Below are 72,089 nucleotides of genomic sequence, written 5' to 3'. Positions count from 1 at the left end.
AACCTGCTGAAAGGCATGTTGAGTCCATTGAATATTTTTTTTTTTTGTAACAAGTGATTGAATAATGACAAAAAAAAAAAAAAAAAAAAAGAAATTACAAAAAGTTGTCACTAAATGATATATTGCTCACACATGCCATAGTTATATGTGGAATTGCACCCCAAAATACATTCTCCTGCTTCTCCTGAGTACGGGGATACCACATGTGTGAGACTTTTTGGGAGCCCAACCACGTACGGGGCCCCGGAAATCAAGCACCGCCTTCAGGATTTCTAAGGGCGCAAATTTTTGATTTCACTTCTCACTACCTAAGACAGTTTTGAAGGCCATAAAATGCCCAAATAGCACAAAATCCCCCCAAATGACCCCATTTTGGAAAGTAGACACCCCAAGGAATCTGCTGAGGGGCATATTGAGCCCACTGAATATTTTTTTTTTTTGTACCAAGTGATTGAATAATGACAAAAAAAAAAAAAGAAAAAAGAAATTACAAAAAGTTGTAACTAAATGATATATTGCTCATACATGCCATGGTTATATGTGGAATTGCACCCCAAAATACATTCTGCTGCTTCTCCTGAGTACGGGGATACCACATGTGTGGGACTTTTTGCGAGTCTAGCCGCGTACGGGACCCCGAAAACCAAGCATCGCCTTCAGGATTTCTAAGGGCGCAAATTTTTTATTTCACTCCTCACTACCTATCACAGTTTTGAAGGCCATAAAATGCCCAAATAGCAGAAACCCCCCCCAAATGACCCCATTTTGGAAAGTAGACACCCCAGGCTATTTGCTGAGAGGCATGTTGAGTCCATGGAATATTTAATATTTTGACACAAGTTGCGGGAATATGACAATTTTTTTTTTTTTTGCACAAAGTTGTCACTAAATGATATATTGCTCACACATGCCATGGGCATATGTGGAATTACACCCCAAAATACATTCTGCAGCTTCTCCTGAGTACGGGGATACCACATGTGTGGGACTTTTTGGGAGCCTAACCGCGTACGGGACCCCGAAAACCAAGCACCGCCTTCAGGATTTCTAAGGGCATACATTTTTGATTTCACTCCTCACTACCGATCACTACCTATCACAGTATTGAAGGCCATAAAAGGCCAAGATGGCACACAACCCCCCCAAATGACCCCATTTTGGAAAGTAGACACCCCAAGCTATTTTCTGAGAGGCATTTTGAGTTCATGGAATATTTTATATCTTGCCACCAGTTGCTGGAATATGACAAACTTTTTTTTTTTTTTTTTTTTTTTTGCACAAAGTTGTCACTAAATGATATATTGCTCACACATGCCATGGTTATATGTGGAATTGCACCCCAAAATACATTCTGCTGCTTCTCCTGAGTACGGGGATACCACATGTGTGGGACTTTTCGGGAGCCTAGCCGCGTACGGGGCCCCGAAAACCAAGCACCGCCTTCAGGATTTCTAAGGGCGCAAATTTTTGATTTCACTCCTCGCTGCCTATCACAGTTTCGGAGGCCATAGAATTCCCAGATGGCAGACAACCCCCCCAAATGACCCCATTTTGGAAAGTAGACACCCCAAGCTATTTGCTGAGAGGCATGGTGAGTATTTTACAGCGCTCATTTATTTTTGAAAATGAAGAAAGATATATATATATATTTTTTTTTTTCTTTTTTCAATTTTCAAATCTTTGTGACAAAAAGCAAGATCTGCAAAATACTCAACATACCTCTCAGCAAATAGCTTGGGGTGTCTACTTTCCAAAATGGGGTCATTTAGGGGGGTTTTGTGCCATCTGGGCATTCCATGGCCTCCGAAACTGTGATAGGTAGTGAGGAGTGAAATCAAAAATTTACACCCTTAGAAAGCCTGAAGGTGGTGATTGGTTTTTGGGGTCCCGTACGCGGCTAGGCTCCCAAAAAGTCTCACACATGTGGTATCCCCGTACTCAGGAGAAGCAGCAGAATGTATTTTGGGGTGTAATTCCACATATGCCCATGGCATGTTTGAGCAATATATCATTTAGTGACAACTTTGTGCAAAAAAAATTAAATAAAATAATAATAATTCTCTTTCCTACAACTTGTGTCAAAATATAAAATATTCCATGGACTCGAGATGCCTCTCAGCAAATAGCTTGGGGTGTCTACTTTCCAAAATGGGGTCATTTGGGGGGGTTTTGAACTGTCCTGGCATTTTATGAACAACATTTAGAAGCTTATGTCACACATTACCCACTCTTCTAACCACTTGAAGAAAAAGCCCTTTCTGACACTGTTTGTTTACATAAAAACATATTATTTTTTTGCAAGAAAGTTAAGTTGAACCCCCAAACATTATATATTATTTTAAAGCAAAGGCCCTACAGATTAAAATGGTGGGTGTTGCATTTTTTTTTACCACGCAGTATTTGCGCAGCGATTTTTCAAATGCATTTTTTTGGGCAAAAATACATATTTTTTTATTTTAATGCACTAAAACACACTATATTGCCCAAATGTTTGATGAAATAAAAAAGATGATCTTAGGCCGAGTACATAGATACCAAACACGACATGCTTTAAAATTGCGCACAAATGCGCAGTGGCGACAAACTACATACATTTTTAAAAGCCTATAAAAGCCTCTACGGGTTACCACATTAGATTTACAGAGGAGGTCTACTGCTAAAATTACTGCCCTCGATCTGACCTTCGCGGTGATACCTCACATGCATGGTACAATTGCTGTTTACATATGACGCCAAACCGACGCTTGCGTTCGCCTTTGCGCAAGAGCAGGGGGGGACAGGGGTGCTTTTTTTTTTTTTTTATTATTATTATTTAATTTGCTTTTTTAATTTTATTTTAAACTGTTCCTTACTTTTTTTTATTATTTTTATAATTTTTATTGCCATCTTAGGGCATGTAAATATCCCCTATGATAGCAATAGTTAGTGACAGGTACTCTTTTTTGAAAAAATTGGGGTCTATTAGACCCTAGATCTCTCCTCTGCCCTTAAAGCATCTGACCACACCAAGATCGGTGTGATAAAATGTTTTCCCACTTTCCCAATGGCGCAGTTTATATCCGGGGAGGGGACATACCCTCCCACTGCTTGTAAAAGCAGTTTAGAGGCTAATTAGCCGCTAGGACTGCTTTTACATGAAAGCCGACCGCTGGCTGAAAAGAATGATACCAAGATGATACCTAAACCCGCAGGCATCATTCTGGTATAACCATTCAAAGTCCAGCAACATACCATACGTTGATGGTTCTTGTTGGACATGTATTGTAATCTTTTTTTTTTTTCATGCAGCCTGTTGGCTGAACGAAAAAAAGATTGATCGGTGGGTATGCCCACCATTAGAATACCTCCCTTCATCCACCCACTTCTAATGATGGGCATACATGCACCATTTATATATGCCGAAGCATGGGGCATCCTCCCGCAAAAAAGTTATGCCGCTCACACACGTATGTACGCCGCATAAAAAGTTATGGCGCATACACACGGTCGGACTTTTCCACGGGCAAGCTTCCGACGGAATTTCGACCGTATGTACGCGGCATTAGGAGCAAAATCGCTCCTCCGCCCCTAATGCCCCCATGCTTCGGCATATATGCTCTTTTTTTAACTGTGGTGGTGAAATCACCTCCCACAGTGTTGGAGTCGCGGCTTTATGTATCGTGGGAGCAAACGCTGTTGCTGTCACGCTAAATAAATCCGTGCTGCAACTGAATGGCGTACCTGCTAAGCAAATGATGGTTAACATTATAACAAAGTAACATTACATTTTAACATTAAGATCTTACCATACCATACCTGCAAAGCAAATACCAAAAAAATAAATACAGTAAAAAATAAAACATTTTTTAACGCAACCTGTGCCTAAAAAATATACATGCCAAAGCATGGGGGCATCCTCCCGCATAAAAAGTTATGCCGCATACACACGGTCGAACTTTTCCACGGGCAAGCCTCCGTCGGAATTTCGACCGTATGTACGCGGCATTAGGAGCAAAATCGCTCCGCCGCCCCTGCTGCCCCCATGCTTTGGCATATATGCTTTTTTTTTTAACCGTGGTGGTGAAATCACCTCCTACAGCGTTGGAGTCACAGCTTTATAAATCGTGGGAGCAAACGCTGTTGCTGTCACGCTAAATAAATCCGCGATGCAACTGAATGGCGTACCTGCTAAACAAATGATGGTTAACAATAAAACAAACATTACAGTATAACATACCATACCTGCAAAGCAAATACAATAAAACATTGTAAAAATAGAGAGAATAGATATAGAACAATAGTGAGTGGACAGTAGAGAGTGAACATAAGAGAACAATAAAGAGAGGAGAAAAATACAACCACAACTATTTTTGGATTTTTTATTTTATATATTTTTTTGTGTTTTTGTGTAAGTTTTTTTAATTTTTTTTCCACTTTTTTTTACTTTTATAAAAACTGTAAGAAAACTGTAAACTGAACGTTGCAGATTATGGTCTCTCAAAATGTGATGGCCATCACATATTCCGAGACCCTGTGTTGGTGTGCCTAGGACTGTGTGGTGCTGTACCCTACGCTAAAACTCAACTAGTGTGTGGTAGCGTTTGAAACATGCACCAATGCAGAGACCAGGTTGGTCAGGACAGTCGGGACAATAAAAGCGGGTGTCACGCCTAAATCCGAGTTTGCTGCAGACACGACATCTTTTTTGGCGGGCTCTTTGGGTAGGGGTACCAGGGAGGACAAAAGGAAAATGCCTCTCATACAGCCGGCTCACTGCATTTGCGTTGGGAAGGTGGGGCACAGCACCATCTGGAAACAGAAGGGCTTCGACGATCTCTTCCTGGAATTTTAGGAAGGATCCAGTCCGTCCTGAAGCTCTGTATAGCACATGAGCGTTCAGCAAAGCCAATTGAAACAAATACACTGACACTTTTTTGTACCAGCGTTTGGACCTCCGGGCAATTAGGTACGGCGCCAACAACTGGTCATTGAGGTCCACCCCTCCCATGTTAAGGTTGTACTCGTGGATACAGAGGGGTTTCTCCACAACACCAGTCGCCGTAGGAATTTGGACTGCCGTGTCTGCGTGAAGCGTGGACAGAACGAAAACATTCCGTGAATCCCTCCACTTCACTGCTAACAAATTATTACACCGTAAGCAGGCTCTCTCCCCCCGACTAAGACGGGATTCTACAAGCCGTTGGGGGATGCCCCGGCGATTAGGTCGCACGGTGCCACATGCGCCAATTCCATAATCAAAAAGGTGACTAAAAAGTGGCACGCTTGTGTAATAATTGTCCACGTACAAGTGGTACCCCTTTCCGAATAAGGGTGACACCAATTCCCACACTATCTTACCAGCGCTCCCTATGTAATCAGGGCAATTCTCCGGCTCTACGTGACTGTCTTTTCCCTCGTAAACCATAAAGCTAGATGTATAGCCTGTTGCCCTGTCACAGAGCTTATACAACTTGACCCCGTATCTGGCACGCTTGCTGGGAAGGTATTGTTTGAATGACAAGCGGCCAGAAAACTTAACCAGGGACTCATCAACGCAGACAACTTGATTGGGATTATACAAGGCTGCAAACCGTTCGTTGAAGTGGTTTACGAGGGGCCGAATTTTGTAGAGCCGATCGAATTCAGGGTCTCCCCGAGGACGACAGAGTTCATTGTCACTAAAATGCATGAACCGCAAGATCTGCTCGTATCGTGTCCTGGTCATGGAGGCAGAGAAAATGGGCATATGGTGAACTGGGTGCGTGGACCAATACATCCGCAGCTCACTCTTTTTAGTAATGCCCATGATGAGGGAAAGGCCCAGAAAGATCTTAAATTCGGAAACCGTAATTGGCTTCCAATCTCTGGCAAGGGACAGCTGGGGATTAGCGGCGAAGAATTGACCAGCGTACAAATTGCTTTGGTCCACAATAGATCTATAGAGATCTTCCGTGAAATACAGCGAATAAAAATCCAGTGACGTAAAATCAACTGTATTCACCTGAATTCCGGGTTGGCCAGTGAATGGGGGAAGTACGGGTGCTGCAGAAGTGGTGGGTACCCAATCAGGATTGGCGAATGCAGCAGGAAGGGCACTATGGGGACGGGCCTGTCTTTGTCGTCTTCTTCTTCTTGGTGGCAGCGGGACACTACTCGTGCTTGCCACCTCTCCAGCTTGAACTGCACTTATGGGACTCGCCACGTCACCAAGTGTTACTGCAGTGCTGGATATATGACCAGGATGTACTAGGCCGCTGGTGCTTGCCAGTTCACCAGAAGGAATAGCGGCGCTAGTACTTCTCTCCTCCATACGAGAGCCCTGCGGTTCTTGCACCTCAGCGACAGCAGAAGATCGGGGTCTGGTACGCCTGACCCTAGCAGGGACCACTCCGTCGTCAGAGCTATCTGTCAGGGAGCCACTGTCGTCTACAGGATCGTATTCTGAGCAAGAATTTGACAGATGCGTGACCTCCTCATCACTATCCGTCAGGCTCATAAACAAGTAGGCCTCTTCATCACTGTACCATCGATTTGCCATTTTGGGCTCTAAATTTAGGGGTACAGTGGTGAGATTCACAGGCAAAAAAGCACCTGACCTGTTAGCGACTGAGTCAAGCGCTACCAAAAAAACTGTTAGCGATCGCAGAGATCAGGCCTGACTCTGCGAACGCTGCAGTTATGTGTTTTTGTGTTTTGTGTCAGTGATCGATCGATTGATCGATACTGCACTTCGGTGGGCTGGACTGGGCGAAGGGGCTAAACGCAGGTGCTAGCAGGTATCTGGGCTGATCCCGCTAACCATGCGTTTTTGGGAACCCTAAACTGCAGGGGACGCTAGTATAGATCTGATCAGATCAAGTATCGATCCGATCAGATACTATACCACTAAAGGGATGCGTATGGTGCGTGCGTGGGTGTTAGCGCTATTGGCCGCTGCCTGGGGCGACGCAGACCCTATCTGGCGCTAAAACCAAACTTTGATCACCCGCCGGGCGATCAGGGGGTTAAAATTTTATTGCAAAAAATATGGCGGGTGCCTTGATGCAATAAAAAATTAACTAGCTAAACTGCGTCACCGGTGACACTTATACTGTGATCACTGGTGACAGGGGGTAATGATGGGGTTAAACCTTTATTGGGGGGGGTTAGGGGGGGTCCCTAGACTATTTAGAGCCTAATACTGATTACCCTAACACTTATTTTTGTCACTAATGACACTAGTACAGCGATCAAAAAAAAATCTGATTGCTGTACTGGGTGACACAGTGACAGGCAGTGAATGGGTTAATTTGGGGGGTGATCGGGGGGTGATCAGGGGGTTAAAAGTGTGCCTACGTGACCTGGTGTCAGTGTAGTGTTGTGCAACTCACTGTTAGATGCTCTCTCCCTCTCGGTCTGGAACGGAAAGACCGACACGAGGGAGAGAGCAGTACTTCCCCTGCCAATGTTTACAAAACATTGCCAGGGGAAGACAACCATTGGTTGGAGCGATCACCAGGTCCAGGCCAGATTTTATTGGCCTGGACCTGGTGATTGATCAGTTCTGCATCGAATCTGATCATCGTGAACGGCGGTGGGGCGCGCGCGCGCGCCCCATCGCCGTTCACGCGCCGGACGTCATAATACGTGATCTCGCCCAGGAGTGCCATCTTGTGGACGTATTATGACGGTGCGGCGACGGCAAGTAGTTAAATATAATTGATCACACTACTAACCCCCAGCATTGATACAAATAATCACAGTAATGACCGCTAGAATTTGTGACAGTGACCACAATAATAACCCTCAGCAGGGATGGACTGGCCATTGGGACTACAGGGAGTTTCCCGGTGGGCCGATGGCTCAGTGGGCCAGCTTCAGTGACAGTGGACTGCCACCCCCTCCGCTCCTCTGTCTCTCCCGCAGCGCTCACCTGGGGGGAACAAAGAAGCAGGGACGACGACAGGGGAGCATGGGGGGAGGAGACAGACAGCTGACTCAAAAGCTATGGCCTGGGAGTTTCTCACTTCTGCCTAATCGTGTCCCATAAGGGGGGCACCGAACTGATTCTTTGCCCCGGGTGAAATAATGTCTAGCTTCCCCACTGGTACTGCCTAAAAGAGTACCAGTACCAGCCCTTCTACTCTAATAAAGTAGAACGGCTAGTGGCTAGTAAAGGGGGAGAGGGGGCTTGGGTGGGGGGGGGGGGTTCGGGAGTTGTCCGGCCGCCATGGGGGAGACCTGTCAAAATGGGCCAGTCTGGATGAAGTCCAGGGCCAAATTTCTGTCCCAGTCCAGCCCTGACCCTCAGTATGTGTCGTTTGCCATAGTAATAACCCTCTAGCATTTTTTTTTTTTTTCAAATATACATTTTTATTGTTTTTTTTCAAAAGAATAAGAAACAGAAGGAAAAAACAAAACAAAACATACAGAGAAAATATCTTGCATCATAAAGTACCGCAAATGACACTCACAAGTATGTAAATGACAACAGTAGTATCAGCATTTGAGATCGGTGGATAACAGACCGCACCTGTAGAAAACGCCTGTTATCAGGGCCACAACTGATGAGCCTGAGATGACACTGCGTTTGCGCGGTTTCAGACCTGGTCGCATCGTCAATGTTCCGAACACCAATATATCCAATGATAATCTCTAACGCTAGAGAACAGAAACATATATATATATATATATATATATATATATATATATATATATATATATATATATATATATACATATATACAGAGGAAGAGAAATGATAGGTGTAATGAAGAAAAGAAAGAAATAAGTAAGAATTAGGGGGGGGAGGAGGGGGGGTGGACCTAGAGGACTCTGGACCACACGTGGATGCTGTAATGACCGTACAAATTGTTATAATATGTGACTCAAGTGGCTAGAAAAGTCACTCCTTCATCGGAGTATATGAACATCGTCCAGAGCATCCACGCCTGGGAGTGTTGCTCTTGTTTATTTTGGGCTGTACGGACTAAGTCCTCCAGTCTCCTGATCTCCTCCACCCTGCGCAGTCACATCCCCGTAGTCGGGGGGGTAACTTTTCTTCCATAGGAGTGGAATACATGCCTTGGCTGTATTCAGGAGATGCCTCACAATGACTTGTTGTAACTCCGAGCTGGAATTGAAGTGGCATGGAGCAGGATGAAGTTAGGCTAGGTTCACACCACGATTTTTACATCCGATAATCGGACCGTTAAATCGGATGGAATCGTATATGACAAAATCGTATGTAATCGTATGTCAAAATTTTCACTAAAAAAATCGGATCCTGATTTTAAATAATGTCTGGGAAAAAGAAGATTTTTGAAGTTATGGATATTCAGGGGAACCCCGCCGTCAATTTAAAACAAAAATGACGTGCGGTTCCCCCTAAATATCCATAACCAGACCCATTATCTGAGCACGTTGACCTGGCCGGCCGCAGAAAAGAGGGGGGGACAGAGTGCGGCCCCCCCTCTCCTGAACCGCACCAGGCCACATGCCCTCAACATTGGGAGGGTGCTTTGGGGTGCCCCCCAAAGCACCTTGTCCCCATGTTGATGGGGACAAGGGTCTCATCCCCACAACCCTTGCCCGGTGGTTGTGGGGGTATGCGGGCGGGAGGTTTATCAGAATCTGGAAGACCCCTTTAACAAAGGGGACCCCCAGATCCTGACCCCCCCCCTGTGTGAAATGGTAATGGGGTACACTGTACCTCTACCATTTCACGAAGGAAGTGTAAAGTATTGTAAAAAAAAACACACTGACACCCTAGAATAAAGTCCTTTATTAAAAAAAAAAAAAAAAAAACACTCGTTCCCGGCTTCCAGGGTTGTCCTGATCCTGCGAGGGCTGATCTCCCGCGCTCTGCGCTCCGGATGGATCTTCTCAGCGCTGGATCGGAGAACACCCGGCCGTCGCAGGATCTTCTCATCACGGGAGATCAGCCCTCGCAGGATCAGGACAACGCTGGAAGCCGGGAACGAGTGTTTTTTTTTTTTTTAATAAAGGACTTTATTCTAAGGTGTCAGTGTGTTTTTTTACAATACTTTACACTTCCTTCGTGAAATGGTAGAGGTACAGTGTACCCCATTACCATTTCACACAGGGGGGGGGGTCAGGATCTGGGGGTCCCCTTTGTTAAAGGGGTCTTCCAGATTCTGATAAACCTCCCGCCCGCATACCCCCACAACCACCGGGCAAGGGTTGTGGGGATGAGACCCTTGTCCCCATCAACATGGGGACAAGGTGCTTTGGGGGGCACCCCAAAGCACCCTCCCAATGTTGAGGGCATGTGGCCTGGTGCGGTTCAGGAGAGGGGGGGGGGCCGCACTCTGTCCCCCCCTCTTTTCTGCGGCCGGCCAGGTCAACATGCTCGGATAATGGGTCTGGTTATGGATATTTAGGGGGAACCGCATGTCATTCTTGTTTTAAATTGACGGCGGGGTTCCCCTGAATATCCATACCAGACCTGAAGGGTCTGGTTATGGATATTTAGGGGGAACCGCACGTCATTTTTGTTTTAAATTGACGGCGGGGTTCCCCTGAATATCCATACCAGACCTAAAGGGTCTGGTTATTGAATTTGCGGGGACCTCCGTTCGGGTTCGCTCAACCCTAGTAATAAAAAATCGGGTACGATTTATCGCACAGTCATCCGATTTAGTACGATTTAGATTGACCACAATATAAAAAAAAACGGACACGATTTTAATACGATTTCAAATCAGGACCAAAAATCGTGGTCAAATACGATTTTTGATGCGATTTTAAATCGTATCAAATCTGATGCGGATCAAATCGGGGGACCTAAATTAATGAATGGAAGTGAATGGATACGTTTTGCCATACAGATTTGTACGATTTTAAAGCTAAAATCGTGAGTAAAAGTAGGATGACAAAATCGTGGTGTGAATGCACCCTTACCGCTCAGACTGTCGTCCAGTATTGCTGCAGCAGAGGGCAGGACCAGAAGAAATGGAGGAGTGTCGCTTTCTCTGTCTGACATCTCCAACAATTGTCTGTAGTGGCCAGGAAGAACCTATGTAGTCAACTGGGCGCAGGGCCGGTGCAAGGATTTTTGCCAACTCAGGCGAAGGTGCATTTTGCCACCCCCCCGGCGCGCACACACACCATACATTATATATCTCTTCATTCACATGGTGACGCTGGTGCTTTATAGTCTGCAGGCCAGCTTAGGGGGTCAATTTCACTCACCCCTCTCTCTCTCTTCCATCCCCTCTCTCTCATCCACCCCCCCTCTCTCTCTCTCCCATCCCCACCTCTCTCTCTCATCCACCCGATCTATCTCTCACCCCCTCTCTCCCTCAACCACCTTTCTCTCCCACCCCCATCTCTCTACCAACACATATCTCTCTCACCCCCTCTCTCTCTCTCCCCCCCAACACTTCTCTATCTCTCACCCCCTTCTCTTTCTCATCCACCTCTCTCATTCACCCCCTCTTTCTCTCTCCCACCCCGAACACCCATGGGAGCCAGCAAAGCCTCCCCCCGGACACCCATGGGAGCCAGAAAAGCCCCACCACCTGGACACCCATGGGAGCCAGTAAAGCCCCCCCGGACACCTATGGGAGTCAGCAAAGCCCCCCGGACACCCATGGGAGCCAGCAAAGCCCCCCCCCCGGACACCCATGGGAGCCAGCAAAGCCTCCCCCTGGACACCCATGGGAGCCAGCAAAGCCTCCCCCCGGACACCCATGGGAGTCAGCAAAGCCCCCCTCCCAGACATCCATGGGAGCAAGCAAAGCCCCCCCCCGGACATCCGTGGGTGCCAGCAGAGCACCCCCCGGCTGGCTGGCAGTGGATGTGGCAGTCTGTATATAATGATATGGTAATGCTGAGATATGGCATATCCTGAAGCCTTTTTTTGTTGTTCTAAATCAGGGGTCACCAAACTTTTCACCTTGTATATTTAATATAAATCAATGGGCTGAAAATAAATAATTAAAACGGTTTTACATTGTGGTGTGCTAAAAAAGAATCCCCAGCAAAATGTCATTCTAAATCCATTTATGCCCAGCAAAGACCCCTGTGTATATCCATGGGTGCCAGCAGAGCCCCCCCTCCCTTGGACATCCATGGGTGCCAGCAGAGCCCCTCCCCCCACATCCATGGGTGCCAGCAGAGCCCCCCCCCCCGACATCCATGGGTGCCAGCAGAGCCCCCCCCGACATCCATGGGTGCCAGCAGAGCCCCGTCCCCCTCAGACATTCATACCACTATCTCCCATCACCTTTCAAAAAAAAAAACAGGGAGTAATTCTTACCAGGTGGAGCTTCATTGAAGGGTGGGTGTCACTTGCGTAGGCGCCTCCTCATAGCCAACTCACACACGCACGCACGCAGGTCAGCACCGCTGCGGGGGGGTGGGGGCTTACTCCGAGACCGAGTCCTCCTTCAGATGCCGCCCGCAGGCGCAGCGGCACACTCTCTCCGGGCGGGCGACTCTCTATGGGGGGGGCGACTGTCCCAATGGCGGCAGTGACCCAGTAAATTTTCCGCCCTGTTCCCAGGGCCGGCGCTTGCGCCGTAAGGCAAGACTGGGCGTGTAGTACCATCTGGTCAGGATCTTATAATTAAGTTCCTGAATCTTTGTGTAGATAGATGTTTTAAGGGAGAATCCAATAATCGAATGCTTCTGGGCGTCCGTGAACGGGTGTTGTAAATCAACTTCCCATTTACGTACAAATTGCAAGTCTGGTTGTTCCGCAGGGGAGTTAAGCAGATCATATGTTTTGGACAGCACATTGGGCAGGATTCCTTCATCCCCGCAGTAAGTCTCGAAAGTCGTCGGACTACGGCCATATCGTGCCGGGTCGGGTATCGAGTGGAGAAAATGATGTAATCTTAACCCTCTAGCATTTATGCAGGTGGTAACGCAGGAAGGACTTGGCCAGGTAGCAGAGTGGCGTGAGAGTATCAGGACATCTCCTAGGCAATGCTCTTTCATCAAAACCCAGCTTCCACACTGTACCGATCGGCTCCTCAGGCTCTCTCCTTCTAGTTCTTGCAGCTCTCCACATGGACATCTGTCAGCATGCCTTTCTGAGCTTATCAGCTCCCTCAGTGAGGAAGCAGACAGCCTTAGAGAGGTATACTGACAGTGGAGGCATCTAGGGCCAGACAGGGACAGTCAAAGGGCTGTATATGGCCCTGGGACCAAAATGTTCCCAGGTTTACTATAGACCCTGCATTTTTCTAAAATATACAGGTCGAAAGGTAGGTCAAACGTTTCAGGTTGTGTTTTTTGAAAATTCACACACATTTGGTCCATTTACCTGAGGTTCAACATGTGAAGCAGGGCCTACCACTGAAAAGGTTCAATGATCATTCATTCATCTTAAAAGGAGATAAAAATCACATTCCAAGGGCCTGTCCAGGGGTGCCATTCCAATGAACAGGTACAATAGTGTCATTGTAAGGCAACCCTGTGCCATTGTTACAGTTTTTGCTTTTATATAATGGCACATTTATATGAGTTTGAATGGTCAATGGATGAGTTAATGAAGGTATAAATATTGACTTGAACACAAACAAAACTTACTTGGATACTACAGCTCCAGGCCTGAAGATGCCAGCTGGTAAACTGGCACAAGGACAAGCGTGCCCAACCATGAGCCGGATAATGCTGCGTACACAGCCTGCGGAACATTACAGTGGCACATCGTAAATGTGAGTTGGAGTTTAGGTGCAAAATAATAGAACCTACTATTATTATTATTGTTATGCATCCTCTGAATTATGTACAAAACATAAAATGTAGTGCTGAATTGCAAACATCCTCTGAATTATGTGTCTGTGGGACTCAGTGGTGTTTTAGCTGCACCTTGAGTCCTGGGCTGCTCTCGGTTTTTGGACCCCCCTGCCAGTTCAATGGGAGTCAGTGTTCATGGACATTTTTTTTTTTTTCTTTAGATGTGCTTTTTTGTTAAGCATTTCTGTAGGATTTGGCAAGCAGTGTTTGAATTTTGAATCAAAGTATAACTAAAGACAAAACTTTTTTTTCATTTTAGAGTGGAGAAGGAGTTTTGGGCACGGCACACAGCTTTGAAGGAACAACATGGGTATGCAGTTTTTTTCAAAGCGAATGCGCCAGTGACGTCACCAACTGCTGTTCAATGGAATGTCTCCTAAACAGTGCATATTTAGGAGAAATACATTTTACCTACAGGTATGCTTGATCATAAGTGTACCTGTAGGTAAAAATGTATAAATAGGGTTTACTACCACTTTAAAGTGTATGTTTGGGCAAAATAAATAAAACGTTCCATATATCTCTGCAATGCAGTATTATTAATAACATAGGGATGGGAGGTAGTACAAGACGTGATGACCTTATTATAGAGAAAGTTTTAGGAGGGTAGATTTGTTTTTCTTTTGATCCAACAGAGTTTTTTTTAGTAGTGAAATGGCAAAAGTAACAACATCAATACTGACAAAAAAAAACTGCACCTATGTGGCACTTATTGGGGTGGATTTACTAAAGGCAAATAGCTTGTACACTTTGCAAGTGCAATTGCACTAATTTTTCCCCCAGAGCTTAGTGAATGAGGTGAAGCTTCACTTTGCAAAGGATACCCAATCAAGTGCAAGGATAATTGTAAAAAACAGCATTTTGCTTGCACATGATTGGATGATGGAAATCAGCAGAGCTTTGCCGCATTTACTAAGCACTGGGGAAACTAAGCACAACTGCATTCAGTCAAAGGAATAGATTGGATAAGGTCTTCACAATATTGTATACACAGATGGGGCCGGATTCAGAAAAGAGATACGTCGGCGTATCTCCTGATACGCCGTCGTATCTCTGAGTGCGGTCGGTCGTATCTAGGTGCCTGATTCAGAGAATCAGTTACGCATAGATATCCCTAAGATCCGACTGGTATAAGTGTCTTACACCGTCGTATCTTAGGCTGCATTTTCTGGCTGGCCTCTAGGTGGCGCTTCCGTATTTTTACGCGAGAAATATGCAAATTAGTATTTACGCCGATTCAGAAACAACGACCGCCCGGCGCTTTTTTTTTACGTCATTTGCGTTCGGCTTTTTCCAGGGTAAAGTTACCCCTGCTATGTGAGGGGTATGTGCGGCGTATCCTATGTTAAGTATGGCCGTCGTTCCCGCGCCGAGTTTTGAAATTTGTACGTCGTTTGCGTAAGTTGTTCGCAAATAGGGCTGGACGTAATTTACGTTCACGTTGAAAGCATAACGATTTGCCGACGTCATTTGGAGCATGCGCACTGGGATACGTCCACGGACGGCGCATGCGCCGTTCATTAAAAACTTCAAAAACGTGGGGTCACTACTATTTTACATAGTACACGCCCCCAACCAGCCTATTTTGAATTAGGCGGGCTTACGCCGGCCCAGTTACACTGCGCCGCCGTAAGTTTCAGCGCAAGTTCTATGTGAATACACAACTTGCTGCTCAAACTTACGGCAGCGTAGTGTATCTGAGATACGCTACTCCCGCCTAAAGATAGGCGAAGCTCTCTGAATCTGGCCCAAGGAATGTATTATATAGACAATTGGTAACTTAGTAAATTGGCTAAAGACAAATTAAATGAGAAATCTAATCACAGGCTGTCCACAGGAAAAATTGCAAAATAATATAGCAAAGCCCATATAATTACAATATAATCAGCTGATAAACGATACAAACATAAATCAAAAGTGTATGTGTCATTTCAAAAAAAGGAATATTTGGAATTTTGTAGTGCTCTTAAGCCACGTTTTCACCTGAGCATTCCGGGAACAGAAATGTGCGTTTTTGTAAACACACAATTCTTTTTTATACTTGTTGCCACCCCAAACTTGGTAGCAGCCCAGTGTTTTGTTGCACGATTGCCACGCATCGCAATGCAGGAAAAACGTGGCATGCAAAACACACTTGGCCCAGTGCCAAAAAGAGGTACATGAGCTACTTTACCACATTTGTTACTTGTAGGGAGGCCCATTCAAGTGAACAGGCTGCCCTATGCTGTTGCACGACAAACACGCCAAAAAATACAGGAAAAGAATGTAATGTGTTGTGACGCTCAGGTGTGAATGCAGCCTTAGACATAACAGATCACAAATGAGTATATGGCATTTACAGCTGGAGTACACTGGACATGAACACATAATGGACAGCAAGTAGCCACATTCCCCAAATTTTCTGATTTTTTTTTTGGGGGGGGGGGGGGGGTAACCTCAGTGACCAGTTTGTGATATATTAATCTCCGCTTTCCATTTGTTATAAGGTAGGCATCCCAGCTTAGATCCACATCTTGGCTATCAGCTTCTTGGCAGTAAATACCACATGCAAAAGTGGTGTAGATAAACATCATTTTAAACACTCAGGAGGACCCAACAGGCATAGCTGAAGGCCTAGTTGTCCCAGGAAACCTATGATGGCATACATAAGGGTTATTATTTGCTTTCAGTAAACCTACATCTGTGGGCAAGCACCATACTAAGTGAAAAAAAGGAATTCTGGATTATGGGATGGATTCTATCTTACTAACCAAATTGGAGTAAATAGGTAAGATGAAGTAAATGAATAAATGAGTGAGCTTATCAGTAAGTTTCAGGGAGATTAAATTGGTGGCTGGTTAGAATGTCTTCCCAGGTCTCATCATCACTAGGACCCAAATATGCCTCCCACAAAATCTTTCTATTATAAGCCTGGGCCTGTGTACTGGGGTCCTGGAAGGCTGTATAGATTTCCAAAATCATTTGATTTGGAGAAGCTCTAACCACTGCGTCAGCCAAACAATTATCTACAAGCAAAAGTAATATAGGCCCAAATTGTCTGGTGACTACATGTCTAAGCTGAAAGTATCAGAAACGCATAGAATTGGGCAAATTAAATTCCTCTTTTAAATCCAAAAAGTTGCCCAAAAATTAAGATCTGAGCTAAAATGGATGTGGCAGAGTGTAACTATTAATGCAAGGAATATCTAGCTTGGATTTATTGTAACTGTGTCTCGTAACTTGAGAGTCAACATCAGGTAGGAATTGCTTGTTTTCACAGTTTTTCTTTAGATATTTATAGGTCCCTTAGCCAGGCCTGTCGCTACAGGACAGGCAAAACAAACAATTGCTTGGGGCCCTGACCTGGCCTGGGGCCCCCAACCTCCCCTTTCCAGGCTGTAGCGTGGCTGTAGCGTTCCTTCCTCCTGGAGTCCTGTTAGTCCGGCCGGGTACCGCACGTGGTACAGGAGATTTAATTTCCTGTTCCCTACCAGACTGACAGGAAGTGCACACTGAGTGCTAACTTCCTTTCAGTCTGGCCGGGAACACAGGAGACTGAATCTTCTGTACCGCGCGGTACCCGGCCCGGGTACTATCTTATAGGGGACTGGGGACCTATAATGTTAGAACACAGGACTGACAGGAGGAAGAGGAGCTCGGCCAGGTTACGGCGGCAGCCTACAGGGAAGAAGGGGAGGTGAGAATAGAAAAACATAGGGACTTGGGAGAGGAGGAGGAGTAAGAACATGGGTGTAAAAAATTTGTGTACCGCTAACGTAGGCTTTGCGTGCAGGGGGGTGCTTGGGGTCCCCCATTGTACTTGGGGCCCCTAAATTCCTTCAAACGGCCCTGCCCTCAACGGTGCTCCCCAGCTGTCCCCAGCCTCTTCCTGGTGCTGGTCTTCTGCGATCTTGAATGTGCATTGGCAAGATTGCAGTCATTCCAGCGCACACGGAGTGTGCCAGAAAGTAAGGCCCCATGTACACGGGACCCGGCTAAACGTACATTCAGAGGCAGTTGGACGCTTTTTTCAACTGCCCCTGAACTCATTCAATGTTATCCTATGTGACCATGTACACAATCTCGTTTATTGCCGTTTTTAGGCAGTTGAGTTTAACAGCGTTTCTTTGAAAGCAAAAAAATGGGTTCAGACGCAGGAGTTTTCCACGTTTTAGGCGCTAAATGCTCTAAACGCGGCTAAACGCGTTAACTCGCGTTTGGCAGCATTTCGTTTATAGAAGTTTTTCGTTTTTGCCCATTAAAAAAAAGCTGCATCTAAACGCGGCAAAACAGACGTTTTATAGGTAGGTTACTATCTGTCAAGTTTAATCATTTAGAAGCAGTTGTGAAAATGTCCCGCGTACATGGAGCCTAAACTGAGCTGTAGCTCATTCTACATTCTACTGGGCATTTCAAACAGGCAAGTAAGTTTATTTTATTGCATCTCGCATCTGCAACAAAAGGCCTGCCTGTTCACAATTTGTACATTTTTGCCTTCAGTTATACTTTATACCCATTTTTGGTTGGGGTTTACTAAAGTTCTCTTTCAATTTTAAAACAACCTGCATGCTATGTAAAGTAGCGTGTGTTTCCCGTGCTTAGAACTGTCCCTGCACAAAATGTAATTTCTGAAGGAAAAAAGTAATTTCGAAGTACTCGCGACTGTAATGAATTATCGGCTCCCGGCAATACAGAGAAAAACCCCGCCCCCCTCTGATGCAACGGGAAACCTGCGTTACATCAGAGGGGGTGGGGTCACCTGTAACGTCACTGGGAAAGCCTGGGTTTCCCCTTGCGTCAGAGGGGGACAGTGTCACGTGACGGGTGGCCCCGTCCTCAGCTACATAAGACCTGTCAGGCTGCCGCAACATATTCCCGGGCTGTTTTTTTAATGACTTTTCTCTGTATTTTCTCTGTATTGCCAGGAGCCGACAATTCATTATAGCCGCGAGTACTTTTAAATTACTTTTTTTCCTTCAGAAATTACATTTCTTTAATCTTTAATCTTTAATGTGACATGTCACTGTTGGCAGTGCGCCCCCCCCCCCCCCGCTTCTCAACTCTTTAATGTGACATGTCATTTTGCTTAGGGCCCCAGGGAGTTCAGGATCGGCACTGCATTGCGCCCGTCTGCTGCACCAGTTCACACGCTCAATTAAAGATTTATCCGGCGCACCAATTGAGGTATGAACCGGCACAGCGTATTGTTCATAGTAAATCAGCCCCTGTGTGTAGTTCTCACTCCCACAGGAGCCCGAAGTTTAATGTCCCTAGGGTCTTTTCTCTTAGTTGCACACAGTCACTCCTTTGACTCAATGAACATTCTAGGGGTATGCTTTTCTGATGCTTTATTGTAGATCTTGAACTTGGATACAAGTAGGGTGACTGTTGGATACCCCAGTAACTCTAGTAGCAACTTGAGGACACCTAACCTTCCTCCTATTATTGTGTGCAGAGTTTTTGCACAAGCAAATAGTGGACTGAACTATACCATGACACCAGGCACAATGTCACATTTGAGCAATGCTGACTTTAGCAAAGCACACACACAGCACACAGGGATAGCAGCAGCAGCACACAGTCTCACGGATCTCTCACTCCAGTCTGTACTCACTAATGTCCTTGCATAGTTGGACACCTCCTTCCAATAGCTTCCAGGCAACTCTTCAGTGATACAAGACCCAATCCCCAGACGAGTCCTTAAGTCGGCTCCAGCAACTTTTAGCAGAATAGACTCCCCAGCTAACCTACCTTGGATCTTGATACACAGTAGACACATGGCATCCCTTCAGGTTGGGATCTTCTCCTCCAGGACAAGAACCCCTTTGCTCCAAGTCCCAGAATATTTATGCTCCCTCCCAGCCACCATTTGGGCACTTCACCCCAGGGATTGGCCAGGGATTGGCCAGGGCTGCATGAATAGTCAGCTGCTCATCTGACTCTCCCAGCCCACTGTTCTCCTAAACCTTTCCAGACAGACATGTAAGCCGTCAACACTGCAGCCAGCGAAACACAGTACAGATCAAAACAATCACATGCAGCTCAACTGATTACAGTGAGCCAATAACTAAATGTATCTAGCATAGCACATATCTAGCAGGGTGCAACATGTGGAAGAGATGTGGTTGGAGAATTATAGAGAATAAAGGCAGCCAAAGTGAAATAATGAAAATGCTAAAAACATAGTCACATAGATACAAATTATTCTGCTAATATTTTTTTTCACTTAAAGAGTGATTTTGCAACCAATGTGGTTGATTTGCTAAAGGCAAAATGTCTGTTCATTTTGAAAGAAAAATTTTACTTTCCAAGGGAATTTTCCTTCAGCTTAGTAAATGTGTTGAAAAGTCACTTTTTTTCGAATACCTGTAAGCATGTCCCTGATTGGCCCCCAGCAATGACCATGCTGGTTCCAGGCACCTCCCTTCATCTTCATGAGACGTTAATAGGTTGGGGATGCTAACACACTAACATGGCTTTCCAGAACTACTGGATTGGATCACCTTAGTAGGGAGCCTTCACTCCCAGCATTCATTTTATACTGGGGTTGCACTGATACCAGTATTGGTGCCGATACCAAGTATTTGCAGAAGTATTGGTACTCGTTCAAATGCAACGATACCTGAAACTGATATTTTAAGCCTCAGCTCTTTGAGTTATCAGCTGAAATTTTATGTATTTTTTTGTGTTATTAAATGTTCTTCTGTTTAACCCCTTAATGTACTCTAATCAGCCTTAATTAACTTCCTATTCTCCTCTATTTAATTATTATTTTCCTTTTTTTTTTTTAAACCGTTGTTCACGTCTATTTTATAAATAATAAACCAATAAAACTTTTTTTTTTTTTTGCTTTGTTTGTTAATATTTTTACACATTTCACATTGAAAAAGCGCTAAATTAAAAAAAAAAAATGTATTTCATTTGTAAATAACTTTTCAATGCTTTGTACCATTGCTGACAGCTAAAGTGAAAACAAAAAACAGTTGTGGTAGTTATCTGTAATTGGTTTCGATGAGTACAAAAAAACAGTATCAGTACTTGTTGTAAAAAAAATGGTATCGGTGCATCCCTATTGTATACCCAAGTAAAGATAATTTTGAGTCTGAATGCTCCCAGTAGCTTGATCCAAAATGAATGGTCAATGGGCCAGATCCACAGCCAGCCGCCGTAACTTAAATATTGCCATTTAAGTTACACTGCCGCAAAATTTCTACCTAAGTGCCCGATCCACAAAGCACTTACCTAGAAATTTTCGGCTGTGTAACTTAAATCCGGCCGGCGCAAGGCGTTCCTATTCAAATGGGGCGAGTACTGCGCATGCTCACGACGTCATTTTCCCGACGTGCTTAGCGCGGTTTTACGTTGCGCCGGGTTTTGAGAATCGCGACGGGCGTAAAAAAAAATACGAGTTGCGTCGGGAAAAAAAAAAAATTTGAAAAAAAAAAGACGGCGACGCGGGATAGAAGGGTCTACTTTTACAAGGCCTAAACACTTTAGGCCTTGTAAAAACAGCCCTAATTTTACGATTGCAAACTAATACTTACGGAGAAAAAACGAAGCGTAAAAGCTTCGTGGATCTCCGTAAGTGCTAATTTGCATACCCGAAGCGGCATTTCGACTTAAAATGCCCCCAGCGGCGGATGCGGTACTGCATCCTAAAATCCGGCAGTGTAAGTCCCTTACACATGTCGGATCTTCTCCCTATCTTTTGGAAACTGATTCTGTGGATCAGTTCCAAAGATAGAAACAGGGATACGACGGCGTATCAGTAGATACGCCGTCATATCCCTTTTGTGGATCTGGCCCAATGTTTCTAAATACAGTAAAACCTTGGTTTGAGAGCGTTTTGCAAGACAAGCATTTTTTTATTATTTTGACTTGATATACAAGTAGCAGCATGTGACAATAAAAGAGAAGAAAGGAGCCTCTAAGTGTAACAATATGGTCACATTTAATGAAGGTACAACATTTAGCAACATATTGCTACACTCAGGCCTCGTACACACGACCGAGTTTCTCGGCAAAAAACAGCTGTTTTTTTTTTTTTGCCAAGGAAACCGGTCGTGTGTACATTTTTCGACGAGGAAACTGTTGAGGAACTCGTCGAGCCAAAAAGAGAGCAAGTTCTCTTTTTCCTCGACGGGAATGGAGAAAATTGGCCCGCCGAGTTCCTCGACAGCCTCACAAGGAACTCGACGAGCAAAACGATGTGTTTCGCCCGTTGAGTTCCTCGGCCGTGTGTACGAGGCCTAATGCCGCGTACACACCATCGTTTTCTGCGATGGAAAAATGCGACGCTTTATGTGCTTTAAAAAAACGTCATTTTTCAAACTTCAATTTGAACAACGACGTAGCATACACACCATCGCTTTTTCACAACGCTCTAGCACAGCGCAGTTCCGTCAATCACGCACGACGTCACTATAAAGGGTCGTTTCCATGCGGAAGACGGCCTCTTTTGCTGATATCGTGTTGCTGCGTGTTAGTAAAAGTTTGGTGAGATACGATTCGTGATTTTCAGTGACTGTGCTTTAAATTTCGTTTTCTGTCGTACAGTTTGTCTATTTGTTGTCGGATCTGTGATACAGTGCTTGTACTAAGGACGTATTTGTTTAGGCATTACGTTTGGTGTGCACGGTGCTGTTTAGCAGGTCGTTCTTCAAAGGCCATTCTTTACTTCAGGGCGTAATTTTTAGTCTGATCTGATTTGACGACCGTTTTCTAGCCATGTTGCGGGTACGAACTCGTCGCCGAGATCGTGCTGTGCTTGTTGTTAGGATGTGTGCTGCATCCCAGCGACGGTCCATGAACAGGGTGAGGAGGAGGTTGTGGACCAAGAACTGGTTGCTACGCAGGGACCAGTTCTCTCATATGCCTCTGCTGCGGGAGATCCGAGAAAATAACCCTGATGATTTCAGGAATTTTCTTAGGATGTCTGACCCCGTATTTCAGCAGCTTTTGGCTTTGGTGTCGCCATATATCACCAGGCAGGACACCGTTATGCGGGAAGCCATCACTGCTGAGCAGAGGCTAGTTGCTACGTTGCGCTACCTTGCAACAGGGAGAAGTCTGCAGGACTTGAAGTTCTCGACGGGCATCTCCCCCCAGGCTCTGGGCCTCATAATCCCTGAGACCTGTTCGGCCATCATTCAGGTTCTTCAGGAGGACTATGTTAAGGTAAGTGGTGTTCTTTCAATGGTCAAACTAATTCCCAAAAAAAAAAAAAAAAAAATACTTTTCTAATATGCTCAGAATGCTCACTTTGTCTCTATGTATGCTGTTCTACACAATTAGTAAAGCCCTACATGTTTATTTAATTTAGCCAACCTGTCCATCATTCTATGTTGTGGGCAAACCCACCTAGCATAGTCCCTATATTCCCGTTTATTTGTGGCCTCCATTGTAGTGCTGCATTTTGTGTGTCCCTATATCCCCGTTTATTTGTGGCCTCCATTGTCCAAACCCCCCCCCCCTAGATTTTTGAAATACATACTAATAATTATTTTTCTTATGTAGATATTTTTTGGGGGGTTGTTTCTCATCTCATCTTGAGCCCCACTCCCCCTAAATATATTTTTTCAACATCAGAGGGGGGTGATTAATATGCTTAATTGTTCACATGTTATTTTTTAATACTAACCTTTTTTGTTGAATTGTTGGTGGGATCCCTTGTAATTTTAGCTATATTCTGTTTAAAATCTTTGTTCTAATGTTTTTTATTTTTTCTTTCTATCCAGTTCCCCACCACGCCACAGGAATGGCAGACTGTGGCAGCGGACTTCTCCCAGCGTTGGAACTTTCCGAACTGTGGAGGAGCCATTGATGGCAAGCACATCCGCATTGTGCCCCCACCCCATAGTGGATCCCATTTCTTCAATTACAAGGGGTTCCACAGCGTTGTTTTGATGGCGGTGGTCTCTGCAAATTACGAGTTTTTGTACGTGGATGTTGGGAAAAATGGCCGGATGTCGGACGGCGGTGTCTTTGCGGAGACGGAGTTCGCACAACGGCTTCGGTTGGAGGACCTAGGATTGCCACCTGCGGAGGAGAACGAAGAGGGTCTGCCCTTCGTGTTTGTAGCAGATGAGGCTTTTGGTTTGGGTCCCCACCTCATGAGGCCATTTCCCGTACGCACCCTCACCCATGAGAGGAGGGTTTTTAATTATCGGCTGGCCAGAGCAAGACGTGTGGTAGAGAATGCCTTTGGAATCATGGCCAGCCGATTCAGATTGTTTTTAACAGCAATAAACATGGCGGAATACAAGTGGAATTATATCATACTATCTTGTTGCATTTTGCACAATTTTTTGAAAAGAAATTCTCAAACGTACCTGACGGTATTGCCTGATGAGGCTGATCTTGTGGCTCCGGAGCCGGGACATCAGGCTAGCCATAGAGGCTTGGCCCCCCAAACCGCACGTGCAGTGCGTCAATCCTATGTGGACTATTTTATGGGGAGGGGGGCCATTGCAATGCCTGATCTTGTTTAAAAAAATAAATTTACTTTTTGTTTGATGAAACAGTGTTTATTTGTTTGATTTTAGTTATTTGTAAGTTTTGGGGGGTAATGTTTCTTTTTCGTAGGTTCTCATCCAGCCATGTGTTTGGGATGTAATAAATTCCCATGAGTGTTAAATCTTAATAACTCTACAAATATGCCTGAGTAATTGAATGAGTCTGCATTGATACCAATAACTACACACAAATTGTTTGGAGTCCAAAATGTTATTTATTTGTTACTTTTTTAGTTTTGATTAGTACAACAAATCAATATTTTTATTTTTTTGGTCTTTTTTGATTATTACAAAATATAATTTTTTTTTTTTTTTTTGGTCTTTTTTGATTATTACAAAATATAATATTTTTTTTTTTTTTTTGGTCTTTTTTGATTATTACAAAATATAATATTATTTTTTTGTTTTTTTGGTCTTTTTTGATTATTAGAAAATATAATATATTTTTTTTCTTTTTTTGGTCTTTTTTGATTATTACAAAATATAATTTTTTTTTTTTTTTTTTTTTTTTTTAAATTCAAGGAAAAAAGAAAATACACCAAAAATTAAACCCTCCCCAAAACATTAATAAAATTTTTAAGCTGCCGTTCCAGCGTCTTTGCTTTGTGACGTATTTCACGGCAGGCCAGACGTATGTCCTCAACTTGGGCCCTGCAGGTGAGAACCTCGCCGATGAGGAGCTGGGCACTATACGTGTCCAGTCCCTGACCAGCCCGATTTCCTCCTGAAATGTGGAACCAAAACATGTGTTAAAAGATTGTATGCCTATATCTATATTCACAGAAAATGTGGTAGATGTTACTTTACCGGATGTTGAGGCAGGTTCCTCTTCCTCTACATCCCTCGGGGGTGTGGCTTGATTGGCTTGTGCCTCCTGCCTTTGTGCTTCATTGTGCCCTACAAGATTGAAGAAAGGGAAAACATGAGGTTCAACCATTACGAGCGGCCTGAAATGACACCCAAAAAATAAGAAATGCTAAACAAAAGGTCACTATTGTTGATTTTTAAACAATTATCAATAAAATAGACCAATATTTAATCCATTCACAAAGTAATGTCAAATCAGTTAACACAATTTTTAAGTTTAGATATGTAAGCTAAACAAGTCTCCCCTGGATCTGCTCACCCCTGTGTGTGACCCAACATAGGTTGTGATTGTGACAAACAATTGTGCTACTGAGTACACATGTTCAATAAAAAAAGGAGTAGCAAACGCTCCTTTTTGTGAATCTCAAGGTATTTACGTTTCTTCTAAAATAAGCTGAAACACATTTCCATCTATTCCAGAATTGAATACACCTTTTTTTTAAGCCCCAAAAATGTCACAACTTTCATATTTGTGTCGACTAATTGGTCATAGGAGTCGTCGTTCATTCGCCCACAATTCCTCAATTTACGATTTTTGTTCAGATACAGTGCTTCAACTCCCCTTTGCACATGCCAACTAGGCATGATGCCATTTCTCGTTAATATGGTATTGGATTATTGAAAGTCACCGAATGAACGACGACTACGACGACTGCATCATGCGTCCACATTCATAATATTCATTTTATGGTCAACCTGGCACAAAAAAAAAAATGGCACAAAGAACACACCAAAATAATTAAATACACATGGAAAAAACTTACTTCTTCTTCGAATCACCTTATTAATTCGGAAAAGTTGGTGGGGTTCCCTTTTTTTCAAATCCGACCACCTTTTGCGCAGGTGCTCTCTGCTCCTGGTTTTCCCAAACTTCCGCTGGAGCCTACGGATGACCTTCTCCATAATTTGTGCTTTTACTTTATTGGGATGCATGTAGGGGCCATGCTTGGCATCATAGTCCTCCCTCCTCAATATGGTGACCATCTCCACCATTTCATTAAAGCTCATGTTGGAGGCTCTGCAGCGGAATCTGCGGCGTGTTTGGGCCTGGCCTGCCTCCTGGCTAGAGCTAGAATACACCTCCATGTTGTCCATCTTTTCTCACTCACCAAACGACAGAGAAGGGGCGTGGAAAGGACGATTCCGAACGTCAGGGGCGGGGTGTCGTGCGGAGCGTCACGCGTGCGTAGTGTAAAAGGGATGGGACGTGTTTGGAAACGGCCTGCATAGTCTGTGGAAGAAGTCGTAATTCCCGATCTTTCCTAACGACGAGACGTAAGTTTTTAATTCCGACTTTATTATAGTGAATAGGGAATGAGTTTGTGGGCTAGTTAGGGGAAGTAAGCTAGTGCCTTTAATTACATTATGTTTTGGCTTCTGTTTCATGTGCAGAAAGAATGGATGCCTTCAAGGATGCGGACTTCCTCACAGACTTCATCCAAAAATGGAAGGAACATCCAGTTCTGTGGCAAACCAAAAGCACACTAAATAAAAACAAAGATGCCAGGGAGAAAGCTAGACAGAGCATGCTTGTTTTTGTGAAAACAAGGGTCCCCAACGCCACAACAGCCACTGTGAAAAATAAAATCAATTCCATCAGGGGCACCTACAGGGCCCAACGGGTCCAAGTCCTGGCCTCAATGAGGTCTGGGGCTGCAGCTGACTCCATATACAAACCAACCCTGTGGTACTATAGTCAGCTGCAGTTCCTGGACGACCACATTGAGACCAGGACATCCATGTCTACCCTTCCCCCAAGAGGTAGCTCCCAGCTTCCCAGCAGCCAATCCTCCAGTGTTCCCTGCAGACAAGAGCAGACAAGCTCGGAGGAAGAGGAAGAGTTCCTGGAGGACCCCAATTGTGAGCCGTGGAGAATGGTATGTGTTTTTTGTTTGAATTTAGTTAGTATATGACAAGTATAGTAATAATGGTAAATGTATGTTACTATTGTTCTAAATTCTATGTGAATCTCGTAAGTTTAGGGATAGGATCAATAGTCAGTAGTGGGAAAACATGATGGGGTCAAAATGGGCAAATTAATAATGTTGATGAAGGAGTGGGTGGCATTTTCAGATAGGCCAGTAGGGGGGGAGTAACGCAATACACCTGCAAGGGGTCCCAGATGGAAGACACCCTTTTTGAGTACTATCTAGTTGACACTAAATTGATTAAATTAATTTTTGGGGAAAAGGCCACTTATTTACTAAATTAGGCATGCAACAACCCACATAATTCCAGGGGGACCATGTCTGAAGGTGTTTAAGGGGCCACATAATTAAGGATGGCGACCCTGTGTGTAATATATATTGACATTCAATTTGCATCACTCATGATTGTAAAAATGTGTGTGATTAATGACAAACACAAATAACATATGTTCCTTTTTTTCATACACAGGCAGACCCAAGCCAGGAACAGCCAGGGCCCACAGGGAGCCAGGAAGAGACAGGGCCCACAGGGAGCCAGGAGGAGCCAGGGCCAACTGCAAGGCAGGAGGTGGCAGAGCCCACTGGGAGCCAGGAGGTGGCAGGCCCCAGTGGGACCCAGGAGGCACGCCGGCGGGATACCATCTCCCGGATCCCTCCATTCCGCAATCCCAATAAACGGCTCAGGAGTATGCGACAGATGGAGGAGGAGACCCAGGGCCTGCTTCGCCAAGCTACTGCAGCCATCCGAGAGCCACCCAGTGAAGTTGAGGGGTTCGCAGCGCTCATTGCAGCCAAGATGTACAATCTGGAGCAGAGCCAGCGTGTGCGCTGCGAACTCCTCATGTTCGAAGCCATAACCATGGCATCCCTGGGGCAGCTCAATGACGACACCCACATTGTGCGGATTGCTCCTCCTGTCCTTGCTGCTCCTCCTGCTCCTGCTCCTGCTCCTGCTCCTGCACCTGCTCCTGCTCCTCCACCTGCTCCTGCTTCTCCACCTCATGAGGCTGCTATGGCTCCTGCCACCTCATCTCCTCCAGGAACCCAGCCCCCAAGGACTCGGGCTACCGGGAAGGCTGCAGGGAAGACTGCAGGGAAGGCTGCTGGGAAGAAAAGGGCGAAGAAATAATACGGTGCCCCTGATGGAATTTTTATGTGGACTCACAGGCTGTATTTGTGGCTTCGGGGACCCTTGTTTTCAGAAAATAACAAGCATGCTCTAAAGTGCTGCCTACCCTGGCATCTTTGTTTTTATTATGTTGTGTTTTTGGGTTGCCACTTTTTTTTTTTTCAAAATTTTTATGAAGACTAAAATAAAAATTAATTTTTCAGCCAAATTTCAACATGTTTCTTTATTGTAGATTTGAGAGATCAGTATTGAGTGGGCAGACCCATTACAAAATAAATAATGCAAACATTAACAAGGTAAAAAAACATGCTTGTGGGTGAGTAAACTAAAAAATTAGGTTGTTGCAGACACTTCACACACTCCTAAATAAAAACAAAATAGAGATTACTAATCAAATTGGTGACAAAAAATTTAAAAAAAAATAAAAGGTGGACCAATATATATATTTAAAATGTTTAAGATGGAAGATACAACTAAATAACAGAACACAAACATAAACATTATCAAACAAGAAAGAAACTAATTAAAAGCTTGTCATAACTATGCAACAAGATCAGCCGCAACAAACGTCCATTTCTGGGTAGCAGTTAAAAGCAGGGGTTAAAGAAGCGCTTTCTTTTCTTGTCTATAAGCTGAAAAACACCTTAACGAATGTGCTGATTCCATTCTGAACAGTCGTTTTACATGAATGAGCGCTGCCGTCTCCTAACTTGCTTCTGAGCATGCGCGGGCTTAAATCGACGTTTTTACGTACACACGGTCAATGTTTAGAACACAGAAAACGACGTCGGCCAAAAACGACACATAAAATTGAAGCATGCTTCAATTTTTTTCTGTCGTTTTTTAGAAGACATAAAACGACGTTTTTGCCCACACACGGTCAATTAAATTGACGTTTTTGAAAATGACGTTTTTTTCCATCGCAGAAAACGATGGTGTGTACGCGGCATTAGAGGCGTCTCTCTTCTCTTTTATACTCTGGAGCTCCTGCTGGATTTTGCTTCTAATCCCCTTGGGGAGGCTTCCATTTGTGGATGGACATTTTATGGTTACACAACCCGGTCACATTGCTATAATCTTTTTATATGCACTATAAACTGAAGGACCTATGAATAAATGGTTGTGGAATGAATCATTTGAGTTTCCATTATTTCTTATGGAGAAATTTGTTTCGATATACAAGTGCTTTGGATTACAAGCATGTTTCTGGAACGAATTATGCTTGCAATCTAAGGTTTTACTGTACTATAATTGGATGACACTCTAGTCTAACATTTTGTGCTCTTGATTTATTTTATTGAAGATGTAGCCAATCTCCCCTTTCTCATCAGCCAACTACAGAACCTTGCATTAAATGTTTGCTTATTATTTTCCTTGATTCTACAACAGATGTGGAGATTTCTACATACCTTTATAGTAGCCTTCAATGGATAAGAAAGTCATACCTGATAGTATCCTTATGCTCCCATTCTTAGTAATATGCTTTACTTTTTTAAATAGATCATTAACCGCAATAATTGAAGATCTGCCATGTTCTTTGCACGTTGTACACTCAGTAATAATTAACTTTAATTTTGCCTGTCAACCTTTAGCTGTGAAAAAGCACATCTCTTTTTCAGAAGGATCTGAGATCAGAAGACACTCCATTATGGATGACAGGATAAGAAGAGACTCTGCTCCATCTTTTGATGGCAAAATAGAAGACAGGACTGAAAAATTACACCTCAAACGTGAACTTGGCCTGGTTAGTGCTGTGTCACTGATAGCTGGCACCATGATTGGCTCTGGTATCTTCATGTCCCCTCAGTGGGTCCTCTATTACATGGGCAGCCCCGGAGCCAGCCTGTTAATTTGGGCAGCCTGTGGTGTTTTAGCAATGTTGGGTGCTCTTTCCTATGCAGAACTTGGCACTGTTATAAAGGAATCTGGAGGGGAGTACATTTATATTTTACGGAATGTTGGCACCTTACCAGCTTTCCTCCTGGCATATACCTCAGTCATTGTGGTCAGACCGGCTGGCATTTCTGCTGTCTCCTTAAGTTTTGCAGAATATGTGGTGGCTTCCTTCTACCAGGACTGCCCACCACCTCAGGTAGTGGTGAAGTGTACAGCAGCTGCCTGTATCCTCGTCCTGAGCATCATCAACTGCCTCAATGTCAGGCTTTCTGCCACTATCACTAACTTCTTCACGGCTGCCAAACTGTTGGTATTGCTGGTCATAATTGTGGGTGGTATGGTCCTCTTGGCCCAAGGAAACACTCAGGTCTTCCAGAATGCCTTTGAAAATACAGTTTCAGGATTTGGTCCAGTTGGAGTGGCTTTTTATCAAGGACTCTGGTCTTATGATGGATGGAACAATCTGAATTACGTAACTGAAGAAGTGAAGAATCCTGAGGTTAGTGGGTGCATTGTAAACTGTTTATGATCTGTACTTACATACCAGCCGTTTCATATTTTAAGGCAGTGGTCATCAACCCTATCCTCAGGGCCTACTAACAGGCCAGGTTTCATGTATTACCTCGGGGAGATGCAGACTAGAATACGGCAATCACTGAGCAGCAAATGATATTACCTGTGATGTATTTCAGTTATCTTGCAAACCTGGCCTGTTAGTGGTCCCTGAGGACAGGGTTGATGACCACTGTTTTAAGGGACTCTATGGGTTACCTATAAATAAGGGACAAGGCTACATCCACAAATCAGTGAGACTTAAGCCTCGTACACACGAGTTTCTCGGCAAAAACCAACAAGAAACTTGCTGGGATTTTTTTTTTGCAGAGGAAACCGGTCGTGTGTACATTTTTCGACAAGGAAACTGTCGAGGATCCCGTTGAGCCAAAAAGAGAGCATGTCTTCTTTTTCCCCGATGGGAATGGAGAATCTTGCCTTGTCGAGTTCCTCGACAGCCTAACAAGGAACTCAACGACGAAAACGATGTGTTTCGCCCGTCGAGTTCCTCGATCGTGTGTACGAGGCTTTAGGCTTTCCATAAACTGTGCAAATTTTAGTCAAATTTCCCCATCAACACAGACACAGTTGATGCGGAAATCTCTCTTGCTGGACCATTGTCTTCTCCCAGCGGGGGCCATCCTCACCATGAGAAGACAGCGATTATCGCAAGCGGCTATAGCAGCTGCTAGCAATAATCGTAAGAGAATCCGGGAAAGGCTGGTTACTACATTCAGCCTGTCCATTAACGGTTTGAATTTGAGATTCAAACTGTGTATGGCCGGTCTAAAGCTAGCCACACACTGGTAGATTTTCGAGGAAACGGTTGTACAAAAATTCTTCTTAGCACATTACTGCTGTCTGCTGGACATCCTCTGCTCATTCCTTCAGAGTTGTGTCTCACTAAGCAGGTGAAAACAGAGGGAAAAATCAAAGAAAAGAAAAGGAATGAAGCCACAACATCTAATGATTGGTAAGCTGCAATATAGTACATGTTTGGTTTTGGGTTTATTACCGTTTTAAGGCAAATAGCAATATGCTAACTGTAGCAAGCTGTAATATGAAATAATAATTTATTTTTAATTAGTTGGATGGTAAAACAGAAGATTTTTTGAAGAAATAAGTCTACAGTATAAACATTGTACAATGTGGACAAGGATGCAGGAAACTGAATAAAAGGGCAGCGTTATGTTTGCCATTATTTTGGTGAATATTATACACTGCAACACTGCGACTGGATGTACCATTATATGGAAATACTGTACAAACTTTCCATTGCATAATTGCCAAATATTAATGCACATGATAATAGTCTCTTGGCTCAGAATAGTTGACCAACACTAAATCTATTTTAGATTGAAGATATATACAATCTAAGACGGGGTCGGCAACTCATTGATCACAGACAGGTGATGGGCAGATTGCGTCCCTTCCTTGCTAACCCACGTAACCTGGATAGGAGAGTGGGTGCCATTTACTCGAACCAATCCTCTTTATTTTCCTCCTGCAAGCTTCTCCTCCTCTTCTTCATGCCGGAATACAGCCTCTGCAGGAGGAAAAAACAGAGCATCTGTTCAAGTAAACGTCGCCCCTACCATCCCCTCTCCAGGGTCCCCTTCCTTCTGTTGGCCGGGCCCCCCCTGCTCTCCTAGCCCCCCCCCCAACTCAAAGCGCTGTCGGCTTTTCTTCCTTTCCTCTTCTGCCGGCTGTTTCGGGGGATTGTATAAGAATGGGAAGCCGGGGTAGGAGCTGGTAAATATGTCATACTTACTGGCCCCTTTCTTTTCTGAATGAACAAAGTGAACGATCACTACCAATCACTCACTGTGGTCATTAATAACAGAAGCATAGTAAACTATGTTTACTATGCTACAGTTTGCAAATGAACAGGAAGACTTTGCAGAATGATTCCTGTTCATTCATTCTGCCTCAAAAGTGAGACATCTATTTAGACCAGTGATTTTGAAACTGTGTGCTGTGGGAGAATTGCAGGTGTGCCGTGGGATATTTCGGAGAGCTGTCAGCAAACACGGGATATTTCGAGGCGCCATCAGCAAAGACGGCAGTCTGCAATTGTTGGAGTGTAGCGTTATAAGCAGCGCTCTGAAAAAAATTGCACGTTTTCGAAGCATGCGCGATAGTAGTCCATGCTAGAGACTTTCTCCTTTCTCAAGAGAGCATGATGAGCCCTGTACCTGTGTGCCAACCTCTGTCTGTACCAACTTCACCAGCACCACAGAAGCACCTTCTACAGTATGTATGTCTGTATCATTAACAAACTGCGCAATATTAGGCCCAAGACAGAACCCTGTCAATAAAAATGAATTGACTATTATGTTGTTTTGCTGACTTAACCAAGTTTATTTTACCTCAAGATAACTTTATGATCAAAACACCCAATTCACAAACCTATATCGCAATATACTGTTTATTTCTTTGCATGAAATAAATATTTAAAAAAACATTATTTCTCAAAAATTGGTATTTTATCCCCACCTCAAATTGCTCCATTTTCTGCCCCTCTCAATAGACATCTCAAACACCCTGACAAATTTGTAGGAATCTAGCTGTATTATAGGAAGTGAAAATCTGTTGCTAATCCTTGTGAACGGAACTTCGCTTCAGGCTGATACTACACGACAGTGATACGACTTTCATCCTACTTTGCTCTGCAACATCAGTCCTACATTGGTCCTACATTGGTCCAACATCCATCCGACTTTCATGAACAGGATACTACTTTGATCCGACTTTGTGATAGTCTGACTTGTTCTTTGACCAATCAAAACAATCCCAGAGTGAGATAAATTCCTTTTACTGCTGCTGTAATCACCATGTTGGATGTCAAAAGTCGGATGGTAAGGACAAGGGGCCTGATTCCCAAAAAAGCTGCCTAACTTAACTTTCAGCAGTTAAGTTACACTGACTTAAAATCTCTACCTAAGTGCCTGATCCACAAAGCACTTACCTAGAAATTTCAGGCCGTGTAACTTAAGTGCCGCCGTCGCAAGGCGGTCCTCCTCTCCGGGGGGCGTTTAAAATTTAAATGAGGCGCGCTCCCGCGCCGGCCGTACTGCGCATGCGTGTGACGTAATTTTCCCGACGTGCAGCGTGCGAACGTAATTGACGCCGGGCGGCTTTGTGGATTGCGACGGGACACTAAAGTTGCGACGGGTGAAAAAAAATATACGCGCCGGGAAAACAAATAATTATAAAAAAAAATGACAGCGTCGCTCAGCATGCATTCCTGAGAGGGAGAACTCCATGCCAATTTTCAAAGAAAAAACCGGCATGGGTTCCCCCCCAGGAGCATACCAGGCCCTTAGGTCTGGTATGGGTTGTAAGGAGACCCCCCCCCCACGCCGAAAAATCGACGTAGGGGTCCCCCTACAATCCATACCAGACCCGTATCCAAAGCACGCTACCCGGCCGGTCAGGAATGGGAGTGGGGACGAGCGAGCGCCCCCCCCCCTCCTGAGCCGTGCCAGGCCGCATGCCCTCAACATGGGGGGGTTGGGTGCTCTGGGGCAGGGGGGCGCACTGCGGGCCCCCCCACCCCAGAGCACCCTGTCCCCATGTTGATGAGGACAGGACCTCTTCCCGACAACCCTTGCCGTTGGTTGTCGGGGTCTGCGGGCGGGGGCTTATCGGAATCTGGGAGTCCCCTCAAATAAGGGGGCCCCCAGATACCGGCCCCCCACCCTAAGTGAATGGATATGGGGTACATCGTACCCCTACCCATTCACCTGTAGGCAAAAAGTAAAAGTTAGTAAACACACAACACAAGGGTTTTTAAAATAATTTATTATTCTGCTCCGGAGGCCCCCCCTGTCTCCTTTATTAGCTCTAATACCAGGGGGGCTTCTTCTTCCGCTCTCCGGGGGTCTTCTTCCACTCTCCGGGGGGGGGGTTTCTTCTTCCGCTCTCCGGGGGGGGGTCTTCTCCGCTCTCCGGGGGTCTTCTTCTATCTTCGCCGCTCTCCGCTGTTGACTCGGCGAACCCCGGTTCTTCTGCAGCTGTCCGGTGCCTTCTTCTTCAGCGCTGGCTGCCTGCTATCTTTGTGTGTTAGCTCAATTACTAGCAGGCAGCCAGCGCGGTCTTCTGTGACGTCAGGTTCTTCTTCTCCCCTCTTCCGATGTTGACTCGTCGCCTCTTGTCGCTGTAATGATGGAAGCGCGCCTTGCATCCCATTTATATAGGCATCACCGTCCCATCATGCTCCGGTAGGTACCCACGTGGTGGGTGCCTACCCACGTGCACCCACCACGTGGGTACCTACCGGAGCATGATGGGACGGTGATGCCTATATAAACGGGATGCAAGGCGCGCTTCCATCATTACAGTGACAAGAGGCGACGAGTCAACATCGGAAGAGGGGAGAAGAACAGAAGAGAAGACCCTGACGTCACAGAAGACCGCGCCGGCTGCCTGTTAGAAATTGAGCTAACACACAAAGATAGCAGGCAGCCAGCGCTGAAAAGAAGGCACCGGACAGCTGCAGAAGAACCGGGGTTCGCCGAGTCAACAGCGGAGAGCGGCGAAGATAGAAGAAGACCCCCGGAGAGCGGAGAAGACCCCCCCGGAGAGCGGAAGAAGAAACCCCCCCCGGAGTGTGGAAGAAGACCCCCGGAGAGCGGAAGAAGAAGCCCCCCCTGGTATTAGAGCTAATAAAGAAGACAGGGGGGGCCTCCGGAGCAGAATAATAAATTATTTTAAAAACCCTTGTGTTGTGTGTTTACTAACTTTTACTTTTTGCCTACAGGTGAATGGGTAGGGGTACGATGTACCCCATATCCATTCACTTAGGGTGGGGGGCCGGTATCTGGGGGCCCCCTTATTAAAGGGGACTCCCAGATTCCGATAAGCCCCCGCCCGCAGACCCCGACAACCAACGGCAAGGGTTGTCGGGAAGAGGTCCTGTCCTCATCAACATGGGGACAGGGTGCTCTGGGGTGGGGGGGCCCGCAGTGCGCCCCCCTGCCCCAGAGCACCCAACCCCCCCATGTTGAGGGCATGCGGCCTGGCACGGCTCAGGAGGGGGGGGGGGCGCTCGCTCGTCCCCACTCCCATTCCTGACCGGCCGGGTAGCGTGCTTTGGATACGGGTCTGGTATGGATTGTAGGGGGACCCCCTACGTCGATTTTTCGGCGTGGGGGGGGTCTCCTTACAACCCATACCAGACCTAAGGGCCTGGTATGCTCCTGGGGGGGGAACCCATGCCGGTTTTGAATTTAAAAATTGCCGTGGAGTTCTCTCCTTCGGGAATGTATACCAAATACCGTCGCTTGAATGGGCCTTTACAAGGTGTGACTAACTTTCCACATTGTAAAACCAGCCCTAGTTTTGCGCAGGCATAATCGGAACTTACGCAGAAATCACAGTGCTGGAAAGCGTTGTGGATCTGCTTAAGTCCTCATTTGCATACTCAAAGCTGCATTTCCATGAGAAATGCCCCCAGCGGCGGATGCGGTACTGCATCCTAAGATCTGACCGTGTAAGTGTCTTACACATGTCAGATTTTCTGCCTAACTTTGGAAAAAGCCTTTTGAGGATCGTTTCCAAAGTTAGGCACAGACTGAACAGCAGTTAAGTCTGCGTATCTCTTTTGGGAATCAGGCCCTAGGATCCTACTTTGGTCCGACTTCAATGATATTCAATGGGTTGAAGTAGGATCAAAGTCGGAACAAAGTAGTGTAGGAACTTTTTTCAAAGTCGGACCGACTTGTGTTGGACCAGTTAAAAGACGGCTCTCATAGGGAAACATTGATTTTCATACGTCATGCGACATTAGCTCCTAATGTCGGAGCGTTTGTCGTACCAGTGTGAACCCGGCCTCAGCCCTGGTTCACACTGATGCTACTTTGAAATCATGCTACTTTACTCGAAGTAGCGCGATTTCAAAGTAGCAAGGTCAGCGCGATTTCAGGTGCTACTTGATAGACATTTGTGTGGCTTCATACACAGATGTCTATAGAAATCGCACCTGAAATCGGCAAAAGTAGTGCAGGAACTACTTTTGCAAATCGGTGCGGCACCACAAAATAGGTGTCGCACCGATTGGAACAGTGCCATTGCCGCCAATAGGCTGCAACTTGTCAACTTGTCATGCGATTTAATCTCTTAAATCGCATGACAAATCGCTCCGATGTGAACTTAGGCTCAGGCTAGGTTCAGACTGCTGCGAATTCAAAATCGTGGTAAAAATTTAGCCGCGATTTTGGCCGCGATTTAAGAGACATCTGTACAGGGTTCAATGTAAATCGCGGCCCGAAATCGCAAAAAGTAGTACAGGAACTACTTTTTGAAATCGCTGCAGCGCCGCAGATGCGGCGTCGCACCTATTAGGATGGTGCCATTGCCAACAATTGCCGGCAAATGCCGCCGATTTGAGATGCGATTTGACATGTGAAATCGCATCTCAAATCGTACCCAGTGTGAACCTCGGCTCAATCTGATTTGCTGATTTGCAGGCACATCCTTCACAATAAATTTAAAAAAATCGTTAAATCTTTTCAGATGTGGCACGAAAACCTTTAGATCTTTTTGGTGCTCTGTAAGACAAAAAGTTTGAGAAACGCTGGTTTAGACCCATTATATCTCACCCAAGCCCCCAACAGGGCTGTTAAAAATGTAGCAAAGTAAAGTAAAAGTGTAAATAATTATAAAAAAGTAAAATAAGAAAAATAAGAAACTACCGACACCATCCACTGCTCTACTGACACTGTCCACACGATGCCCACTGCCCTACTGACACTGTGCACACACTGTCCACTGCCCTACTGACACTGTCCACACACCGTCCACTGCCCTACTGACACTGTGCACACACTGTCCACTGCCCTACTGACACTGTCCACACACCATCCACTGCTCTACTGACACTGTCCACACGATGCCCACTGCCCTACTGACACTGTGCACACACTGTCCACTGCCCTACTGACACTGTCCACACACCGTCCACTGCCCTACTGACACTGTCCACACACCGTCCACTGCCCTACTGACACTGTCCACACACCATCCACTGCTCTACTGACACTGTCCACACGATGCCCACTGCCCTACTGACACTGTGCACACACTGTCCACTGCCCTACTGACACTGTCCACACACCGCCCACTGCCCTACTGACACTGTCCACACACCGTCCACTGCCCTACTGACACTGTCCACACACCGTCCACTGCCCTACTGACACTGTCCACACACCACCCTCTGCCATATTGACACTGTCCACACACGATCCACTGCCCTACTGACACTGTCCACACACCGTCACACCATTCATTGCACTACTGACACTGTCTACATACCATCCACTACCCTACCGACACTGTCCACACACCGCCCACTGCCCTACTGACACTGTCCACACACCATCCACTGCCCTACTGGCACTGTCCACACAGAACCCGAACGTCGGTGCACAGGCGCCGTATAGAGCCGCACCGACGTTCAGGTTTTTTTGGCAACCTGTGACGCGCAGTATGCGCCGTTCGGAAGCCTGTCAATCACAGGCAGTGCTTGGGAACGCCCACTCCCACGGAATTGCCGTGAGGTGAAAATCCTGATAACGAGGTATGTGCTGAGAAAAAAAAAAAAAAACTGGCATTCTGTCGGTAGGATGGCTCGACTCCGTGTGATGTCAGAATTTTTTTTGAGGGTGAACCTCCACTTTAAGAATACATATTTGAATAGAATTTGTTTTATGCCAGAGTTTAGTGTTACTTTGATACTAGTAATAATCCCTGCATCAGATGACTGCATGACTACTGTTTCCTGTGTTGCAGGTGAATCTGCCACGAGCTGTGATGATCGCAATTCCACTAGTAACATGCATCTATCTCCTGGCTAATGTCAGCTATTTTGCCGCAATGACGCCTCAAGAACTTCTCTCTTCAGACGCTGTGGCCATCAGCTGGGGGTCAGTTTTTTACTAATAATTCTGTGTGACTTGTTAAGGTCTTCAGTTACCCATGAATGACAAAATCTCTTAAGCCTCGTACACACAATACAGTTTTTTGCAGGGGATTGTCTATTGACAGACTGTTGCCCTAAAATCTTACCATTAGTACGCTCCTTTTGACAACTGTTGTCCAACTTTCGCCCAACAAATGTTGGATGACGTGCTTGTAAATTTTCGGCGGACAGCGGTTTGTCGTCAGATTTTCTGATGGTCAGTACACAAAAGTCAAATGTACAAACATGCATGCTCAAAACCAATGCTCACCAAACACAAAATTAGCAGAAGGGGTCCAAAGGCAGAAGTCCTGGAACAACTTTAGGCAGCTTGCACCAAAACTCATAATGGCCTTCGCTTCAGTAACAATCATAGCTCCAGACTGTCCCTGATTTTGAGGTACTGTCCCTGATTTGGAACAAAGTCCCTCTGTCCCTGTTTCCCCCTCATTTTGGTCTGATCTATATAGTTATATATAAAATGCACTATTAATCTTTCAAATAGTGTTTCACAGTGGTAAACCTTTTATAAAATTTTGTATACTGCTGTATTTTTAAATTTCAAAAGCCAGTATAAAGAATAGTAGTGGTAAACAAAGTATTTGTGGGTTTAACTAATCATTTTTTCTCCATGAGGCTGGGTTCACACTAGTACGAATTGGATGCAGGTTTCCCCACATCCGGCTCTCTATGGAATCGATTTACATATTTCCACAGTGGTTTCCGGGACGATTTTCACAGGAGCCCTGTGCGTTTTTGGTCCGTTTCAGGTCCGAATTCAGCCAATAATGTGGGCTGCAATCGGACCTGAAACTGCGTGCTCATATGTGAACCCAGCCTTAGGGGTGCGTGACAGGAGGTGTATCCTATGGCTACATACTTTTGCTAATAGGTGTCCCTCGTTCCCATCTCAAAAAGTTGGGAAGTATGGTCACAACGCAGCTGATCTATTCAACTTGTGATGTAAAAGCATCCATAAAACCATTATTAACAATAGGGGAGGGATTAACTTATTTCACCAGCTGCTTTTCTCTGTACAGATCAATACTGGCTTTCTATTGGAGAGAGACAATTTGAAAGCAAACTGCTTCTGCTATGTTGTCTTTTTAGAAAACCCACAATGCTCTGGAACACCAGTGTTAGAAAGATTCTGTATTAAAGCGGTATTAAACCTAAAACTAAAAATGTAATATATTTCAGCCTACCAATCATTAGATGTGGTGGCTGAAATAAAATACATGTTTGCTTTTGGATTTAATACCACTTCAGCCCTGGACCATTTGGCTGCCAAATGACTGGGCCACTTTTTGCGATTCGGCACTACGACGCTTTAACCGACAATTGCACGGTGGTGCGACGTGGCTCCCAAAGAAAATTGACGTCCTTTTTTTCCCACAAATAGAGCTTTCTTTTGGTGGTATTTGATCACCTCTGCAGTTTTTATTTTTTGCGCTATAAACAAAAATAGAGCAACAATTTTGAAAAAAATGCAATATTTGGTACTTTTTGCTATAATAAATATCCCCATTTTTTTTAACCGCTTAGTAACCGCCCTATAGCCGAAATACGGCTACAAGGCGGTTCCCTTACTCTGGGAGGGCGTCAATATACGTCCTCCCGGAGAATCAGACCCGCGCGCCCGAGCGGGCGCACACACGCGATCACCGGCGCTCGCCAGGTCCACGGGACCCGCTGCAACAAGGATCGCGGTAAGGAGCCAATGGAAGCGGCTCCTTACCACGTGATCGCGCCGTCCAATGACGGCGCGATCACTTGTAAACAAACCGGCGTCATTACATGACGCTTCCATTGGCTCCTTACCGCGATCCTTGTTGCAGCGGGTCCCGTGGACCCGGCGAGCGCCGGTGATCGCGTGTGCGCGGGTCTGATTCTCCGGGAGGACGTATATTGACGCTTCGGTACAGTATGAGAGGTGAGGGGGGGGGGGGAGCGGGTGGCAGCAGCAGCAGCACTGTGGGCTGGATCTGTGACAATTGCAGTCACAGATCCAGCCATCCATCCCTGCGCAATACTCTGTAATACCCCCCATACTGTGCAATACCCCCCATACTCTGCAATACCCCCCATACTCTGCAATACCCCCCCCATACTCTGCAATACCCCCCCCCCCCCCCATACTCTGCAATACCCTCAATACTCCACAATACCCCAATACTCCAATACCTTGCAATACGTCGCCTATGGGGATTTTTAAGTAGCGAAGTTTGGCGCAATTCCACGAGCGTGTGCAATTTTGAAGGGTGACATGTTAGGTATCTATTTACTCAGCGTAACTTCTTCTTTCATAGTATGCAAAAACATTTGGCTGACTTTACAGTTTTTTTTTTTTAAGCACAAAACATTTTTTTTTTAAAAACACGCGTTCAAAAAATTGCTGCGAAAATAACGTGCAAGATAAAAAGTTGCAACAACCGCCATTGTATTCTCTAGGGTCTTTGAAAAAAAAGCATATATAATGTTTTGGGGTTCTATGTAATTTTCTAGCAAATAAATGATGATTTTTATGATGTAGGAGAGAAATGTCAGAATTGGCCTGGGTGCTCCAGAACGCCTGAAGGTGCTCCCTGCATGTTGGGCCTCCGTATGTGGCCACGCTGTGTAAAAGTCTCACACATGTGGTATCGCCATACTCGGGAGGAATAGCAGAATATGTTTTGGGGTGTAATTTGTAGTATGCATATGCTATGTGTGAGAAATAACCTGCTAATATGACAGAAACTAGAATTTATTTTTTATTTTTTTACAGAATTTTCAGTCTTTTTTCTTTTATAGCGCAAAAAATAAAAACCGCAGAGGTGATCAAATACCACCAAAAGAAAGCTCTATTTGTGTGAAAAAAAAGGACAAAAATTTCAGATGGGTACAATGTTGCATGACTGAGTAATTGTCATTCAAATTGTGAGAGCACCGTAAGCTGAAAATTGGTCTGGTTAGGAAGGGGGGTTAAGTGCCCAGTGGTCAAGAGGTTAAAAGGCAAATTTTTACTCAGTTTAGGCCAATACATATTCTTCTACATATTTTTGGTAAAAAAAACAAAAAACGATAAGCGTATATTAATTGGTTCGCGCCATGTCATCTGTTTCACCTTTTAATTGGCATTACTGAAAAAAATTTACTTTTGCACGATATTCAAATTTTTCGAGTTTCACCTGTATATCCACTTAGGATGTATCCTAATGTCTGTAGCGATGTTAGTAATGCAAGTTTTTGATTGCATATTAGTAAAAAAAAGTAGATCTTTCCGGGGCAGAAAATGTCTCACTGTGGCACTTACCACAAATACAATCATATCAATACTGTAATAAAATGAATTCAACCCTAGAGGAGGATCTATCTAGTCCTAACCTAACTTCCCCCCTTACTTTCTCAGTAATGTTACTATGTTACCAGTTACTATTATTGCTTGTGTTATAATGTATTGTAAATTTGAAAAATAAATAAAATGTTTGTGAAACAAAATAAAATTGAACCCATACCATTATAGTAACCCCTTTTGATGTTGGCGCTTAAAGTGACCCTGTTATTTCTAAAAATAAATAATAATAATTATAATAAACAAAGTCTAGCCTGTAAAGAACACAATTAAAGTGTATCTAAACTAAAATAAATTGTATATAAACTGCAGCTATAGGCTCCCCCCCCCTATATTTTTACCTGGTGAACCTGCCAGTAACACGCTTCCTGTTCTAGGTGACAACACTCATTCCCTCTGTACATCTATGGAGGGGCAGCATTGTGCCCCCCCCCCCCAGCTGCTTTCTCCAGGTTTGGACTACAGGCTTACATGCCAAATCCAGTACATTCAGCCTACAGCCATTGACTGAAATTAGGAAGAAGCTAGCCATACATGATCAGTAAGGACTTTTAACTTGTCATTTGATGAATATCAGGCCTCAATCACATGAAACATAATATACTGTATGTCTATGCAGGGCTGTGTTTAACTGCAGGTGTTCCATGCATCCCTGCGTAGGCAGTTCCATTGATGTATTTTGGGGATACAGAGGCTGCATAGATACAGCTGTTGTATCCCAATATGACATCTATGTGGGTATGTGTCCCCTAAAATGCACCTGCACCCACACAGATGTCATATTGGGGGCAGTACACAGTAGGAAATGGGGAGGAACCGCAGCAGAGGACAAGGCGTCCAACACACCTGGGAGTGTAGAATACAGAAGATCCTTTAGATAGTGGTAGCTCAGCAACAGAGCAAAGATAAGTGGTGCAGGCAGATGTAAGGCATGCCCACCAGAAATACACCTCCCAAGAGCCCTTTTCCTAAACACAGCGTGTGGGCAGGATCTTGTTCTTGCTGGGGAAGAAATAACTGTGGAGAGAGACAGAGAGGAGCAGGGATAGGCAGTCTTCAGTGGTCCAGCAGACAGGACTGGCCAGACTGTTTGGGATTTCAGTTCGGCAAAGGCACTATGTTGTCAGTCCATACAGGAAATATGGAGCACACTGGATTTCTGGCAAATCAACAGTTTCAATACTTGCAGTATTTTTAAGGATAAAAAACACGAGAAAGCTTCCTTGTATTGCAGAGATGTACTATCTTTTTTTCCTTCGCACTTTTATCCATTTGACTTGTTCTTATCATTATCACCCATTGTCATCTTAGGATAAAGGTGCTGGGAAGCTGGACTTGGATAATATCTTTGGGTGTGGCACTTTCTACTTTTGGTTCAGCCAATGGAACCTTCTTCAGTGGGGGTCGCTTGTGCTATGTGGCAGCCAGAGAAGGCCATTTGGTAGGTTTTTTTAATTCTCTCCTGACTGTGATTTGTGAATTTCTAGAACTTCACCCCAGGCTTGTTTTGGACATCATCTTGGTCCTCATGTTGCCATTTCTTTAGGTGTTCAGGTTGCGATTATGTGACATTTGAACTGCTCACAGGTGGACTTCATCAGTGGTCATCAACCCTGTCCTCAGGGCCCACTAACAGGCCAGATTTTATGTACTACCTTGGTGAGATGCAGACTAGAATACTGCAATCACTGAGCAGCATATGATATCACCTGTGAAGTATTTCAGTTATCTTGCAAACCTGGCCTGTTAGTGGCCCCTGTGGACAGGGTTGATGACCACTGGACTACATTATTTATATTTTATTCAATTTTATTAGCAAAAGTGAATCTTTCATATAGGATGAACTTCCGCTTTAAGGATTGGTTCACATCTACAGGCATGTTCTCGCGCATTGGGTGAAGGGCAGCCTATTAATTTCAATGCGCTCCTCCAGGCACTAGAAACGTAGAAAATAAGTCACAGACTCATTTCCAAAAACCCATGGCACGCTGCAGCACCATGCAGTTTGCCATGTGCGAAAACAGAGCGTTTGCAGGTGCATGGGGGTGCCATTAACAATTGCACTGCTGCACCTCTGCTAAATGGTGCATTTCTCTGCATGTCAGGAAAGGATGCAATTATGTGTGGACTTAGCCTACAAATAAATACAGTAGGTTAAACTATATGTAAACCCTAACAATGAAAACTTCTTATTTACTTCTTATCTTACGTTGACCCCATCAGAAAACATTTCAGGTGATAACTTCCTGTGTGCTTTCCCGAATGTTATCAGTTAAGATTTTTCCAAGTTAACTTAGGCCCCTTTCACATAGAGCAGATCCGTCCGAGCGAAATCTGCCTGCTCAGCAGGGGATCCCTCTGCTGATCCCCACTGAGCAGGTGGATGACAGGTCCTGTCTGATCCGCTATGCAGAGTGGATACAGCCCGCTCTCCTCTATGGGGCGGTCATATGGAAATGGACTGCATGTCCATTTCTATCCGATTGTCATCCCGTCCGATATCGGCATACGTCTGTTTTCAGCGGATTTTGTCGGATCGGAAACAGAGGACAATGGGTGGTCCGATCGGGTCCGCCTGAAAAACTGACAGGTGGATCTGATCGGTCTGCTGGTGTGAAAGGGGCTTTATGTGGACAACTGAACCCCTATTTTTTCTAGAAGTGAAGAGAAGGAGGTAGTCCTGGCCTAGAAAACGCTGCTGCTACATAGAAACAGTATGGCAAGTCAGTGTTGTCACCCTAGGACAGGAAGTGTGCTACTGGCAGGTTTTACCAGGTGAGAATGAAGAACAAAAGCCTCAAAAAGAGATCCAATTCAGCCACCACATCTAATGACTGGTACGCTGCAATATATTAAACATTTTTGCCTTGGAATTGCATATAGTTTACCTGTATTATATACAGTATCTGATAATTTTAGGATCCATACATTACTAAGAACACTTTTGCTCAGTGTCAGCGGTCACACTTGATAGCCCTTGTATTTAGTAAGTTGGCCACAGCTGAGAAACCAAAAAACCCAAATTTAAGTTGTCACAAGAACAGGAATAGATAGAATCTTTCAATAAGGATATTTGTTGCGGTAACAACCATCTAAGTGGGCATTTCACACACATTGGAGAGATTTCTTCTAACTTCCTGTTGTGCCTAGAGGACGAGAAGTGAATGTAAATCAATTTGGAGGCAATTAAAAAAAAAAAAAAAAAGAAGAAAACAATGCTTTAGATATAGCTAAAGCAGAGGTCCACCCTAAAAAAAAAAATGAACATTACCACACTCCTTTAATTTTTTTTAAAACATTTGAAAATAATATTTTTTTTTACTTACCAGAAACGTCTGTTACTATGCAGTCGTCCTAATCTGTCACTTCCTTCTCCGTGGACCTCCTCATTCTCTTCCTGCCTCGCGTTGTCTCTTGGGAAATGGGGCGTGCGGTCTTCTGGCACCTGTGTGTGTCCCAGAAAACAGCCGGCCATTCACAAAGCGCCGTGCGACTCACGCATGCGCAGTAGGAAACGGGCAGTGAAGCCGCAAGGCTCCAATGCCTGTTTACCTTAGTTCGAATGGCGGCGCTGGCAACCGATCTGATGGATTGGCCTCGGGGGGGCCGACATTGCGGGTTTTCTGGACAAGTAAGTGTCCTTATTAAAAATCAGCAGCTACAGTGTAACACAAAGCAGCCGGAACACAAATACTGCAGCTGCTGAATTTTAATATTAGGGCACTTACCTGTCCAAGGAGCCCGCAATGTCGGCACCCCAGCCAATCTTCAGATCGACTCCCGTGTGTTTCCGCGGCCATTCCTTTTAAGGGAACCAGGCAGTGAAGCCTTTTGGCTTCACTGCTGGCTCCCTACTGCGCATGCGTGCTGCACTTTCTAATTGGCCCAGCTCAGGGGAAGGAGGAGGGGTGCAGAACTTCCAGGGAATTCGGGGCAACAGCTAGGGTTGCCACCTGTTCGGGATTCACATGGACAGTCCAAGTTTTGAATCATGTATCCGGGTTTCAGTCCACCTGAAACCTGGACATATTATTCAGACAGGTTTGTGGCTGACAGGGCCTGACGGAAGGGTGAGGGGGCACTATGTGTTCTGCATTACTTTTCTCTTTAGAACACCGAAAGGTGTCCCGGGTATGTTACAATCCTATAGTGTATACTAACAAAAAAATGTATTTGCTGTTGCTGCTAAAGTGTTCTGGTTTGGCTGGAAAAAAGTGGCAACCCTAGCCGTGGCCCGTCTCCCAGAAGTGGGGAAGGGGACCTGTCAAATACAGGGGAAGCGTATAACCAGAAGTTCCACTTTTGGATGGAAGTTCGCTTTAAGCACATAAGTTTACTGTATATGGTGATGTTATAAATAATAAAACAAAAAAAAAAATCTAAAACTATGTATACTATTATTATATCTAGGCATGCCTGTATTGGTATCAGTGCCGATACCAAGCATTTGCACGAGTATCAGTACTCGCTTAAAAATGCTCCCGATACCGAAATTGATACTCTGCAGTGCAATTTGCATAAATACAAAATGAATTGGCGCAAATCGCACCGCAGAGAATCGCATGGGATTTGAACAGGAATACAGTGCAATTTCCCCCACTGCTCCTGTGTGTGTGTGTTTGTAAAGAAAAGGGAAAAGCTCCATCTAGTGGCCAGTTTATTAAATATATTAGAACTCACAATACATATCTGTCCAAATGCAAAATCTTCTTAGTTGTCCTGGTCCTGCTGCCGATGATAGCATCGAGAGATGCAGAGGCTGTCCGCCCCAAGGTGACATCACTTTTGCCCTATACCCATGGGGTTCTGGAACTTCTCCTCCAGCCTTGTGAGCCCTGATTTGCTATCATCGGCAGACCAGGACACCTATGAAGATTTTGCATTTGGCCAGATATGTACTGTAATGCCCCGTACACACGATCGGAATTTCCGTCAGAATAAACTCCAACAGATTTTTCTGACGGAATTCCGCTCAAGCTGTCTTGCATACACACTGTCACACCAAATTCCGACCATCCAAAACGCGGTGACGTACAACACTACGACGAGCCGAGAAAAATGAAGTTCAATGCTTTCAAGCATGCGTCGACTTGATTCTGAGCATGCGTGTTTTTTTCTCTGTCGGAGTTCCATACAGACGAATGGAATTCCATCGGAAAAAACGAGAACATGTTCTCTTTCTAAGTGCGTCAGAATTTCCGATGGGGCACACACACGGTCGGAATATACGATGAAAAAATTCCGTCTGACTTTTTCCATTGGAAATTCCGATCGTGTGTACAAGGCATGAGTGCTAAAATTTATAATAATCTGCCCACTAGATGGCGCTTTTCTCTTTCTATACACACATACAGGAGCAGAGGGGGAGATTGCGTGCCATTTTTAATTTTTTTTTGTATTGACGCGTATCTGGAATCGGTATTAGCGAGTTCTTAACCGGAAGTATCGGTACTCATACTCATAGATTAAAAAAAACGGTATCAGTGCAACCCTAATTATATTATTATTACATTTTATAATATTGAAATTTCATCTGCAGCCTGATGTTCTGTCGATGGTTCACGTGAAACGGCTCACACCATCCCCAGCCCTGATCTTCACAACGTTTATCTCATTAATAATGATCATTCCAGGAGATTTCAGCACTATCGTAAACTTCTTCAGGTAAGTGAAAACTTTTCATCCAGAATTGGAAATATAGGGCCAGATTCTCAAAGGCCTTACGACGGCGCAACGCTATTTGCGCCGTCGTAAGTCCTAATCTGGCCCGGCGTATCTATGCGACTGATTCTTAGAATCAGTTACGCATAGATATCCATTAGATCTGACAGGCGTAAGGCTCTTACGCTGTCAGATCTTAGATGTAATTTTTTTTCCCGCCGCTAGGTGTCGCTGACGTCGTTTTCCCCGTCGTCTATGCAAATTAGCTATTTACGTGAATTCCCGAACGAACGCGCGGTCGACGCAGTGATTTTACGACGTTTCCGTAAGCGTAAAATTACCCCTGCTATATGAGGGGTAAGTTTATGCCATGTAAAGTATGGCGTCGGGTCAGCGTCGTCTTTTTCCGTCGTTTTCCTAAGTCGTTCGCGAATAGGACTTTACGTCAATGACGCTCACGTCGGCGTCATTGACGTTTTCCATCGTGAACTGGAGCATGCGCACTGGGCTATTTTAACGCCCGGCACATGCGCAGTTCGATCGGCGCGGGGGCGCGCTTAATTTAAATACAAGTCGCCCCCTTTGAATTACGCGGCCTTACGCCGGGCCATTTACACTACGCTGACGCAAATTACGGAGCAAGTGCTTGGAGAATACGGCACTTGCTCCAGTAATTTGCGGCGGCATAGTGTAAATAGCTTACACTACGCCGCCGCGGAATCTACAAGAATCTGGCCCTTAATCTCAACATAATCTGGTGTCAAATCTGAATTCTGCAGCTCTGCATTATATTTTTTCAGTGGCAATAAGTGTTATAGTTTATGGGACAATATCTGTATGGAAGATTGTTTACAAGAATTTAAGGTGTTATTTTATATCTGTACATACACTTATACGGACCTTGTCCCCATACTAAAATAATAAAGCAAAGCCACCCTGTAATAAAACCATAAAAATACAGAAATGAGTGCTAGACCAAAATCGCATGAGAGTCCAAGATAATTGCAATTGCTGCTAAAAAAAAGTAATATAAAAAAAAATGCGTAACCGTTAAAAAATTATAAACATCGCCTATGGAGAATTTTAAGAACTATAGTTTGTCGCCATTCCACGCGTCCGTACAATTTTAAAGCCATGTTAGGTATCTATTTACTCGGCGTAACATCGTCTTTCACAATATACAAAAAAATTGGGCTAACTTTACTGTTTTCTACTTTTTCCCCCCCAAATTTGCGTTTGAAAGACCGCTGTGCAAATACTGTGTGACATAAAAGATTGCAATGACCACCATGTTATTCTCTAGGGTCTTTGCTAAAATATATATATATATATATATATATATATATATATATATATATATATATATATATATATATATAATGTTTGGGGGTTCTAAGTAATTTTTTTGAAAAAAAATACAGATTTTAACTTGTAAACAACAAGTGTCAGAAATGGCTTGGCCCAGAAGTGGTTAAAAACTTGCTTTTAGCTGCATTTTCAAATAGCGCTTATGAGCATTTATGCACATTTTTCCACGTTTTTGAGCATTTGAGCATTAGCGTTTTTAAGCATTTTTACAGTAAAAACTAGGGTTGTCCAGATACCGATACTAGTATCGGTATCGGGACCGATACCGAGTATTTGCGGGAGTACTCGTACTCGCGCAAATACCCCCGATACCTAAATAGAATACTTCCCCCCCCCCCCCCCCGCCACATTGCGCCGCCGCATCGAGGGACATACATGGCTAGAGGGACATTGCTGCATATGTGAGGGACATTGCTGCATATGTGAGGGACATTGCTGCATATGTGAGGGACATTGCTGCATATGTGAGGGACATGGCTGCATATGTGAGGGACATGGCTAGAGGGACATGGCTGCATATGTGAGGGACATGGCTAGAGGGACATGGCTGCATATGTGAGGGACATGGCTAGAGGGACATGGCTGCATATGTGAGGGACATGGCTGCATATGTGAGGGACATGGCTAGAGGGACATGGCTGCATATGTGAGGGACATGGCTAGAGGGACATGGCTGCATATGTGAGGGACATGGCTAGAGGGACATGGCTGCATATGTGAGGGACATGGCTGCATATGTGAGGGACATGGCTAGAGGGACATGGCTGCATATGTGAGGGACATGGCTAGAGGGACATGGCTGCATATGTGAGGGACATGGCTGCATATGTGAGGGACATGGCTAGAGGGACATGGCTGCATATGTGAGGGACATGGCTAGAGGGACATGGCTGCATATGTGAGGGACATGGCTAGAGGGACATGGCTGCATATGTGGGGGACATGGCTGCATATGGGGGGGGGACATGGCTGCATTTGGGGACACATTTAAAAAAAGTATCGGTATTCGGTATCGGCGACTACTTGAAAAAAAGTATCGGTACTTGTACTCGGTCCTAAAAAAGTGGTATCGGGACAACCCTAGTAAAAACACTCCCTAAAATGCCTAAACACGCCAAACGCGGCTAAATGCTTTTTTGGTATTTTGCATTTTTACAGTCAAACAGCCTCTGCTCCTGGACACACTGGTAGTTTTTATTTTTTTCCCTAAACGCTTATTCCTCCAAAGTTTGTGTGCATGGACACATAAGCTAACATAAAGGAGAGTTCAGAGGTAATAAAAAAAAAAAAAAAATGCCAGATGCCCCTAAAAGCAGCTGCAAAAACGTCCTGTGTGCATGAGGCCTAAGGCCCCGTACACACGACCGGATCTGTCCGCTGATATTTGTCCGACGGACAGTTCCAGCGGACAGATCCCGTCGTGTGTAGGCCCGACTGGACAATTGTCCGGCGGATCGGACTTTTTCCAGCGGACAAAAATTTCTTAGCATGCTAAGAAATCTGTCCGCTGGAAACCTGTCCGTCGGACGTGTTCGGTCGTCTGTACAGACTCACCGGACACGTCCGACCGACCGCCATCCCTCGTATGCGTCGTACTGATTCGGTGCATGCGTGGAAGCTTTGAACTTTAGGGCCACCCACGTCGCCGCGTCATCGTCGCGGCGACGGCGCGGCCACGCCCCGCGTATTGTTTACGCGCGGATTTCTGTCTGATGGTGTGTACAACCATCAGACAGAAATCTCCGGGGGACCGTTTTCAGCGGATTGTCCGTCCGTGTGTACGGGGCCTAAGTGTTGCTGCAATTTGTCTTCTTCTACAATGTCACTATGGAACACAATAGTGACATAGCGGCCATCTGAAGGAAACTCAGCTGTGCTCATAAATTTTCAAGAGAGTGAAGATTCCACTCATCACCCCCCGGAGACATAACCTTTTTTTTTTTTTATGGCAACAGGGTCTGTTCAAGTTGCACATAGATTTAAGAGAATGGTTGATCTGCATAATCTAATTGCACTTTGGGCAATCTGTTAATAGAGAGCTGCAGAGCACTTTCTTAATTTGTAAGTTTGGATGAATTATTTTCTATAAACAGGGCAGGGAGGTGGATAAGCAGCAAATGTCATTGTATCAGAGGCAGCCTCACCAGTGCCCATTAATGCAGCCTGATCAGTGCAGCCACACCAGTGCACGTTAATGCATCCACACCAGTGCCCATCAGGCCAGTCACACCAGTGCCCATTACTGCAGTCTCACCAGTGCCATGGAATCCATCTTCCCTTAGCTCAGGCATGGAGGCAGGAGGATGTACTTAGCTGAGAAAGACCCTCCTCCAGATGAAAGGAAAAAAATGCCCATGAAGACATGAGATGTATGACATCATTTTAGCCTAGGCACCGATAGAAGTCACAAGACTGCTATATACTACTGATGAAAAAAAGGTATTATATTTGCTAAAACTATTGCATTTCCATGTTCTGTGTACTGTGGGAGACCAGATATAGAGAATGCAGGGTCCTGGTTTAGTAACACATTAAAGCGGAGTTCCACCCAAAAGTGGAACTTCCGCTTTAAGCACTCCTCACCCCCTTACATGCCACATTTGATGTAATTCTTTTGGGGGGGGGGGGGGCTTCAGTAGGAGTGGGACTTCCTGTCCCACTTCCTACTTCCACCTACGGGCCGCCTAGGTGACCCCTCCTTTCGTCTTAGGTGGCCCCTCCCATTAGGCGATCTCCAAGGACAAGTGACAGGTCCCAGGAGATCGCCTGTCCACTCATAGAGCATAGCACGACTCGCGCATGTGCAGTGAGTGCCCGGCCGTGATAGCCAAAAGCTTTCACAGCCGGGTGCCCAGAATGTGAATGGAGGCGCCAGCAGAGAGGGGGGGGGGGGAGAGGAGCGACGCTCCGGGCGGCCACATTGCTGGACCGTGGAGCAGGTAAGTGTCTGTTTATTAAAAGACAGCAGCTACACTTTTTGTAACTGCTGACTTTTAATAAACATAAAAAGGCTTGAACTCCGCTTTAAGAACATCATTACATTCACCTTACCCTGATCCGACATCCTGAAGGTCTTCTTTAAAATTGCAATGTTCTTATGGAGAAGTTTCACGCTGGAAAAAAAAGCCCTCCATGGTCCAGCCTTGGCTAGCTTTATGATTTCTATTGATGTTTCTTTACCTTATTCTGTACACTACTGTGCTCCTAACTGGACATTTCAGTATATGTAGTCATATATTACTGTAATCTTCTTATCTACATTCAGCTTTACAGCCTGGCTGTTCTACGGTATAACGATTTCCGGCCTGATATATATGAAGATTAAGAAGCCGGATATTCCCCGACCATATAAAGTAAGTGATAAAATGTTCTGCTCATTAGTTGTATCCGCTAGCAAGAAATAAGTGAATTGAACCGAAGAGAGTAATAGTCCTACATTACAGATAATTTCCCTGAAGAGATTATCTTGTTCTTCTTGGCTATCTAGAATATCTCCAGCTACACATAGCTCCCTTATATAATCTGTTTCTGTATTACACCATATTTCTCTGCTATTCATTTTTTAAATGGTGCAAAGTGCAGGAACTGTCAGTAAGTTTGCTCATATAGTCATTATACTGTTCGCTGCTCAATGACGTAAGCTTGACGTTAGTTTTCTGTTTAACCACTTCCCGCCCCCGGCCGTCATATGACGTCCTTGACTTTGTGCTGGTATATCTAAATGATGCCTGCAGCTACGGGATGCCCCCTCTCCCACCGCCCTCCGCTGCTTCTACCGACTCACCGATTTCATCGGTGAGTCGGAGACAGGATCCGTTGGCCCCCGGATGTTTACCATAGAGATTTCCGGCGGACCAGATGGTTGCTGGAGTTTCTATGGTCATTTCGGAGGCCGAACACGATATTATGATATCACACCCGGCCTCTGCATTCAAACAATCGGCGCTGCCTAGAGGTCTTATTGACCCCAGATCTCGGTGTAAAGAGGACCAATCATGCCATATTCCTATTACAAGGGATGTTTATATTCCTTGTAAGGGCCCTTTCACACGGGTGGACGAACGGTCCGTTTTTTACAAGTCCATTTACGGACTCACAATGCATCCCTATGGGATTGTGGACGTTAGCGGATGAGCATCCGCTAACGTCCGTAAAGATCCGCCTCCGCAAAGATCCGCTTTTTCAGACGGCAGAAAACCCTATTTTTCTTCCATCTGGCGGAACGGATCGGATGAATACGGACACACGGTCCGTATTCATCCGATTCCCCATAGGGGAGAGCGGAGGAAAGACAGGGCGGTCTCTGCACAGTGTGCGGGGACCGCCCTGTCCGCCGACGGCTCAGCGGGGATTTACGGAGGATCCCCACTGAGCAGACGGACACACACGGGGCGGATCAATACGGATCCGCTCCGTGTGAAAGAGCCCTAATAGGAATAAAAGTGATACATTTTTTTTTTTTAAAGTGTCAATTAAAAAAAAGTAAAATGAACAATGTGGGCCGGATTTGGTGTATCTCTCCGCGCGGCGTAACGTATCTGATACGTTACGCCGCCGTAATTTAGGGCGCAAGTTCCGTATTCAGAAAGAACTTGCGCCCTATGTTACGGCGGCGTAACGTATGTGGTCCGGCGTAAGCCCGTGTAATTCAAATGTGGATGATGTGGGCGTGTTTTATTTTAATTCACTGTGACCCCACGTATTTGACCTATTTTCCGAACGGCGCATGCGCCGTTCGTGAAAAAATACCAGTGCGCATGCTCAAAATTCCGCCGCAAATCGCCATTGCTTCCGACGTGAATGTAAATTACGTCCAGCCCTATTCGCGAACGACTTAAGCAAACGACGTAAAATTTTCAAAATTCGATGCGGGAACGGCGTCCATACTTAACATAGGATACGCCTCATATAGCAGGGGAAACTTTACGCCGGAAAAAGCCTAACGTAAACGACGTAAAAAATTGCGCGGGGCAGACGTACGTTTCTGAATCGGCGTAACTACCTAATTTGCATATTCCTTGCGGAAATATACGGAAGTGCCACCTAGCGGCCAGCGTAAATATGCAGCCTAAGATACGACGGTGTAAGACACTTACGCCGGTCGGATCTTAGGGAAATCTATGAGTAACTGATTCTATGAATCAGTCGCATAGATACGACGTCGCAACTCAGAGTTACGACAGCGTATCCGGAGATAAGCCGTCGTAACTCCGTTGTGAATCCGGTAATAAGAATTTTTTTTTTTTTTAAAGTGTCAAACTAAAAAAAAAGTAAAATGAACAATAAGAAAACATTTTTTTTAAAAGTGCCCCTGTCCCCGCGTGCTCGCACGCAAAAGCGAACGCATACATAAGTCCTGTGAAAAATATACTACAGCGCTAATTAAATAATCAATTCCACGTGCACCTAAATAAAAAACCAAATAATATAGCTGCTATCTTGAGTGATACCAAATCCAAACAGTGAAACATATAAAATATAGATGCGCTAATATTAACTTAAAAGGTGATAAAACGTACAAAGAAAACTAATCAGGGAGAACACTCCATAAACTGTGAATTACTAATATGTCCTTAATTAGTGCACAGTGATTAGCAGGATTCCATGCAGGGAAAAAATCACTCTCTTCAATCTGAATGCTAATCCAGCCCTCCACCGCTGTGATCAGATGATACAGGTACTCACAGACAGGGATTGCATGAAAGAAAAGAGAAGAACCTCATTGCGCAATATTCGATGACAGATCAAAAATGTATTCAGAGCATTGACATATGCACTCACGAATCCCCGCTTTCAGTAAAGCATGAAAACGCCACTCAGTATATGCTGTTTCCTCAGCTCGATCCGATGCACTCGGATTCGATCGCAGGCTCCTCCCTACGCGTTACGTCACAGGCACGCGTCTTACTCATGGGTTCCTACGTTATGAGAATGGCTTGGGGTTTAGATATTATCAATAAAACATATAAAACCATCAAAAATATGTAATAAAAATTGTACTAAAGGGTTAAAAGATTATTACTATAATAACAGTAATAAAAACCATCATAATGAATAAAAATCAATATATATTAATAAAATTAATTATTAATCCAAAACCATGAGTATGTTTACGAATTGGAAATGAAACAATTTAAATCAAATTCGATATTAAGGCCATTGGGAGATAGAGTCTGCATCTCATGTATCCAGCGAGACTCAGTTTTACTTAATTCCCTTACTTTATGACTGCCCCTCCAGTGTGGAGTGTATTTGGCAATGGCCCAAAATGTAATTTCCTTGGGATTGTTGTGGTGGCATAGATCAAAGTGCCAAGACACATTGTGTTTGGGGAAGGCTTTTTGGATATTTTGGACATGTTCTCTGATGCGCTTCCACATTGGGCGCTTCGTGCGTCCAACATATTGGAGTGAACAAGAGCACTCCAATACATATACGACCCCTTCAGCCCTACACGTGATCAGATCCTTTATGTTGTATTCCTTCTGAGTCACTGTAGATTTGAATTTAGAGCATTTTTGTCCATTGAAATTGGTTTGCCTACACGCAAATCATCGTTTGCACAGAAAAAAAACTTTTCCTTGGTAAAAAGTGAGTAAATTGTTTCTCACTGGTGGGTCAGGAATATTTTTTGCTACCAAATCCCTTAATGTTGGTGCACTTCTGTACACCACCCGTGGGTACCTCGGTAAAATTCCCTGTAGCTGTCTGTCTGCTTTCAAAATTGGCCAGTGTTTCTTTATAATAGCTTCAAGTTGCTTGTGTTGGGTGTTATAATTTAGAATTATGGGTAATTCAGTTTCCAGCCTTTTTGTCTTGATTTTGTCTTGTGTTAGAGAGGTACGTGGAGTTTCATACACCTTTTGTATTTGTTCCATTATAAAGTCCTTGTTATACCCTTTATCAATAAAAAAAATTCCGATCGTTTTAGCTTGATCCAAAAATACCTCAGGGTCTGAGCAATTCCTGCGAATCCTTAGCATTTGACCCTTTGGTATATTGATTAGCCACGGGTCATGGTGGCAGCTATCCACAGGGATATAGCTGTTCCTCTGGACTTGCTTAAAGTGTGTTCTAGTTTTTAGTTGTTGATTGTCTATAGTAATCTCTAAATCAAGGAACTGAATAGTAGTGTTGCTCAAAGTGTAGGTGAGTTTTATGTTCTTCTGGTTATCATTTAATTTCTCAAAAAACTGAGTTAGGGTATTCTCATCCCCCTTCCAAATGATGATACAGTCGTCTATAAATCTTCTGGAGTATGAGCTGCTCCGGCATACCTTCATATATGGACGACTCCTCCCACTCAGACATGTACACGTTGGCTACACTCGGTGCATATTTAGCACCCATTCCTATACCATTCAGTTGCCGGTAATACTTTGATTTATGCCAGAAGTAGTTGTACTGTAGCCCATATGCAAGACATCTCAAAATAAATCTTTTTTGTTTCGATATGAGATGACCAAAACTGTTCAATGCCCATTTCGTGGCCCCAATGGCTTCTTCATGGTTTATCACAGTATACAATGAGGCCACATCAGCTGTGGCCAACAAGTAACCACAATTAGGTTCCAGTACTGTGCTCTCAAGGATCTGTATTAAATGCTTCGTGTCCCTGAGGTAAGCCCTAGTTTGGGGCACTAACGGCTGAATAAATCTATCCACATACTCCCCTAGGCGTGAGTTGATGGATTGAATCCCATTGATAATGGGACGTCCAGGGGATTTCTCAGGATCCTTGTGGACTTTGGGAACAGTATATATAATGGGTACTCGGCACACCTCAGGTATTAAGTATTTAGCTTCTCTTTTGTTCAGCACTCCTTTTTCTTTTCCTCTATAGATCAAGTCAACTAGCTCCTCCTTGTATTCTCCTGTCGGATTAGAGCGTAATTTGATATAGGTATTGGTGTCCTCAAGTTGCTTGGCCAATTCTTCATAGTAATAGTCTTTGGCGAGGACCACAATGGCTCCACCCTTATCGGCTGGTCTTATTATAACCTTATTATAACCTCTTTGTTTTCTTCCAACATCTTAATACCCTTATGTATGGCCCTGGGGTTCGGTAACTTCTTCACTTTAAGTTGGTCCAAATCTTTCAGTACCATCTTTGAAAAGACCTCAATATGTTGATTATTTACAACTTGCGGGTTGAACAGTGATTTGTTTCTTAACTGACTATGTTCAACCCTTCCTGGCATATTAGGTACAGCCTGATACGTTATTGGCTGTGTTAGCATGTATTTCTTGATGTTTAGTTTGCGTGTAAACTTTTTGATGTCTACATAAGTATTACATTTGCTCAAATTCCGCTTAGGGGCAAACTTGAGACCCTTATCAAGTGTTATCAATTCTGTTGGGCTTAGGTCTATCCCACTTAGATTGATAATACCTTCTCCTATTCTAGTTTTCTTATTTTTGTGTCCCCCTCTGCATCCCCTCTTCGATTTGGGCTTTGGCGCTCCCTTTGACGCGTGGATGAGGACCTCTCCTCCCGGCGATACTCTAAAAAAGATGAGGAACGAGGATCCACATCCTCTCTATAATGGATTCCATTAATTTGCATTGATTTCCTTTCACTTCCTGTTTGGCTATGGGACAGGAAGTGAAGGAAAATCTCTGCAATGGGGCAGGGATGGTAAAAAATTAGAAGCGACGCCCCCCCCCCCCCCCACAGTTGCAGAATGCCAACCGCCCACATACTGGAAGCAGTGCGGCCGATTTATGGGGGTGCTAAACTAATTTGCCTAACAGTGTAGTGCAAGCCGGCGGGAACACTGTCTGTGCTGCCCCCCTGCAAAGTGCTGCCCTAGGCCTGGGCCTTGTTGGCCTAGGCCAGGATACAGCATTGCCTAGATCCAGACATGCCATGCCTGGATTTCATTTTTAAATTAAGGATCCTAGAGATGCTTCAAAGTGGTGAGAAGAGGAAGCTGAAAGCTCAAGTCATGTATCAGAAAACTAGGACCACTCCATGTCTCTATTATTCATTAGTTTGTAATATAAAAATGCACAAGTTCTCACCATATATGTTAGCAAATGTGTCTTAGGGATGCTGCCAATACCCTTCACCAAAGTACCCTAGCTGGAGCTTGACTTGGCAGAAAGACAAAATAAAAATTGAGCCCGCATCCATCTCTTTGCTTCCACCACCCTATATTTTAATGAAAGCCGAAGATATCAGGATCTCCCCATAACCACAACATTATCTTTGTTTCAGGTTCCGATCGTTATTCCAGTTATTGTACTTATCGCCGCCGTGTACCTAGTCCTGGCACCCATCATCGGCAGTCCTCAGCTGGAGTATCTCTACGTTGTGCTCTTTATCCTCAGCGGAGTTATTCTTTACATTCCTGTGGTCTGTTATAAATGGTCTCCCAAATATTTTCGATCCATCACACTGTATATGCAGCTCCTGCTGGAGATCTCTCCATGTGACAGGAATGACTGAGATGAGGCCTGGAGACATCTGTGTCCCTCTTATCTGTTTACAAATTCCAGTATTTCCAGTTCTCTTTCTCCAACCCTGAAGGTTTGAATGAATGTCACAATCTCCCCTCCTCCAATCACAGAATGCCTTGCATTATGTTAAAAGAATGGAAGACGTTTTCTGAATGGAGGAGGTGCCGAGCAAGCTACCATCAATGTGCCAGACGTTCAGCATTTACTGTAAGGACTAAATGAAAGTCAACGTTTTCAGGAAAGCAGTATACACAATTGGCACACACTTCATTAGTGGTCATTTACGTTTACAGTGCAAATGTCCCAAAATTGTTTTTGGCAAGAGCTTTAATGCTGAACCCCAGGGAGAGATAAAAGTATCAATGTGTGCAGGCTTATATATATATATATATATATATATATATATATATATATATATATATATATATATATATATATTTTAAAAGTACATGTATTTTGAAAAGTAGCAAGTAGTAGAGGAAGAAGCAGTGCTATGAGCCAGTTAGGTGTGTTGCAGACATGTGTTGACAAGGAATCTCTTGACAGGAGAAAAGAGCAGACTGACAGAAGGATGGAATGCATTCTGCTTAGCCACTGTCCAATCACAGACAGGGGGCAGGGAAGAGACCTGCAGCAGAGAGAAATTTAATGTCAGGTCACCAGCTTGGTTGAACTGTCTGGCAGAGCTGTATAAAGTTCAGGACAGAATGGACAGAAATACAAATCCTATGTTAAGTAAAATACTTTCTTATACAGTATGGGCTAGATTCAGAAAGAATTTACGCCGGCGTATCTGTTGATACGCCGCGTAAATTCAAATCTGCGCTGGCGTATTCAGAAAACAAGATAGGACGAAATTAGGCTAAGATCCGACTGGCGTAAGTCTCTTACGCCGTTGTATCTTACGGTGCATATTTACGCTGGCCGCTAGGTGGCACTGCTGTCGATTTCAGCGTAGAATATGCAAATGAGCTTATACGTCGTTTGTGTAAGGCTTTTTCTGGCGTAACATTACTCCTGCTATATGAGGCATAGCCAATGTTAAGTATGGACGTCGTTTCCGCGTCGAATTTTTAAAATTTTACGTCGTTTGCGTAAGTCGTTCGCGAATAGGGCTTTGCGTAAATTATGTTCACGTCGAAAGCATTGACTATTTGCGACGTGATTAGGAGCATGCACACTGGGATACGTTCACAGCCGGCGCATGCGCCGTTCGTGAGAAACGTCATTTACGTGGGGTCGTGTTTTATTTGCATAAAACACGCCCACCTCCTGACAATTTGAATTCGGCGCGCTTACGCCGGCAGATTTACGCTACACCGCCGCAACTTACGGAGCAAGTGCTTTGTGAATACTGCACTTGCCCGTCTAAGTTGCGGAGGCGTAGCGTAAATAGGATACGCTACGCCCGCATAAACTTACGTCCCCCTACCTGAATCTAGCCCTATGTATATTTCGCTGTTTGCCTGGAGATTTGCTTGTAGAAGGAAAAACAGTTAATTTCTTGTGTAGATTATCCCTGTATTGATCACAGCAGACCGACCCCCTGAGGAAGTCCTTACCGAAATACAATCCACCACTAGTCTCGTACCCAAACCTGTCCTTTGTCAATTCAGGTAAAACATCAGGTTTGCTTTAAACAAACTGAGGGTTTAATATCACTTTAACCACTTGCCTACTGGGTACTTTCACCCCCTTCCTGCCCAGGCCAATTTTCAGTTTTTAGCGCTCTCACATATTGAATGACAATTGCACAGTCATGTAACACCATACCCAAATTACATTTTATATTTTTTTACACTAATAGTGCTTACTTTCAGTGGTATTTATTCACGGCTGCTATTTTTTTACAAAAAAAAAAAAAAGAAAAATGACCGAAAAAAGTTTTTCTTACCGGTAGTTTCTGTCAGTAAATTTTGTAAATAAGTAATTTTTCTTCTTTACTGATGTGCGCTGGTGAGGAGGCACTGATGGGCACTGATAGGCTGCACTGATGAGATGGTACTTATGGGCATTAATGAAGTGGCACTGATTAGGTGGCACTGATAAGGAGGCACTAATATGCCACACTGATGGGTACTGATAGGTGGCACTGATAAGCACTGATAGGCGTCACTGATTGGCACTGATAGGTGGCACTGATGGGCATTGATGGGTGGCACTAATGAGCAGGCACTGAAAGGCAGCACTGACTGGCATCACTAATGGGCACTGATTGGTGTCACTGATGGGCACTGCTGGGGCTTTACTGTAATCGGGGCACTAAAAATCAGTGCCCTGATTACCTGTCCTGGTCTCCCCTGCGAGGAGATGCCGCTGACCGACTCTCCTTACCACACACTCTCAGGCCCCGTACACACGTCCGAGAAACTCGACTGGCAAAACACATTGTTTTGCTTGTCGAGTTCCTTGTGAAGCCGCCGAGGATCTCGGCGAGCCAACTTTTCCCATTGACTAACGAGGAAATAGAGAACATGTTCTCTTTTTGGCCCGACGAGATCCTCGTCGGTTTCCTTGGAAAAAGACACACGACCAGTTTTCTCGGCAGAATACGTCTCCCATCAAGTTTCTGGCTGAATTCTGCCGAGTCGTGTGTACGGGGCCTGAGTGTGAAGCGATGAGAGCCAATAAACAACATTTCCGCATTTACATGTGACCAGCTGTGATTGCACACAGCAGATCACATGGTTAAAAAGCCACGTCATCGGGTCTTTACCAAGATCGCGGGCACACCGTGTCCTAAGAACAAGGCGCGGCCGCGTTTGTCGCACTGCACGCCCCCGCTGTCATATGACGTTGTCCCAGAACAAGAGACGCACCACTTCTCCATCATTCGACGGTGGGCGGGTGGCAAGTGGTTAGTGTTAAACTGTATGTAAACTTAATATTATTTATAGGTAATAACACCAGGGGTAGTTGACCCAGGGAATATCCAATTGCCTCCTGGGGATTACGCTGTATTTTCTTTCCCTGCTGGAGCGAAATTTACCATGCTTTATTTGGGATTTGTCTGCCTCCCTCTGGATAAACTGTGGGTACAGGAGGGACTCATGTCTTTTATAACCTAACTATGTAACTGTGTAATAAAATATATAATATTTAAAAATGTACCATTAAAGTGGTTTCTGCATTTGTTTTCAGTGTTTTCATTACTTTATTTGTATCTGGTGATCAAAAGGTCCTAATGACAACGCTCACTTACTGTCCTCAGTATCTGCGTAGGATATACGGTATCAAATATGTAAAATACACATACTGTATAATCTCATGGGAAGAATAAAAAAATCCGCTTTTGAAATAACTGTTCTATAGATACTGTATATACAGTACAGTGGAACCTCGGATTGTGAGTAACGCGGTTAACAAGCGTTTCGCAATACGAGCACTGTATTTTTAAAAATCCTAACTTGGTTTGTGAGTGTTGTCTCGCAAAACAAGCAGGATTCAAGCCAAAGTGTTGTGCAGTACCGCGTTTAGCCTGAGGTGGGCGGGCGCATCAGCCGAGCGGAGCTGATCTGCAGGGTTCGGAGCCATTCAGAAATGCTCGGAAAGATTTGGAAATACTCCCTTTCCGAGGTAAGCCAAGCTTTCCTCGGGCCTTTCCGCGTGTTTGCGAGGCTTTACGACACCCCGCCACGTCTGACCACATGCGTTATTGCATGCCATTGCAGTCAATGAGTAACGAATTGTTTCCATTGACTTCAATGTGGAAACTCACTTTAATATGCGAGTACTTTGGATTACGACCATTCTCCTGGAACGGAATCAATTTTTACAGATCATTTTGAAAGTTTTATGCAAAATTGTATTGTCTGTGTCCACCTATTAATCCACCTATTAATCAAACTGTTTATAGTGTATATTTGACATAGTGAACAAAAAAATATATACATTTATTGTCAATAGCCCAGTCCATATTTACCTCGACCTGTTGTGTTATGTCACAGGATTCTGCTCGTTCCTATTTGATTGACAGCCTTCCGACCGTCACATACAGCGCGTCACGAGTTGCCGAAAGAAGCCGAACGTCGGTGCGGCTCTATACGGCGCCTGGGCACCGACGTTCGGCTACTTTCGGCAACTCGTGACGCGCTGTATGCGATGGTCGGAAGGCTGTCAATCAAATAGGAACGCCCATTCCCGCAGACCATACCCGGAAGTGGCGGAGAAGATCTATCTCTAAAACAGTAAGTACTGCTTTGATGTAAAAAAAAACACCCGTATGTGCTTCCCGTTATTAGCCTCAATCTAATGTTAAAAAATTGTTTTTCGGGTGAACCCCCGCTTTAATTAAATATTCGGTCATTCCCTTACACAATGTATAACAGCACTATCTAGATTTCAATGTAAAGTATCACATACAGAAGCGCAGTCATCTCACTAGCACAATCGTGTCCAGCAAAGGATCCATCATACAGTACAAAGACTCTTTATACAGCACTGTGCCCTGGTGCCATGGACTTGGTGCCCTTCTCCTATGTTCTGCCCGCATATGCCCTTGTGTGGGTTTTCAAACACTGGTTTTAGTTCTCAGGCATTGAACAATGTTTTCCTGTGTGTGCTTTCCACAGGCCTATAAAACTATACCGTATGTACAATATATCATGACACAAACTAGCAATGTATACATTTTAGACATCGAAAATATTTAGCACCCTTATAATATATAAAAAGATGCAGCCAGAGTCATTGTATAAGAAAATATTTAGTAAAGTAAACATCAGGCAAAAAATAGATCTAACATACAAAAAAAAAAAAAATAGAAAATATTTTAAATATATATATATATATATATATATATATATATATATATATAGGTATTTTCTACTTTTGGTTTTTAAACACATTGGGGTTAATTTACTAAAGGCAAATAGGCTGTTCACTTTGCATGGGAATTTGTCCCAAAACTTAGTAAACGTTGTAACAACATCTCAGTTTGCCAAGAATGTACAATTACTGTACAAGCAAAGAAAACAAAAAACAGGATTTTTGCTAAAACATTATTGGATGGTGGAAGTCTGCAAAACTTCACCTAAGTTCACACTAAATTCTATAAATCTTAGTAAACCGATTCCATTGCTCCAGGTTTTAGCAAGACATGTAGGGGCAGATCCACGTAGATCGGCGCTTCTCTCCGCCGGGCGTAGCGTATCTAAGATACACTACGCCGCCGTAACTTTTTTTTTTTTCGAATCCTCAAAGAATTGGCTCCGTAAGTTACGGCGGCGCAGTGTATCTTTGGCGGCGTAAGGGCGCGGAATTCAAATGGATGTGATGGGGGCGTGTTTTATGTAAATACGTCGTGACCCGACATAAACAACGTTTTTTTTGAACGGCGCATGCGCCATCCGAGGGGGTATCCCAGTGCGCATGCTCGAAATTAAACCGGAACAAGCCAATGCTTACGACGGTGACGTCATTTTACGCAAATCCCTATTCGCGAACGACTTACGCAAACGACATAAATTCAAAATTCGACACGGGAACGAGGCCATACTTAACATTGAGTACGCCTCATAATAGCAGCTTTAACTATAAGCCGGAAAAAGCCAAACGCAAACGACGTAAAAAAATGCGCCAGCCGGACGTACGTTCGTGGATCGCCGTAACTAGCTAATTTGCATACTTGACGCGCAATTCGCCGGAAACGCCACCTAAGATCCGACGGCGTACTAAGACATACGCCTGTCGGATCGATCCCAGATGCCATCTTATCTTGTTTTGTAGATACAAAACAAAGATACGACGCGGGAACTTTAAAATTACGCGGCGTATCAATAGATACGCGGGCGTAATTCTTTTGTCGATCTGTCCCGTAATCTGCAGTAGTCCACAGCCTGATCCTATAGGTTTCAGAGGGCATAACAGTTTTATTAACAATGCATTTTGCCTAAAAACGAACCCAAAGGCTACACATGCAGTTTTGATCTCTCGCTACTTAGAGATTTAAAAATATCCTGTCATGAGACTATTATATTCAACAACAATCTTCCCATAGGATTATACTGCATTTAACCGATTTTATGCATGTCATTTACACGCAACACCCCCCTTGTGTAAATGTTTAACCTCTTACCCATAGGTGTGCGCAGCCTATTGCATTAGGGTGTGCACTTCAAAGATCAAACATATTTGCATGTGTGTGCATGTGTATATTCAGTATAATGCTGGTGTCAGTAGGGCAGTGGACGGTGTCAGTAGGGCAGTGTATGGTGTCAGCAGAGCGGTGGATGGTGTCAGTAGTTTTTATTTTTAATCAATTTTTTTATTTTAGAAGCCCCATTAGGGAGCTTTGGTGAATTATCAGGGGTCTATTTCTGTGCGGCGTTACTGCACGTTTAACGCAGTATGTTTCTGTGCATTACTGAATGTTTAACGCAGTATATTCCAGTGCGTTAGTTCATGTTTAACGTTGTATATTTCAGTTTGTTATGTGCCATTTAATGCTGTATTTTTCTGTGCGTTAGTTTACGTTTGACGCAGTATATTTCGGTGCAATCTGCACCACACAGGGTGAGTAGGGTGTGCCTAGGCACACCTGGCACACCCTGTGCGCACCGCCTATGCTCTTACCTACTGGTCACATTTACCCCCTTCCTGCCCGAGCCAATTTTCAGCTTTCATCACTGTCACACTTTAAATGACAATTGCGCAGTCATAAACGCTGTATCCTGGCCTAGGCCGACAAGGCCCAGGCCTAGGGAAGCACTTTGCAGGGGGGCAGCACGAAAAGAGTCCCCGCCGTCTTGCGCTACATTGTTAGGCAAATTAGACTAGCGCCCCCATAAAGTGGCCGCACTGCTCCCAGTATCCGGGCGGCTGGCATTCCACAACGGGGGGGGGCGGCAGATTGGGGGTGCCGCTTCTGTCCTATCATCCTGGACCACAAACCTTCCTCTCTGTGTTATATGTTTCTCCTGCACCATTGGCATGAATATATCTTCTTAGGTAAAATTATCTGAAATTTGTGCTTAAAGTAGAACTATAGGTAACACATTTTTTTTTCATTTTGGATAGAGTAAGGGAGGGTTATAGCCCCTGTCAGTTTATTTTTTACCATTTGTGTCCCATTGCAGAGATTTCCCTTCACTTCCTGCCCCATAGCCAAACAGGAAATCTATGCAAATTAAAGCAGGAGTTCTCCCATAAATGTTTTTTTTAACTTCGATCCCCTTAGATTGATGCTCGTTGTGTCTAGGGGAATCGGCTATTTGTTTTAAAACCCGAGCAGTACTTACCGTTGTAGAGGGCGATCTTCTCCGCCACTTCCGGGTATGGGTCTTCGGGACTGGGCGTTCCTTCTTGATTGACAGTCTTCCGACAGGCTTCTGACGGTCACATCCATCGCGTCACGAGTAGCCGAAAGAAGCCGAACGTTGGTGCGGCTCTATACTGCGCCTGCGCACCGACGTTCGGCTACTTTCGGAAAATCGTGACGCGATGGATGCGACCGTCGGAAGCCTGTCGGAAGACTGTCAATCAAGAAGGAACGCCCATTCCCGCAGCCCATACCCGGAAGTGGCGGAGAAGATCGCTCTCTACAAAGGTAAGTACAGGTTAGATTTTAAAACAACTAGCCGATTCCCCTAGACACAACAAGCATCACTCTAAGGGTAAAAACAGCATTTTAGCGGTGAACCTCCGCTTTAAGGAAATCCATTCCCCCCCAAGCCCTCAAAACTAGTGTCCCCACTTTAAAACTTCAGGGCGGGTCTTAAACAGCAAGGGGTGTGGCCTTAACAGGAAGGGGTGGGTCATATTTAAATTAGGGAGTGCACGAGTGTAGGCCTAGGGCAGCACAAAACCTAAATACACTACTGGCGGTCATGCAACACTGTACCCAAATTACATTTCTATATTTTTTTCCCCCTACAGAGCTTTCTTTTGGTGGTATTTAATCACCACTGGGTTTTTTATTTTTTGCTAAACAAACAAAAAAATCAAAAATTTTGGAAGAAAAAAGCAAAACGTTTGTCATAATTTGTAATAAAATATTGCAAACAGGTAATTTTTCTCCTTCACAGATGTGTGCTGATGAGGCGGCACTGATAAGCTGCACTGATGAGGCAGCAAAAGATGTCACTGATGGGCACTGATGAGGCCCTACTGATACGCAGCACTGATGGGCACGGATAGGTGGCACTGATGGGCTCTGATAGGTGGCACTGAAAGGCACTGGTAGGTGGCCCTGATGGGCACCGATCGGTGACAATGATGAGAAGGCATTGATGGGCACTGATTGACTGCGCTGGTGGGCACTGATGGGACTGCACTGAAAATCAGGACACTGATGATAAATCTCAATAAACACAAGCCGCTTATCGGCTCTCTTTTTCTCTCCTCACACTGTCAGCATGAGGAGAGAAGAAGAGAGCTGATAACCGGCTTGTGTTCATATCCATGATCAGCTTTGATTGGACACAGCTGATCATGTGGTAAAAGGCTGTTGTGATTGACCCTTTACCCTGATCTGAAGGACTGTGCTGCCCGCAGGGGGTGCGTGGGCAGCACAATCACAGGAGGACATTTTATATATGCACTCCCAACAAAGCAAGCCTGCGCTGTAGCCATCTTTCGGGTATAGCACAGGCAGGAACACTGGGCACTTTAACCCCCTTTCTGCCCAGGCCAATTTTCACCTTTCAGCACTGTCGCACTTTGAATGACAATTATGCGGTCATGCAACACTGTACCCAAATGAAATTTTTATATATATTTTTTAAATAGATAGACCTTTCATTTGATGGTATTTAAGCACCACTGGGTATTTTATTTTTTGCTGAAAAAAAAAATGTTTTCTAAGTTTCTGTTACAAGATTTTGTAAATAAGTATTTTTTCTTAGCGCGTGAGTAGAGGGGTGCCGATAACTGGCATTTCCTATTTACACTGTGATCAGCTGTGATTGGACACAGCTTATCACATGGTAAACCGCCTATGGGCTAGATTTACTAAAGCAGGATCACTCAGAATCTGGTGCAGCTGTGCATGGTAGCCAATCAGCGTCTACTCTCAGCTGGTTCAGTTAGGGTTTAGCAATAAGGCCGGGTTCACACTGGTCCGACAAAATGCTCCCTGTACTACTTTGGTCCGACTTTGATCCTACTTCAGCCCATTGAATATCATTGAAGTCGGACCAAAGTAGTACAGGGAGCATTTTCAAAGTCGGACCGACATGTGTCGGACCAGTTAAGACGGCTCCCATAGGGAAACATTGATTTTCACACGTTATGCGACATGAGCTCCCAATTTTGGAGCGTTTGTCGGACCAGTGTGAACCCGGCCTAAAACCTGGAAGCTGATAGGCTTATTTGCAGAAGTGAGCCTGATTTTGCACTCTCCAGCTTTAGTAAATAAACCCCTATGTAATTGTTTTTTTTACTGTGATCAGTGATGCGGTATTTGTCCGAGTGACTGCACCACCGATCACCACGCTTTGCACCCCCGGGGGCATGCACGAGCAAATCGTTCTGAAGAACGTCATATGACGTCCAGTCACCACAGTAAAGTCATTGCCCATCCATCAATCTGCTAAAGGCCTGGCTGGAACTGGTTAAGAACATTCATTTGATTTTCTAATCATTAATGGGGTCAAATCGATGTTCGTTTTAGACCACAGTAAAAATTCAAAAGAGCAGGATCGAATCTAAGTGGTTGTAAGCCCTTACATATACCCAGTGAAGTGACTGGCCTCAGAGATACACAGAGATGAAACATTTTCTTCTACATAAGTTGTACCTGTTTATCTGTGGCCCTATCTCCTCTACTTCTGTTCAAAATCATGAATTTATATAGCTTGTTTTAACTTTCAACAGAGGGCTGGAGTTGAAGTTACCCTCTGCAGAGCTCAGTGAGAGCTGATTGGAGGGAAGGGACACACCTCACTGCACACAGCACACAGGAACAGAGCTGAGGCTGTTAATCACAGCCTGTGTGCTGGAGCTCCCTGTCACCTTTTTATATTATGGTGTTAGGAAAAGTGACTTATGCAGGTAGCAAAGGAACAAGACAGCACTTAATCCTCTGGATTGTACTGAGTACACACTTAGAGAAATGTGCTTTGTTCATATTTCATGTCAGAGGTTTACAGCTACTTTAATACATTTTAAGCAGTGTATGTGATTATCGTTCAGGAGATTACATCCGTTCCAAAATCAAATGAGAAAGGGAAACACAATTTTAAAACTACTTTTGAACAACATTTATCCAGTTATCGAATGTACAAAGAATATTTGTACAAACATTCTTTTGTAAATCTACTAGTGTATAGTTAGCTTTAATACCACAAGTAACATGCAGTAGCAATCAGCCTCACATGACCACACAATGCTCCATTCATGTGCGATGGATCACTACAAGAAATATTTGTATAGATTACTCTATAGGGAGACATTTGTTAAATGTGTTTAGTGATTATTTGCTACTTCCAGGGCTGGTGCTACCACTAGGTGAACTAGGCAGCTGCCTAGGGCACAGTCACGGCTGCTGGTTTCCCTAAAGTCCCTAATCATCCACTGCTGGAGTTACGACAGCTGCGTGAGGTGGCGGCTCTGCCCCTGTCCTGGGGGCAGGTAGGATGGTGGGTGTTGAGAGGTTTCCGGGGCACAACTGGTCTCCTTCCTTTTATCCCCCTCTGACTCCATGTAAGGAGGGTGCCAGGTCTCCCAGGGGTTGGGGACCTTGTGATAGATAGCGCCCCCTCCCAGGCAAAACAGCAGTGGCAGTTGGTGAAGATGTTGCACATGAAGCAATGTGAGCCACATATCCTTCCAGCTCCTCCGCCACTGCAGTACCTTTAGGGGCATCCCACAAAGCCCCAGGTGCTGTCCGTTTGGGGGTTTAGCAATGGAAACTCTGGTTTAGTTCATTGGTAAGTATTGGGCCGTTTTGCTCTGGCCCATTCTGCCATTGTTCTTACATTTGTGACACATCTGTTTATCTATTTAGATACATCCTATCTGCATCCACCCCTGATGAGCGAGCAATGATCTCGCGAAACGTGCGTCGGGTTTTCTGATGCATGCATTTGTATATACTGCATTGTATAACGTTTGTATCAAATCTAATTGTTCTAATTATTCTCTTTATTATGTGCAAATCTATTGGCTGCTATATTATTCATGTATGTACATCAATTTTAATAAACATCTATACTGTTACTACTTTTGTTACTCAGTGGCAAACTGTGACCACCTGATTTAAAGTCCCAAGGGCGACTCTTTTTCCTTAACCTCTTGACCACTGCCCCATGTCCAAAAGACGTCCTGTTTTTAAAGATGGATATCTCGGTAACGGCAGCAGCCCCCTCCCGCCGCTCTCCCGCGCCCTCCGCCGCTTACCGGAGCCGTCGGTAGCGGCGGATGCGGTCGGGACTGTTCGGCAAGTGACTGGGGATGAGACTGAAGGAAAAATTTCCTTCACCCGTCCCCATAGCTCTGCTGGGTGGAAGTGACATCAAAACGTCAGTCCCGCCCAGCATCTTAAAGCAACATTTTTTTTTTGTCATTTCAATTTTTTTTTCTTTTTTTGCATTTAAGTCTAAATATAAGATCTGAGGTCTTTTTGACCCCAGATCTTATATTTAAGAGGACCTGTCATGCTTTTTTCTATTACAAGGGATGTTTACATTCCTTGTAATAGGAATAAAAGTGATCAATTTTTATTTTTTATTTCAGTGTAAAAAATTATTAACTAAATAAAAATAAATAAGAAAACAAAAAACATTTTTTTTTTAAAGCGCCCCGTCCCGACGAGCTCGCGCACAGAAGCGAACGCATACGCGAGTAGCGCCCGCATATGAAAACGGTGTTCAAACCACACAAGTGAGGTATCGTCGCGATCGTTAGAGCGAGAGCAATAATTCTAAACCTATACCTCCTCTGTAACTCAAAAAATGCAACCTGTAGAATTTTTTAAACGTCGCCTATCGAGATTTTTAAGGGTAAAAGTTTGACGTCATGCCACGAGCGGGCACAATTTTTAAGCGTGACATGTTGGGTATCATTTTACTCGGCGTAACATTATCTTGCACAATATGTAAAATTGGGCCAAATTTATTGTTGTGTTTTTTTTTAATTCAAAATAGTGATTTTTTCCAAAAAAAAGTGCGCTTGTAAGACCGCTGCGCAAATACGGTGTGACAAAAAGTATTGCAATGACTGCCATTTTATTCTCTAGGGTGTTAGAAAAAAAATATATAATGTTTGGGGGTTTTAAGTAATTTTCTAGCAAAAAAAACTGTTTTAGTCTCAAAAACACCGAATCTGAAAAACAAGCCCGGTGGGAAAGAGGTTAAAGGAGAATTAACCCCCCAAAAATTTTAGTTAAACCCACAAGGGCTTTTTTTTTATTATTTAGCATTGCTATTCCTTTATACTGGCTTTTGAAATTTACAAGTGCGGCAAATTTAGAAATTGGATGAAACACTGGGAAACACTTTTTGAAAGATAATTAGTGCATTTTATATACAACTATAAAGATCAGACCAAAATGAGGGACAAATGATGAGGAATGAGGGGCAGAGGGACTTCGGTCCAAATCAGGCACAGACAGTCCCTCGAAATCAGGGACAGTTGGGAGCTATCCAGTTAGGTGTGGGTTGCGGTGTGACTACACTGCAACTCTGAATATCTATCAGCAGAGGGCACAAATCTCAGCACTGGTGAACCCAGGAACAGTTTGCAAGGAGGAAGGGGTGAGGGATCCAGTCATCCGCAGAGTTTGGGAGGTAAGCAGACTCTGGCAGGTCCGGAAAGCCAGATTTCATCTATTTTTGTAGGAATCAGAGCTGCCAGCAATGATATGCAGAGAAGCCGAATGGGAGTAATAGGATTTTTCCATATTTTAGTGAGAGAACCAGGTGAACCCCAATATAGTGTTTCCAGTAACTTTATGGATCTTTAAATTATCATTGCTGTTCCCTTAAGATGACAGTTTATATATGAATTGTGTTTCTTGGAGTTTCTCAGAATAGGCTGCATAACATTTTGTTTGACTGTAATCAGACCGGGGTCAGGTGATCGGCGCTGACAAGCTCATAAAGCTCCTTACAGACATTCATCTTGCAGCCACCTAACCATTTTTATAACAAAAGTTCATTGTACAGACATCCACATGCTTCTTGGAGGATCAAGCCTGTTTGGGCCTATGGAATGGCCATACACTGATCGGCATTCAACCAGCCCAGCCAAGTTTCAGTGTATGGGCTCCCTCCTCATCACTTTGTTTAACCACTTGCTTACTGGGCACATATACCCCCCTCCTGCCCAGGTGAAATTTCAGCTTCCGGCACTGCGTCGCTTTAACTGACAATTGCGCGGTCGTGCGACGTGGCTCCCAAACAAAATTGACATCCTTTTTTCCCCACAAGTAGAGCTTTCTTTTGGTGGTATTTGATCGCCTGTGCGGTTTTTATTTTTTGCGCTATAAACAAAAAAGAGCGACAATTTTGAAAAAAAATACAATATTTTTTACTTGTTGCTATAATAAATATGCCAATTTAAAAAAAAAAACTAATTTTTTTCTCAGTTTAGGCCGATACGTATTCTTGTACATATTTTTGGTAAAAAAATAAATAAAAATCGCAATAAGCGCAAAAGTTATGGCGCCTACAAAATAGGGGACAGAATTATTTTTTTTTTATTATTTATTTTTTTTACTAGAAATGGCGGCGATCTGCGATTTTTATTGGGACTGCGACGTTATGGCGGA

At 44.3% G+C, this 72,089-nt stretch overlaps 1 protein-coding gene across 1 annotated transcript; it reads left to right on the top strand.

Moving 5' to 3' along the window:
• The first annotated feature begins 29,389 nt into the window (after positions 1-29,389).
• LOC120936298 (b(0,+)-type amino acid transporter 1-like) lies at positions 29,390-58,759 on the top strand. Its single transcript, XM_040348539.1, has 6 exons — positions 29,390-30,540; positions 38,388-38,521; positions 43,202-43,331; positions 47,430-47,554; positions 52,185-52,272; positions 58,140-58,759. Exons 1-6 carry the CDS (start codon positions 29,572-29,574, stop codon positions 58,368-58,370), a joined length of 1,677 nt encoding a protein of 558 aa, XP_040204473.1. The 5' UTR covers positions 29,390-29,571; the 3' UTR covers positions 58,371-58,759.
• The last annotated feature ends 13,330 nt before the right edge of the window (positions 58,760-72,089 follow it).

Source organism: Rana temporaria, chromosome 4 (genome assembly GCF_905171775.1).
Source record: "Rana temporaria chromosome 4, aRanTem1.1, whole genome shotgun sequence".
NCBI lineage: Eukaryota > Metazoa > Chordata > Amphibia > Anura > Ranidae > Rana > Rana temporaria.
This window is presented reverse-complemented; position numbering and strand designations above follow the sequence as displayed.

Bases quoted from the DNA above. Each gene is read 5' to 3' on its own strand.
- LOC120936298 (XM_040348539.1), top strand. From the start codon at position 29,572: ATGGATAAGAAAGTCATACCTGATAGTATCCTTATGCTCCCATTCTTA. The intron at 38,522-43,201 runs GTCAGTTTTTTA...TTGTCATCTTAG, and splicing joins GCTGTGGCCATCAGCTGGGG to GATAAAGGTGCTGGGAAGCT. The intron at 52,273-58,139 runs GTAAGTGATAAA...TCTTTGTTTCAG, and splicing joins ATATTCCCCGACCATATAAA to GTTCCGATCGTTATTCCAGT.